Source organism: Labrus bergylta, chromosome 10 (genome assembly GCF_963930695.1).
Source record: "Labrus bergylta chromosome 10, fLabBer1.1, whole genome shotgun sequence".
NCBI classification, from domain to species: Eukaryota; Metazoa; Chordata; class Actinopteri; order Labriformes; family Labridae; genus Labrus; species Labrus bergylta.
This window is the reverse complement of record NC_089204.1, coordinates 20,748,605-20,820,693: the sequence shown is the minus strand read 5'-3', so window position 1 is coordinate 20,820,693 and position 72,089 is coordinate 20,748,605. Positions and strand designations below refer to the sequence as shown.

Below are 72,089 nucleotides of genomic sequence, written 5' to 3'. Positions count from 1 at the left end.
TGTGTGCGCTTGAGTGGGTGTTGTCGCGCTATTCTCAGGCAGCGCGCCCAGACAGCCCTCACCCTCTCCTCTCGCTCTCTCTCTCCTCTCTCTCACTTTCTCTCACTCACTCCCTCGCGCGGGACAGGCACAGCTGTCAGATCAAAATCAATCGCATTTTAAAGGACGTGCGAGCTAAATATTTCATTCTTGCCTTGGGAACCAATTAAGTGCTACATATGAAGTCAGAAGGACTGGTTGAGCCGGAGTCGTACTGGTGCATACCAGCTGCTCCATTGCTTACACCAACCCCCCTTTACCCCATGCAAATGTGTCAGTGTGAACGTTCGAGTTCAATTACCTAGTGATGTTTTAAAAATGCACCAAAGCCAGACTGGCAGTCCGGAATTGGAGGGGATCCACCCCAGGTATGTTGTTTATTTAGTTGTTGTCTGTTGTGCTGGCTGTAACCCATTTGCCCTGATTGCAGATGTAAAGGATCACAGCGATAGGAGGGACCGGGGCCTTCAAAGTGCCATGTGTCAGAGAACACCTCGCACCGGATGGCGAGGACAACTGGCATCTATTCCTCAAACTGTGACCCCTGCCTCCATCTCCTATTACACTGCATCACTCCTTGCAGAAAAAAGTTCTATTCAAACTTAATCTTTGCAAGGTTTCCTCTGGGTGTCCTCCATATATTTTTCGCTGATGCTGATTTTTGTCCTTTTTATTTGCTCTTTTTGTCCACCTCTCCATTTCCTCTGCACTTTAAATCAGATTCCCTGGGTATGATAAATCACGTTGAATGTATTCCTTTTGGAGTTGGAACAAGGTATCGCGTTCATCTGGAGCATCTGCTTTGCCAATCTAAAGGACAAATAAAAAAAAAAACTTTTTCTTTTGAGTGAAAGCGTGCGCTTAAACTTAAGAAAGGCAGGGGTGAAACAGATTAGAGGGTGAATAAGAGAAAAAAAGTCACGCTAGGAAGGTTAAAGTGTGTATAAGTGAGGGGGGAGGGGAGGGGTTGGGGGGGGGTGGGTACAGTGTGTGACTGAAAACCAAAGAGCTGGTGAGCTTAAGTGGAAAAGAGGATATCTGAGAGGGAAAAAAAAGTGAGAGAAAAACAAAAGTGGAGAGTAGAATAGAGAATAAGGCAAAGTGAGAGACAGTGGCAAAAGGAAACAGTGTGAAAGAGAGAGGGAGAGAAAAGGAAAAGTGGGAGAAAAAGAGAAAGAGAGAAAGACAGGGAGGGAGTATGATTGATAACGGTGCTGACAGAACCCCTCTGGCCATGCTCTCTGTGGCAGTTTGGGGAGACAGGGCCTCCCCGCGTGAGACCGAGCTGCCCCTCGCCACTGTCCCAGCACACACTCCACATCTGGTGGGATCGCCCACGCTAGGTCAGAGGCCACGGCACCATGGGGGCTACTTTCGGACTCACATGCCCAGAATGCTCGGAGAAAAACACAAGGCCTGTCGGGTCCGTGCAATAATCAACATTTTAAAAGTACAAGCATGAGTCTAATCACTCCTCAGGAATATTTTTTTTTTTTAAAGCTGTGCACTAACCTGGGGAGAAAGGTAGAGAGGGAAAAAAAAGAAGAAAAACATTGCATTTGTATTTTTTAGTTAAACGGTGAGGACACAGAGGATCACAAAAACAAAAGCTCTGCTGAAGGTAAGCAGAGATTAATGTGCTGATGTGCACTATGTGTCCTCTTGTATGTGAGAGTGTGAGTGTGTGTGTGCGTGTGTGTGTGTTGGCACTCAGTGTATGTGTGTGCATTACTGCCCGTGTGCGAGGAGACAACACTGATGAATTAGAGATAAATAATGAAGTAGCTTGGGGACTGATTTGTGATAGCAAGAGGGCCCATCAACAGAGAACACTAATACTTTTGAATGCTATGCTGTTTGATGTTGATCAAGTTCAACTCGGTTGACAGGGCTGAGAAGACTGTGGGGAACGCAGGGACCGTTCTAGAGAACCTACTCAGACAGGTGAAAGAGGAGAGGGACAATACCACTCAGACACACTCACACACACAGTCGCACACACACACACACACACACACACACATACACACATGCAGAGGAGGCCTGATGCGGTTCAGAGTTATTTAAACATTTTACTTTTAACCAAGGGCACGCTGCTTGCATACTAAAAGTAATTGTCTTTTATAATAATTAACTTAAAAATCACTGATAAGTATCCCAACAATTTGTGTCAATAGATGTATGACATGCAATTGTCCCTCAATTGTTAGTTGCACAGGGAATTTTGAAGAGGACCTTTTCCAGATCTGAAACATGAGTTGCTTCTTATTTGTGTTTTTTTTTTTTTTTTGGCATGCCACTGTTCCTCTATTGCTTAGGGTCTTTTTTCAGGAAGCCCCTCTACACCCCACACCTATTAAAACTTTTACTTTAAGGCAAGAAAAGTTCAACACGATACTCGCTTACTGAAAGGTTTTGTATGATTTTGAGCCAACTGTCATTAATTGATTTTTGAGTTTTTAGACAGACATCAATACAGCACAGCATAGAGACGGAGAAACATCTTAATTTCCTCTGCAGGCATCCGCTTTCATTTGTCTTTTTATATTAAGAACTAAGTACAATGTGGGAGAGATAAAGCGCTTACACGGGATTAATTAAAACAGACTGGAGAAAAGAAAAGTTCAACGGAAATTAATGAAGTTTTTGCAAAGATAAGACAACATCACAGGGTGTCTCAGTCTGCAGAGACCTCACACAGGTAACCCACTTGGTCCACAGTTTAACAATCTTTCTGCAGACGCAAAGAAAAGTGATAATTTCAAAAACATTCATATAAATTACAATCCACTTCTGTATTTTGGGGGCTTCTATCAGCTCCTAGTAATGGCTATCGAACAAGAAGAGATCAATATGGCAAACAAACATTATTTATGAGTGCCTTCTGCCTGAAAATCTACATTTCCTAAATATAATGTGATAAATTGCAGTCGCAGGTCCATGTCGAGAAAGCCCTGCCAGAAAAGATGCCAGTGGTTTTCTTCCTTAAATCCACACTGCCTCCAATATGCAGTATTCCCTCCTGAAAAATGTGCTTTCTGCTTCGGTGTGACAAAAATCAGATATAACACTTCCAAACAAAGTCCCACCACACTTGAGAGTTTGTGCATTTCCATATAGGTATCAACATGTCTAACCAGCGTTTACTTAATATTGCAAGATGACCCTCTGTCTCCCATTTCTCTTTAACATATTCTGTTCAGTGTTCTTTGTCATTAGACCATTACACTGTAGATGACTCCCTTATTCAAATCATTTTTGTAGGCACTTATGGCTTTTCATTCAGTTAAATGCTGAAATTCTTCAGAAACACACTTCAGCACCCATCTAAATTGTGCTCTGACATGCCACTGTTACTCCATTGCTGAGGCATGGGTGATTATGAGAGAGCCTTATCCAGTTCATAACAATATTCAAAATGTTACTTAAAAAAAAAAAGACAAGGTGATTGATTGAAGGCAAACCACTTCTTGATATTAATCTGGGGGAAATTCTTAAGAAACACACATTAGTGCACCTCCAATTTGTGTCTGTGGACTCTTTATGACATGCCACTGTTCGTCCATTGCTCGGGGCATGGGTCATTTTGAAAGTGTCACCATTTAACCGGGGGGAGGGTTGGGTCTCCATACCTCCAGCATTAGCCCATGTGGGCAGAGTTGGGGTGTGTGGAGAGCGTGGCCTCATTATGAAGGAGATAAAGACCGTTAAGGCTGTTTGGTCTTGGGCCGGCTCCAGCCCCTATGGTGAAACACACCTGCTCCCCTCTTTAAAAAGCCCTGCTCCAGTTTAGCTCTTGGCCACGGACGAGTAATGACCTATCCAGGGGGCCGTAACGCCCGCTTCGTTTAGCCTGTCGTTAAGACCCAGAGTCAGCAGCATACTGCGGCACAGTACCGTGCCAAAACTCAGTACAGGGTGTCCTTGCCAAAGATCTAACATCAAGCCTACTCTGTTAGAATATGGATAACTAACTAGCTAGCAACATTAATGAAACGGCAGAATAAATTTGGCAGCATTACTCTCCACTTGAAGGATTTTCTTTTAGACATATTGTCAGTCGGGTTTGATACTTTGATAATTCGACTGAATCATCAACATGAATATAAATCAAAAAATAAGCCCTTGTATCTCAGCCAATAGGAGCACACTCAAGAATACAGTATCCACTTAGTAATTAGAGAACATAAAGTTGCAGCTTGACACTGCTTGGTTTCCCATTGTTGTCCGGGCTTTGTTGTCGCACACATACATGCACTGACAGGCATGCACAGACACACACATAGAAGACACATGCACGTAAGCACGCGCCTGCTTGTGCGCGCACACACACACACACACACACACACACACACACACACGCAGAAGCACACACATGCACGCACATGCGTCCACACACACAAACGCGCTCACACACATATAAAGATTTCCCAGTTTCCCAGTTATGTTTTCATCAAAGCTTTTCTTTGGCACTACAGAGCAGCGTCAGTATGGTAATGTGTTGTGCTGCCTGGAAAGCTGTCAAAAAGCTCCCACCTTGGATGAGAGACCACGGTAATTCAACTGGGCTCCTGTCTTCTGTGTGTTCAGGTCTCCTCATTATTCCGCTTTGCAGGGTAATGGCGTCTTGCACTGTTTTATCTGTCAGCTCACAGCAAACTATAGTTTTTTAGCCCTGTATATTAGATGCTAACATCAAAGCTAGCTGTCTTGACACAGGAGAGAAAGCAAAAAATTGTTGCGTAAAAAAAATGGAAACACTCCCGGTAGGCGAAAATTGAATCTCTTTACGTCTGGGGTGATGTGTGTATTGAGAATAGATTTGCTGGTTGGCGTCTATGTGTTTGTTCTCGAGTAAACAGCGAGGCTTGTTTGGGTGTAACTGTCAGGTATACGCGTGTGCCCCGTGTGAAAATGGGTTTGTTCGCAAAGTGGGAGTTAGAAAAAAAACATCAACACAAATTCACTCTAGCTGTCTGATCAATGGGGATTTAAGTTACCGGTGACAACTGCACAGCAGATGTCAAGAGACATAGACCCCTTGCATACTGTTGCAGTGCTAGCCGCATTTTCTATCAGCAGGTTTTTGTTACTTGTCTCTTTTTACCCAGCTGAACGCCTTTGAGAAGTGATTTGTACATGCACCAGTTAGATCATTTCGGCACACATTTTTGTTTAGAGTTTTATTCAAGTTTCAAGAAAAGTGTGCTTGCAGAAGTCAGAAAGAAAGTCTGGCACCATCCTGTTCCCCCACCTGCACTCACCTCTATTTGGGCATGTGGGGTTTTTGTTGGCCCCTCTTGGGTGGTGGCAGATTTGTATACAGTATGTGTGTGTTTATTGCAAATGTGTGTACGGTGTTGAAGATCTATGTTTATAGGAGGAGATGAATGTGTGTTAGTGTGTGTAGGTGTGTGTGTGGGTGTGTGTGTGTTGGGGGGGGTAGAGATGAAGAAGAAGCGGGTAAAGCAAATTAAAACTCACCGCAGGAAATGAGCGCCCTTGGCACTCCTCTTCCCAAGCAGCTGCACACACCCCAACCATCATCTGCCATTTTGACACATCCACGGGGCGTAGCAGGCAGCGACAAGGGGGGAGCGAGGGGTGCCAACGCGACACCCATGGCTGCGAGCATCGCCGGGCCGCAGCCTCCAGCCAAACAGGTGTGTGACATCATGCCGCTGGTTCCTCTTCAGGGGCCCGGGGAGCAGGCTGGGGGACCGGAGCAGAGGGAGGGGTGGAGGAGGAAACAAAGGGAGGTTAGGTCTCTACCTGACAAGCTCATTGATAACGTTTGGGACACGAGCCCTGAAGTCGATGGCAAATTGCCTCTAATGTCTCCCGGAGATCACGGGCCAAAGTCAGGTGCTGGGCGCTAAATGGGCTCATTAGTTATGATTTTTTTTCTTTCTTTTTTTGGACTTTGCAAGGAGTTAGCACACACACACAAACAGACATGCACAACATGTCAGAGAGAGAGTTGAAGCCAGAGGGCTTTTGCAAACTTGGGACGTCATCATAACTCAAGACAGGGTTAGAGTTGAGCCCAAGTGTTGAGACCTTTTCCTCTCAGCTCTTGTAGCACATACAAAACAGGACATCTTTGATTTGGAGATGGACTATTTCAACAACTGAGATATGCTGAGTTATCTGGGGAATACACAGCTCGAATCGAAATGATCTGAAATAATTTCCTTGCAGATATTAAATGGATTTAAAAAAAAAATATATCTCAAATCTGTTACCAGAAGAAAAGTTAAGATGAACAGAACAAATGAAATAAGCACGAACATATTTGGAATTCTCTGCACGTCTCCCACATACACCCCTCTTCACACTTCAGTCGAATCCCCCAGCGACAGATCCTGTAACAGAGGAGAGGGAGACTGTGAGTAGCCTGGGGGGTTCCTAAAGGCACCCGTCTGGGACCTGCTTCATAATCAGTGGACAGAGAGGATAGTGGTGGTAGGGCTTCCCAGAGCCACTCGCTCCCCCTGGCTGCCCGAACTCTGCTAAGCACCCCAGGGCTACCTGTTAAGGTGTTCCCCCTGGTCCGGTCTCTCTTCCTGGGCAAAAAACTCACATGCAGTCTGCAGTGAACAAGATCTGGATGCTGATTGGATGAAAGGGGACAGCCGGGAGTATGTTTTTGCATTGTTTATGTGCATTCTTACACAAATCAGTGTTCATGCACACATGCTTATGCATATGTGGCCACATTATGCATGTGTGAGAGCAACCACATGTGTGTTTGTGTAGCTGCTAATGCATGCACATGTTGCTATGCATGTAACAAATGCTGTGCATGACTCCTTGTGTTACTAAGAGGAGGTATATTATTGTTAGTTGTCAAGGAGACATTGCAAAGGGAGCTGGAATTACTCACCCACATGGACACAAGTGCATGCCAAGTAACAGCCTGGACAATACGAGTCTCTCTGCAGACCTCTGCGGCCCTTATCAACAATAATGCTTGTTAATAACGTGAAATGCCTCTAATTAGTCTGCAGTGAAATTAACTGCTGGAGCCTAATAAGAAATGATCTCCCTGATAATAAAAAATTTAAAAAGACAGCAGCTTGGAGATAATGGACACTAAAGTTGAAATATGAATTAAAAATCTGGTTTATTGCCAGGAAAGTTTGCACATGCAAGAACTATGTTTAGTTGCCTTGGTGACAAACACCCAAAAGCAATGACCAAAAAAAAGAAGAATAGGACGCAAGAAGACAGAACGACATTTTCAAGAATCTTACAAAAATTAGACAATAAAAAAAATAATAATAACGTAAAAACTGGACAATAAATGACATGAGAAAGCTTTTCTGTAAGTAAAGAAATGCACAGTATGATTTGCTTAGTGGAAAAAAAGACATTGTACAACAGCGCGATGTAAGCAATAATGTGCATACATGCACACATACATGTAAAGTCCGTTTTAGAGGCTTAACCTTTATGTAACTTTAAGAGACTATGGCTACTGATGTGTGTGTTGGATTATTTTTCTTTTAAAAAAAGTACATTATGACGTGTTGTCTGGGATCTGTTTTATCTGTCTGAGTTTTTATTGTAGTTACTGTAGGTATATGTAACACTGGCTGTGTTTTCTGTTTCCATAGTCAAGAGCAATATTCCCTTGACTGTGCCTCGGGGTATATCTCCTCCTTTCCACTGTTCAGCAGCAGACCTCAACACCACCGCTGCTGTTGTAGATGCAGGAAACACTGTAAGCAACCACAGAGGCAGGTCTGGGGGCTGGAGCCGTGGACTTTCTAATTCAGGCCCCGGCCAAGGGGATCTGGGAGACAGAGAAGATTTTAACAAACACACTGTCCATTTCCAAATCTGCCGTGTGTGCTCAGCCGTCCATGGTTCTCCAAGATATCTGTAGGAGAGTGAGGGAAGGAGGGAGGAGAAGGGTGGGCGGTAGGCATCGGGGGAGGTGGGGTGTACAAGACGGAAAGAGCCAGGACTGTGCCGTCTCTCCAGTTTGGTTTGGTCCGAGCGCAGAGCCAGCTGGCCTCATTAGGACTTGATGGGAGGCGGGCTGGCATGAGACATGCACATGCATGCACACATCAACAAATGTAGTGTGAAGCGTGGCCTGATGCCCGTGAAAGACCCACACGGAAGTTTTCCTTTTTTTCATTTTTTATGAAGTGCACTGTGGCTTTTGGGCAGGGGGGGAGTGTATGATGTGGGGAAACACGATCATTAGTTTATGTCTCTCTTTAAGGTGCTGTCTTTACCTGGCTCACCTGAGCTACCTCGGGCGCGCTCGAGTGCTTGTGAGGGGGGAAAGCAAACCCTGAACGGGGCCAATGAGGGTTGGGGTTGGATGGAGAGGAGCAGGTATGAGGAGACCAGAGGATATGATTCATGGTAGGGTGGGTTCATCACGAGAGACGGCCGCTGACCTACAGTCTGAGGGCCGCTGGACCGGAACCAAGGCCTTGTTCCGACAGAGCGAGCGTAGCGTGAGCTGTGACGGATGGCGGCGGTCTGTTTGAGAGCCCCAGAGCAGGTGTGTGTCTCGCTCACATCTGCAGGCGAGCACAGTGAACCGAGACCAAATGGCAGACGCACGGGGCCCATCGGGTACCTGTGCACTGAGACACACTAATGATTATGGATGCAGGCCTATTAACGGTCACATCTGTAAGGGAGAACAACAACCAGCGCACTGGGAGTGAGTCAGCAGTTTTTCAGCCCCCTCTGGAGCTCAGACATGCTGGTGTCAATGTTGGGGATGAAAACTTGAGTCAAAATCACTGCTTTTTCCACAGTTCAGGTCCAGGTAAGGCATCAGCTCGGGCTCACAAACAATCCAAGAAGATGACATTTTCTTGAGACGATTTACAAGTTTAAACTTGTTGAACTTGTCATCTTCTTGTTCTGGATTTTCAGGACAAAAACTGAAGGACATACTGAGTAGTTAAAATAAAAAAAAAATAAAAAAGAACTTGCTGTTGAAGCTCACCACTAAATTATCTAATGAATTCATCAGCTTAAAAACAGCGTTAAATATTCATTCTAAGAGTATAGGTGATAAATTAAATATTACTCATTGACTCATTATTTAAAAATGCATAATATGATTTGCATAGTTTTATCCTGATAGGAAATAATAATGGGTAGTTGTCTTGTAGCGTCTTTCATGACGGATGAAGCTGGTGTCTTTTTGTTCCCTCATCATCCCTCTCTCCTACTTGCGTCTCATTAAAGTTTTAACGGAGGCTGTTTTAATTGTCAATCCTTTGACAGGTTGATAAAAGCAACTTGACAATTAAGTTCATTGGCTCCGCTATGCATATTAATTAGGTCTTATTTGGGTTTCTATTGTTATTGGAAGGAGCACTCATGGTGTAGCAAAATGTCATCCATTAACTTGCCTCTTCTCAGAACTTAATGTAATTAAGCTTGCTATTGTATGACTACGAGAGGAGGCTCAGGAGAGGAGAACTTTTAGTGTTCATTGTATAAATGAGTAATGCAGTTCCTGTGACACTGCAGCAACGCGATTCCTCCAAAAAATCAACCATTCACAACTTTATTATCTGTAACAAGTGCTGCCAGCTCTTGTTTGGTTAACAGACAAAGGCTTTCATGTCGTCGTGTGTGTGTTCACATGTGCATGTGTGTGTGTGTGTGTGTGTGTGTGTGTGTGTGTGTGTGTGTGTGTGTGTGTGTGTGTGTGTGTGTGTGTGTGTGTGTGTGTGTGTGGGTTTGTTTATGTATGTGTGAAGCATGGATGAAGCAAGAGAGAGAGAGAGAGAGAGAGAGTGCATGTCAGAGGGGAAAAACGAAGCAGGACATAAAGGGTGAAGAGAGGCTTGGCGTTGGGAGGGAGGGGAAAGGAAAACGGAGAAATGAGCGAAGGATGGATGGATGGATGGATGGATGGGTGGATGGGTGGGGTTGGGGTGGTGGTGGGGTGTTCTAGCAGATTACCCAGTGCACCTTGCTCAACTCTGCAGGCCCACACACTCACATCAAAGTGGTACCCCCTATCTGCCCGAGGCTTAGTCGGCCCCTGTCCACCCCCCGTGTCACTCCATACATCCTCCTGTTCATGTTGAATAATTGACAGTTCTGTTTTACATGCTCAGCATTTGCCAGGACATGGAAGTGTGACTCCAAACAGGGCATGACTCCTAGAGGTGCCGTGCGTTGGGTTGACTTCATTACTGTGCCCTGCTAATGCTCCGTGCACACCCTGAGCTGAATACCATCAAGGATAATCCATGGAGGAATTGTCTGCTGGAACACGGAGGTGGTTTGTGGTGATAAAGATGCGTTTTCCGCTGCCGTTTTACCCTAACTTAATCGTCCACAGAAAGAGTTCGCCTTCCCCATGTGTGAGCTGACAGCAGGGTTTCATTTCCCAGTCAGGTTTATGAAGGCAGCAACTACTCCCTCCATCACAATGACACTGTTTCAGATCCTTTCTTTGAAGACTCTATGTACTGTCTGGTGTGCACTTACATTGTGAATCTGCTGAACTTGTTGGATGTCACTCAAGACTGGCAGAACGGCCGCAGCATAGCAAAGGACAATGGCTGCCATGGGTGCTTGAAGGGGGCTAGAGTGTTTGTGCCAGGGCAATCTCTGAAGTCAAATAAGCCATTATCAGTCTGTCAAGCCAGGTCTCATTGAGGTCTCTTAATAACAGTTAGGCAGTTTAGTGAAGTCTCTTTCAATGCCTCGGTAATAGCTTTTTACAACTACTGTGGAGGAATTAGCAAAGAGCTGAAGTGACGAAGTAAAAGCTGCAACAGGGTGGTGTGTTTCTCTCGTCAAATCCCTTGGTGCGTATGTGCTGCAGTACCACAAAAAGAAATTAACTTTGTTCAATTAAGTTTGCCACATTGACATCAGACATATCCTCTTTAATGAATAGCAGAAACACAGAGATTTGAACATTTCCAGGAAAACTGCTGCATGGGGCTCACGTTAATTTGAATGAATTCAGCTGAAACATTTACACTCAGACAGCCTGGACTCAATAAATTCACCACATGTTTCAGAGTTTTCAGGAAAACGTTGAAGCTCTGTCTCTAGGTTGTTCCTTGCAGACAATCAAAGAAGAAAAGTAAAAGATGAATTCAACAACGACGTTGAGAACAGCAAATTTAGTTATTTCCGGCTAACGAAAGCTGTCATTTTCTAGCCTACAAGACTAAGAAAGAGGATAGATATTGTAGATGCCTGAGCTGTGGTTTTATCATATAGACTTGGATAGAGATTGAAACTGCACTGTAGCAGCGGATTGTATAGACCTCAAAGCAAAGGAAAGAAAAGGCCCGGCTGTTCATTTGATAGTTTACCTTGACCCCTGAAGTGTGTCGCTCGCACCCTGAGGGCTTGGGCTGGCAAAACCTTTCTCAGCACCCCCTGGGAATGATAATCTCAACGTGGGCGTTTACTACGGACACCAGACACAACACCATTAGCCACAGCTCCGCGGCTGCTCATTAGGACCCCCGATCGATATAGGCGGCCACAGAAATCGCCAGTGCTGCGGAACCAGCTATCACTCTTCAGAGTTATTAACGTAAACAGCACAGGCCAAGATTTAGGGGCAGAACCCCACTTTTGCTGTTTCTGTTGGAAGAGGAGGGTGTGGGAGGGCAATAAGTGATTGACTGAGGCCCTTCATAGGACGTTATATGGTATCACTTGTTAGGAAACTTTGCACTGTGTGGAGTCATCGCCTTGCAATAAAATTAGAAGCAGTCAGGAAGCATTACTGTGAACGGCGCTCTGTTCTCTGGGGTTTGGTGTTATGACATGGTCGGAGCAGAAAAACACTGACGCAGAGGAAGTTCACTCATTACTGTGGAGATATTTGAGCGCTGATGTCTCCCTTATTGAGTGTCAAAAACCAATGACTTGGTTTAAGCGCAACTACAAAATAAGCTGAGTTGCTAAAGCAAAAAAGGAAAGAAGAAGAAATCCATAAGGTTAAAAAAGGAGGAATGAATGCAGGATGACCTCACTGTTTTTTAAATTCTCAGCACACACTGGGACCTCTCTTTTTCTCTTTTTGCTATCAACATGACAAGATAATTAAATTATTATCCAATTCTTTTCCTCCAAAAACACTAGGTGTGGAGACATTAGTCACAGGAAATTGTAGATGAAAAGACAAAAAAAAAGAAAAGGATAGTTCGCTGGTTTCTGGCAGAAGGAGAGAATAATATTGAGGCAAAATTGTGAAAATAAGAAAAAGGGGAGATGTATTGATTTTCGGTGGAGCCGGGGAAAGAAAAGAGAGGGAATAAAGAAGTGCTCTTTGGCCGATGTGTCCAAATGATGTCTCAGGGGACGTTCTTAATGGTGGGGGGAGGGGCGGAGGGGGGTTAAGGGGGTGAGGTGGGGGTGACGGGGGCAGGTGCCTACCCTGACTAAGGCATGGAACTGCCCTTAGGCTAGGGCTAATGGTATTGGCTGAGCTTACTTTAAGCAGCTCTTTCCTAATGGCCAACTATGAGTGTGCCACAGGATAGACAGGTATTGATTGGTTCAAATGCTCTTGAGTTGACAAGAACTGAAAGTCCCTCAAGCATATACAATCTTGCAGCAAATTATGTCACACGGAAAGGTGATTAAAAACAGAAGCTCGGGGCAGGCACACTCATTAAAAGTGTATATGATTTTTCTGTTGTTGTCCTTGTATGGCTCTCTCTATGTGTTTACTCCTTTTTTTTTTTTTCCTGCAAAAAGCCTTTGTCTCTCTGGTGTTTGTTTGCTTTTTTCATCTTTTTTTTCTGAGTGAGAAATGCCTGTTTATAGATTGTGAAAGTCTACCACCAACACAGTCTTCAAACCTTATTTTCCATACTAGAGATCCAGCACATTGACGGTTGAACCTCCATTGCGTCAGTCAAAGTAGAGCACAAACTTTAGTTATCAGCTCATCAGTGGTGGAGAATCTGGATTTGAATAAAGTCAAATGGAATGATTTTTCTTTTTTTTTTAAATAAGTACAGGTGTGATGGTTTAATGCCTAAACTGAAAAGGTGCAGAATACGGGTATAATATACAGAGAACAATGCCATATATTTGCTTTGTAGTCATGCCCCCCCCCCCCCCTTCTTCATACACACATACAAAAAAATGCTGTGTACAAGATTTTCTCTTATTCACAAGGGGCGCTTTCTAGACTGCTTGAGGCATCTGCTTTGATTGCATAATTCCCCAGAGACGAACAACACAAAACAAAAATACTGACTGAATTCAGACTTATAATATACCGAACAAATAACATACCAGCTCCACTCTTCAAAACCATAGTGCTCTTAAGAAAAAGGAATTGGAGAGTAAATTCAAAGTTGAAAGCTTAGCTCTTTCACAGTGGATGCAGGGATGAGGGTGAAAGATGAAACAAACTTTTTTTTTTTTTCCCCTGGCTGGAAAATGTGCAGCATTACAGAAACAAATAGGCAATAGCAGTCGAATGTATGCACACTTTAAGCTTAAGTGGCACATATCAGAGATGCTATAAACCATTTTTTAGCTCTAAATGCTGTCGATTTTTCAGGTTGGACTGGTGAAGAAGTGTTTTATTATGCAGGGGTAATACAACAGGTCCCACACATCATCTGCTGCTTTGCCAAGTGTAGCATGACAGTTTCAAGCAAAGTTAACAGTGTTGAACAAATGAAAGTTAAATGTAATGAAGGGTCCTTTTTTTTTTCCTCAGGAAAAACAACAACAACAAAAACAAAAAAAATTCTGCATCCAAATGATACGGCTGCACTCAAAGCTCACAGTTTTCTTCTCTTTCGATTAAATGCTCTTTCTCTGGCTGTTTGTGTTTTACAGTGGAGTGTGCTACATCGCTACTTTCTTCTCTACAGGGGCCCCTGGGCTCCCCAAGCAATAGGAGTAAATTAGAGTGCACCTGTTCCAGCTCCAAGATAAGCCATCTCCAGAGGATTTCCTCTGAGTAAAATGAAGTGAGTGAAGAATAAACAGAATATCACAGCATTACTCCGCCAAGGTGAAGTTGCTGCTGCTCTGGGGACACGCTTCGTTTTGCACAACACCCAGCGAAATATCCTCTATAAAACCTCTGGATGTAAGACTGCAGGAATGGTCTCTGCTCACAGCGGAGAGAATAGGCGCTGCACTTTTTGTGTTCCAGTGAGTCTGATTCTCCACTGTATCTACTCACAACCTTGACTTGAAATGTTTCTTATTTGTGGTCTGGGTTTTTGTGGTTTTGTTTCCAGCATGTTTTGACTCTGTGTCAACACATCTGCGATAGTCAAACATCAAAACCACACACTTCCTCTTTTTTTTTCCCCCCATCACTGTATCGCTGCCAAATATTTCTCAAAGTATCTAATTAAGTCAACTAAGAAATATTGTCAGCGCATCGCTTCCCTTTCCCATCAGCTTAGCCACATGAGCAACTCCTTGTATGTTTCTTGGAGGAAATAAAAGATGTAACCCCAGTGTGATGCCCAAAGACCACTGACCAGAGATGTCTAGAATGCAAAATTAACTCAGTTGGTTTGCACATAAAAGGCACGGATAATTAGAGGAAAAATATAATTCATCATACGTTTGATAATCAGTCTGATTTGGTCTCCTATCTGCACCGGGGTATTCAAATAACCCCCCTACTATTAGCACCCCACTCTGCCTCACACCAGTAGTCTGTTTTAGCCTCTCTTTGTTCCCCTACAACACATTATCATTATTGTAGCTAATTGCATGCTTTGCCTTGAAGTTGTGCTGGAGACTCGTGATCCAGGGTTGAAACGTGGACAGGGATCCGGTCTTCTCCACAGCTTGCTTTACGCTGCTAATTGCCGTTACCACAGGATAAGGCATGCTCCTCGCTGTGGCCAGCCGGACCAGCCTGGAACAGGCATGGGGCGGGTCCGGGTGGGGGGGATACTATCACACAAGGGTGGTAAGATGTGGGAGGGAGAGCCGAGGGTGGCATAACTGGAGTGGGATGGGTAGACCAGATTGGGGAGGGAAAGGAGAGCGGTCGGGGGTAAGCGGGAGGGATGGAACCGGCGTTAGATGTAGGTCAGCGGGAGTGGAGTACCCTAAAGATTACAGTTGGTTAATGCGACCCCTCTCTGACAGGATCTGAGCCCCCTACCTCCCAGCAGAGGTGGACCCTGGCATTTGGGGAACCCAGCTATTAGTGAGGCTAATAAAGCCCGGGCAGAAAGTTTTGAACCTGCAGTATAGTCCAGAGACATTGTCCTGCCACAGGTCCAAAGGCTTTATCTTAGTTAATATAGTCCTAAATGACTGCACAGGGTCTTTTAATGATTGTTAATAAGACAGAGGAGCCGCAGTGTGTTGAAAAGACATCTATAGGCGCCAATCTTCATTTTACAATCCCTCGTAATAATTGTGTTTTTATGAGCGTCTTCTCTTTTTTTATTATCTGTGTTTATTAAAGAAGTGGAACGTGAGAGATGAGTTCATCTAACTCTCTGAAAATCTCAGATTTGTTTGAGCTCTGATAGTTTCCTAATTCAGATGGGAGCGCGAGTTTTACACCACAGTATCAACTTCCATCTTCAAAATGAGTCACAGCTCCCGGTGGGGCTCCAGAAAAAGGATGTGGAATCACAGACATAACTAGTGACAAAGCCTCCATCACCCCATATAAGATCTCATTCCATCTGTGAGAACTTTGGGTCTACCCCAGAAAAATAATAAATATCCCCGTCTCATGGCTGCCGCTCGTTTTGTTCAAAAGGTGGTTTCAAGACCAAACAAAGGAAATGGTGTCATTAATGATATATATTATGAACTAGGGCCCTCTTAGAACGGTTTCCTACAAATGCATGGATGAGGGGTTGATCTCTTTCCTAACAAAGGATCTCTAAAATATGAAGTGAAAAGCTACCCAAGATGAAGCTGGTAAAGAAACAAGCGAGGAAGGAGCCTATTTCCACAACACAAACAGATTTCCTGGCCTTTAGCAGTCTCTTACTGGGATACTTTGAGACATATCCATCAAAACACAGCTGTATTCATTCATATTTCATACCTCCTCCTTCTCCCAGTGCTTTAACACTGTTCTTTGATCAAAGGAGAGAAGTCGGATCACAACAGGAAGGTTCCCTGCCAGCCAAAGACGGAGATGGAGAAGGAAGGCCAATCCACTGTAGAACTGTTCATGCCAGCCTATAGCACGCTGCACTTCAACTTTAGTCACAAAAAAAAAAAGAGGAAAAATTAGAATAAAATAAATTAACGCCTTGCAAATGCAAAACTAAGAAGACCTCAGAAATTCATGACTTACTTCAGATGAAATGCTTTTACATAAATTTCCACATACGTGTGGTTCCAGGCCATGCAAAGCTCGACTGCAAAACACTACAAAATACTTTTTTTGTAAAAAACACAAACTCCATATGCACAGAGCAGAAAAATTAACAATTTTCTCAGAGTAAGAGATGATTGATTGAAGTCTTTGTAAGATTTAGAGGAATAACAGTTTTTGCAACTGAAGTGATGGAATTGCTGAGAGACAGCAGCCGGCAGCAGATTCAAAACACACAGCTCAAGAGTGACACCATGTGGACAGGGGTGGAAACGACAAAGCACCAGCAGCAGAGAGCAAACTCTTAACCTGAGAATGCAGTCATATTTTCAATTCTTCTACGACCCCCTTCCTTATTGTTTTTTTTAAAATATTTCTTTCCAATTAAATTTCACGTCAACTGCTTTACATTAAGCCTCCCTCTTTACCTCACCTCCACTGTATCAATTCCAAGACGTAGCACTTCCAAAGACCCCTCTTCAGTAAGGCTCGGGGAGAAAAAAAGTGTTTGAAGACCTCCCTGACATTTAGACTCTCTCTGAAGATGACTTTGCCTTCTACTATAGCCTGCGGGAACATAATAAGACCCACACTAAACTTCAATTGATATGCAGTGCCGGATTCCTCTAGGGGAAATTATCATTCTGTTCATAATAAGAGCCACAACAAGCACCTGGAAAATGACTTTATTATTACACCTGCGCTTCAATAAAAGTTTCCTATGACCCATTGGAAACGCACACACACACACAGTGCAGGGAGCATAATTGTGATGAAATGAAAACTATATTATGCATATGATAGAATCCTTATTTGATGGTGGGCGGTGCGAGGATGCACATCTGCTGCGCTTGATTGGCAGGTGTGTTAATGCAGTGCAGTAGCCTTGGATGGAGGAGCTCTGAGACCCCCGTTTCCTGAAGCCATTATCCAAATATGTTCTGTTTTTCAAACAGATGAATGGCACCAAAATCAAAGTATCAAAAATGTATCGCCCTTCATAATGGAATTCCCTCTGAGCAAGGACATGTAACAATGGGCCATTCTCGCCTTCTTGTGCTTTCCCTCTCTAGAAGCCAATGGACGTGACCTCCACAGCTTTAACAATGGAGCATCGAGCAGCAGAAGCACTTGGCTCCTCGCCACAGCCACGACGTGCAGCAAGGTTGCTTTCATCTTTGTTGTTATATTTAAGGATGACATCCTAGCCTGTCGGCCTCTGCTATTGTCTTCACCATGATTATTTTCTACCGTTGTTTAGCCCCAGTTGTGGCTCTTTGATGAAAAGGTCGCCACTCAATTGGAAAACAGTCATTAAAATGCGGTGGGTACTATTCACCAGTGTGCATGGGGGAACCAACTCAACTGAGCTGGTTAATCAAAAGTTAATTATATAATTTTCATGCAGATGAGGGAAACATTCAAATGAATCCCAACTCTACAATCATTACAAAAAATAAATAAATAAATAATTCTAAAATGCTATAAAATGTTCAGGGACCAGGAGGCTGTAAACAATATGAAGTTTAATTTGAGGTAAACAAAGTGAATATCCACCAGGGGGTCCGGGAAGGAGAAAGTGAGGTTAAATCAAATTTGGAAACATAGATACCAGCAGGTTCTGTTGTCCTGATATACGTGCAATTAGGCAGGTCCTTGATGAGGACACTGGGAGGGAGAAAGTTGGCTTTCACTGCAAACGCTTTGGGATTATTTGAAGGGAATTTATGGGATTTTATGCTTTATCTGTAAACATTAATTATTCTCACACAAATTGAATTAAAACCATATTTTAGGGGGTGTTATAAAAGCATAATTATCTTTTAGGAGGATGTTGCAAACTTGTTGGAAACTTCATACAGAGACGTATAAATCAATTCAAGGGAGGCTCATAGTGACTTTCAAATGAAATACCTCGGACAACATTTGCTTTTTTTTTAAACTTTGTCAAAGAAGTTAAAGCAGATTTCTTTCTTTTTTTTTTAAAAAGCAGTCTAACCCCGTCAAAGGAAATGATTGTGTTATGCAAATTATAAGCATGAATATTAAAGGGACGATGTGAAGTATCACAAATGAGCGAGCATTGTTCTGGAAGTGCACTGGAATGTGGTTTAATTTCTCTTTAATTCTATGTGCTTTTATAATGTTCACCTTTTCCCAGTAGTGCAAGCGGAGTTTGGGGTTCATTGGTGTGCATTACAACGGCGCTGTAACAATGCGGGGCCTCCACGGTGTCAGCACAGTTCATGAATCCTGGCCCCTAATGCACCAGGCGATTAGTATGGTGCTCCGTCTGTGGGGCTTTGCCAGAAAATGAGTTCTCTTTAAAACATATGCCCCCTGCTGATTCTTTTCCTTTCCCGATATGAAATTCCAATTTTTATAATGAACACCAATTTCCTGTACGGAGAATGGGGGGGCGGGGGGGAAGTTGTGCACTCTTTCAGTTTTCAGATCCTCAATGAGCGTAAAGCTGTTGTGGACATCACATGCAGAACAGATTCAGACGAGTGTCTCTCAGTAATCAACATTCAGGTAGGAACACAACAATCAGATGGCGTAATTTCCCACATCACACATGCACATGACTGCTGTAGCAGAAAATGGAATTACCAAAACTGTAACAAATTCAATTAAGTCATTGATTTCTAATAAATTGGCTTAATCACCAGCTGTTGTCATGCTAAGATTGTTGTGTCACAAGTTTGTCATGCTTGTCGGTCGTGGCTGCTCAGCAAAGACAATATCATCTATTTACGGGCTTTAAAGCATTCTGAAGTCTATAATTTCTGTTCTAATGAACACTTAAACACGGGAAATTTGCACTTTATCACAAAATGTCTGATAATTTTACCGGTTTTCAAACATTTTTATTACAATTTCAAACGGGATATAACGTTTCAGACATGCAAACAATGACATCTGTGCGGTAAATGTGATGATTTGTTGAATTTGGCGATCCATCACTGGTGTTGATGCAAATACAGTCTGTTTTGATCATTTTCTTTATAGCTCTTCAGTAATCCTTGAACCTTTTCTTTCGTTCAAAATGACTGGAATCCTCATTTATCTGAAGGGAATGAAAGTCAATCTCAATAAACACTTTGGTCCTTTATATATTAAAAAAGCAAATATTTAATTTTCAAAACGAAAAAAAAGATGTCAAACAAGTCTGAGCAAATGACTCGGATGTGTTTGCCAACATTTAAAGAATATACAAATAAAACATTTTCCTATTCAATTGTGCAAATAGGGGAAAATAAAAACAGTCACTGAGCGGTATGTATTGTGTCATTGCTGCTGTGGAACACAATGGCACACAGCGGTGTATTGTACATTAATATTGTACAATTGAAGTAGACATTGGTGATAAATTATGTATAATAAGCACTTACTACATTGTATGGTCTAAGTCTCTCCTGGGTTTGGGCACTCGCCTCTTCAGGAAGAGACACCACTCCTCCAGTGCCCATCATCTAAACACAATAAAACTGAGATTTCAGAGGGTGAAGCCAATGCGGTAATGAAATCAGAACCTAATACAACACAGGGTTGTAGAACTGTTTTTAAAAAAAAAAAATATCAAATACACAGACAGGCTTAACTGACCAGTTTTAAAGAAGAATTTCTCTGAAACTATCTGTAATTTTCACAAAGACACAACATTTCCTGAAACTTTGAAAATGAAATCACTCACCCTGATGGTCGCCTCCAGCTCTCCCACACTCCTCTTCCCCCCTGGTAGCCACCCATAGGACCAGTGCTGGGACAGGGTGACCTGAACCACCAACGCCAACAACAACACCTGCATCATCACTCTGCTGCTCGCTTCCATTAGAGCTGCGGAGGAAGCCAAATTAGTAACACAAACAATAATAAAGTCACAGTCTCCTCTCTCACACACACCGTCATAGAACAGAAGTAAACAGCATTTTAAGTAGTAATTAATAAGAAGTGTAATTCTAACTTAATGAACATTGAACAAACTTCATTGCGGACTGCCTCACCTCTGTATTTGCCTTGTTAGCATGTGGTGCATTAGCCAGAGGGGGATTTTATAGGTGTTGTAGAAGGCTGCTGTCAGGATTATAATCCCCTCTCTGCAGGTGTGACACATTAACTGACTAATGGGACACAAAATACAACTAATGGAGCCGGCTAAGTGCTCACATATGCTGACATCACCGTGAGGGTTCAAGCTGCATGAAATATATATATCCAAAACGTCTTTGTGTTTGTGTTGTCACAGATGCATTGGATGCGTCTGTGTGGCTACGGACAAAACAGACAACATTAGAGATAAAATGTGACATTTCTCTCCATCTATAATTTATTGGAATCAGCTTTTAGCAAACAAACAGCAGTTCAGATCTGTACAGATTGAAAAGGCAGAAACATCATTGAAACAAGATGCTTGTGCATTTACATCAGCTGCAAAGGCCTCAAAGTCAGCACCCCTAATTCTTCTTCTTTCAGCATGACAACACATTAAAATGGAGTCAACAATGCATGACACTTTGTGTAATCAATGAGCACAAGAGTTGATGTACAATAAAGGAATCAATCAATCAGCATGTTATGTATAAACCAATTGTTATGACTTGGTAATAATAGAAGTACAAACAGAGTAGAAAGTTCTTCACCCAAACTCGAGTCTTGCTGATCTAAAAAGAAATATGCAGAAGCCTTGCAAAAATATATGCTTTGATTTCGCAGCAATGTTGAATTTCCTTGTTTAAATATGAAACTAAGACTATCACAGCCAAAATATGCCCGTATGCTTTTACATGCATATTTCATATTTTGGCTGAGCACTGGTTCTTGATATCAAATAACAATTCCAAACATTTTCATCTGAGTTTCTCAGGATGAACAAGGTCCAACTGCAACACTTTCATTCAACTCTTTCATTAAAACAAAAAAACGTTTGCATTTCTGCCTTTTTCCTCACCAATCACTTTTACACACTTACACTTATTTAAACTCAAATTGTTGTACATATGTTAACCCTATATTATTGGAAAGGGTGTTTGTACAAACATGTTCCAAACAGGAAAAACAATATCCTTAAAAAAATGTGTATATTATATTAAATTCAACATAAACATCTGGCTTTTTTGTATTAAAATTGTGTCACTTGGTGACCAGTTTGTCAAGATTAGAAGAGTCTTTCTAATCAGTATGGCACTACGTTATGCAAACATGCAAGTGTAAAGTTAGCGTGTATAAAAATGGTATTTATTTAAAGCATGGTGTGAAGCTGGGCTGCTTAACATGTGTAAGAACAATACATTTGGGTTCCTGTGGTACTACATCATTCTCTGCCTGTTCCAATGTGGGCTAATTGCATTTTGCAGCGTCAGGCGCCAATCTCCTCAGTAATATTGCCACAGGCAACAGAAGAAAAGTTGTTGAAGTTGAATGAAATTGCAACAGGCAGCAGCTGTTAAGTTATTCACAGACAGAAGGGAAGTCATTTGCAGCGTATTGCAGAATGAAATGTATCTTGAGTTCTGTGATTTTTAGTTTGAGCCACAAGTAGATCATACATATTATCAACACGTGTCAGACTACACATTAATCATTTAACCTACTTATAAAACACAATATATTCTCCTCATAGCAATCAAACATGTTGAGTGGGCAGCATAAATACAAGACCAAAACTAAAGGCATTGTGGTCGGGGACTAATTCAAGCAAAAATAAAAGTCAATGCATTTACTGTACAACATGGAAGTGATGGTAAGCAACATGTATTACATTATATACATGATATAGATAAAGCTAGAATAAAGATTTTTAAATATTTTATTATCCCCCATAATGCTCTACATTGGCAACATGAAACTTTTTTTTTTTTTTACATGATCAAAAACCCGACAAAGCCATAATGTCTATATTTTACAGTGGGATACTCAAAGATCACACTTTCCTGATAGAGACAGACTCTCCTGGAGCACAGATGTTTTCCCTTATATTACAGTATGTTACAACATTTTTTAAAGATCTGTAATCATGTGCAAAATGTAAAAAGAGCTTGCTTTAGAAAATAACATTCAGACAAGAAATGCATAAGTTCATTTGACACAAGTAAACAGAGCGGTCTGTGTTATTTAAAATTGGCGTAGTCTGAGAAGATGTCGACAAAATCCTGTACCACTCTGTAGCAGAAGTCGTATTGCTCCTGGAAGGAAAACAAAAGAAAAAGAGTGAGAGTGTATAAGTGTGCAGGGATGGTTTCCAAACAACACTAACGGGAATAAGCCGACAGTTTGTGCACAGCAGCTTTGATATGATCTCCTTTCCACCTACCACAGTCTGAACCATGTGTGGTCTCTGCATGCGTAAACTCTTGACTGTCTGAAAAACGTCCAGGAGGCCTTCAGCTTTCACCCTCTCCAGAATGTTACTGAGGGCGATAAAGGTGCCGGTCCGACCTGCACCAGCACTGAAACACGGGGGGGAAAAAAAATACAATTTCCATCAGCAAGCACATCACATAATGCACACACTGGAAGGCCTTCGGAAATCGTGATATTTATTGCAGAACTGGAAGAGCTACAGACAATTTGGAAATGCAGCTGGGAAGCAGAAAATTTGATCATTTTCAGCACTTCTCTGGAAAAATGCTGCAATGAAACTCCTGTAATGAGTTGCAAAGCAGCACATCCTTTCTTTCCATTTAAGTGAAATAAGTTTGCAAGAGAAAAGGTGACCTTTGTGTAATAGTGCTAATAATCATCCCCACTTAAAGAGAGGCTAATCCAAACGCTAACACTAATCAGTTTGGAAGCTCAGTGTTTGACTGAGTCAATGTTTACAATGATGGTGGGATGGAGAGAGAGAGAGAGAGAGAGAGGAAGAGACGGGGAGCGAGAGCGAGAGTGATGTGCGATTCGGAGAAGTGTAGAGAGACGTTTGGGATTGCAGCGGGTTAGCCCCATTTCCCATGGGCAGAGAAAAAGCTTTAAAAAGCCCTTCTTAGACAAGTGGTGATGAAGGAATAGAAGAGAGTGATGACACCATTTCCTGTCGTTAGCTCATCTTATCAGATTAATCATAGTGGGAGTCAGAGGAGATTTCACTTTGAGAGGTTTTAATTGACTGTGAATCAGTGGATTGGATCAATCCCACAGGGCCATGCTGCTTTAGAATCACTTCACCTGAAGCTAGGTTCTGATCAAAGCTTTCACAGCTAAGTCTTTATAAGGGATCACATAAGTGGTTTAGGCAGAGAACACCGGGTCTACTGAGGGCAAAATGTAAAATTTATTGTAACAGACATAAGAAAAAATGAAATTCCTTCCTATATCACTCGCAGAGATTTTGGTGATCAGGTAGGCAAAGCAGAGTGAAAGTGAAAGAAGGTGTGCTAAAAGCAAGGCTGGACAAAAGGATGTTTCCATTGTTCATATTTTTCATCTGAAGACGTGAATAACGTGACACATTTGATAAACTGTTGTTCCTTACCTGCAGTGAACAATTATGGGACGGTTTCCAGATTGCTGCTGCTGCCTCTGCACAGCGGCAATAATGTCAATCATCCCCCTTCCCTCGACTGGAATTCCGATCTCAGGCCATCCGTGGAAGTGGAAGTGTCGGACGTGTTGAGACTTCTTTTCCTGGTGAGATGGAGAGCTTACTCTTGTTATTTTCAGGCAGATAATAACTGTAAATTAAATCATGAATTGTTTAAAAATCTTGCAGGAAAAAATGCATATGCATTTGACTGCTTTTTAATTGTTGTAATAAAGTGTTACGCACTGGTCTGTAGGTGAGCACCATGTCTTTCAGAGTGAAGGTTTCACACTGTGAATTTCCAGTCAACTCCACACTATAGTCTCCAAAGGTAACACTGCCCTCTGATGGCCAATACTGGAAACACTTCTCCTGTTGGGAAACGTCAGATGGAAATGCCATTAGGCTTCATTTGACTGATTTATTGCCCTTTTGTGTTGTTTTATTTTCAAGGTGCACCACAAAAACAACATTAAACGATGAAATACACACACAGCCTGTCAGGAAATATAAGACAATAAAATAGCGGCATGAAAAGGAATTTTCTTTTTGAGTGCAACTCTACTTTCCAGCCTGTACTTTTGCAAGAGCAGCATACTGTACCTGCTCCCTCTCTTTGAGCTCGGTGAGCATAACGATTGAATGACACCTCCACTCCCACACCATCCTCCAGAAGTCCTCCACTGAGTGAGACAGGGGGCCCTGGGTTGCGATAAAATAGTCCTTCTGCCTGTAGCCCTGGAGGGCAGATCATCCGGTAAACAACACTTGAGAGTGCGGCAAACATAATATTTTGCATTGTTTGTAAAGGAAACAATGAGCTTTATATATACTTTTATGGGAAATCTATACAGGGGTTCAGGAGGGAGTGCTTACATCAATAAAGGAGGCATTGATGTAGTCAGTGAACTCCTGTCCTCTTTTCACTGAGAGTATTACTCGGTTGAAATCATCTGCGAAAGAAAAAAGGGAAATGAAACTTTCCGCAAGTGATTCCTAATAAAATAAAAGTTTGAAGAGGTTGATGGAAAGAAAAACAGCTAAGTAAAACTTTAGCTGTGTTATTAAGACCAAACACGCCAGAGCCTATATCAGCTTTCATCGTAAAATAGTTGAACTCTTTTTTCCCCCCTGCTCTAGAGCCGTAACTTTAAGCCAAGATACAAGCCTGATTTGAAATGTCATTGATCCCACAGATACACGGGCTGATTAGCGAGATATCTGTGTACGGCATCTTTAAAACCACACCGAGTGTGTGAGTTTGATGTTACTAGGATGTGATGTATTATGAAACTGTTCAGGGTATACGAGCGGTCCTTACATGGAATGATCTGAAGCACACGGTTCTTCTTCATGTTGGCAGGAAGGTTGCCGGTTCTCATGTTCTCCTTCATTATGCGCACGTTGGTCAGCTTCTGATGCGGGGGGAAACACAAGTGGATTGTTTGATCAGAAAGTTTGTTTTTTATCAGGACAGCGCAGTACAAGGCTTTTCAGCAGGTTTACTTTTTTTGAGTGATTGCTTCAAAGACAGACGACCTTTAGAAATGCAAAAAGGAAAAATGCATGAAGTAGAGAAGAGTCCGGTTTCTATTTGCTTTTCAGGAACTCTAGGACTTTTTGCAGTAAAAAATAAGAAATTTTCAGCAAGCTACATAAAAAAATTCTGTGCAGCAGATGGTTCTGCTTTATAACGTTTTAGTTGATCCAAAGCATTGTTATTTATGTTACTACTGCCAGGAGTGGCACCCTGGGCAAATTTTTCCATGAAAACACACCCGTGCAGGGTGCAGGGTGATGGGGACGATTCATTACACACTGAAAATGTTCAAGAGCGAGCTTCTTTCTTCCTACCCTGAACTCCTCCTCCAGGCCCAGCCTGTCGTGGGGAGCCCTGGTGTTGTGAAGCCTCTGCAGATGGCCCTCCAGAGAGCACACATCTAGCTCCGTGTCTCCATACAGATAGTACTCCAACAGAGCCTGGTAGATGAAGGAGTACTGCATCTAAGAAGGAAGACACAGACGGAAAAAATGTTAAAAAAAAAAAAAAGTTTGCCAAACTATTCCCTCGCATTTTTTGCATCACAGACAAGGTTGTTTTTACATGTCCTAGCTTGTTTATGCCCCGACCAGAGCAGCGAGTGAAGCTGTCAGTCCAAAGAACATCAGGTCAGAGGGGGTCAACACTTACATCTGTCTGGATGAGTTGACAACGCTGCTCTCGTATTCTGCTCACAAAGCCGAAGACATCCAACCTCTGTTCCATGTGCATCATGTCGATCATGCTGTCAATGACAATGAACGTCCCAGTCCTCCCAACCCCGGCACTGTGGAAACGCAAACAACATGACACAAGGTCTTCTCAGTGACAAAAACCAGGTGTGGCTACAAAACCAAATAAAAACTCTTAGGGGGAAAAATCAAAGTAGAAGACAAACAATTTTTGCTTTTACTTAAAATACAAAAAACAGACATGATTTGAGGATTTTTCTGACATATTTCTATACTGTCTCTGTGTTCTTAACTTAGACGTCACTGGCGGACAGCCCCCAAGCATGTGTAAAAGTGCTCAAGCTCACTCCTAATAGATTTACAGGGGTCATTTCAGCGGACGGCACCTCAGGGAGCACAGAGCAGAGATTCCACAGCGGGGTGTTGAAGCCTCTTCAATGGGCCCCACTCAAGAACAACAGTCCCTCTCCCCGAGCACCTGTTGCTGCAGTCGCTACAATCGGCTACAGATTTCTTTGTTGATGCCTTACAGTGATTTACTGGACAAACACATGCACATGCCACATTTTACTGTCTTTAACATCGTAAAGAGACTGACATTTTAAGTGTTATCAAATAAAATGATATCTAAACTTTCATCGTAACCTCTTCTGCTGAAACTCAGGATTTACATTTCAGGCACATGGACACCAATCCCTCTGATACTTTTAGGATATGTCTACAAATGTATATGTACATACTGTTTACTATATTTGAGGTTTGAAAAATATCCTGCTCCTTGGAATCATTATGATTTAAAGAAACTGTACCTTGATGTAAAGAGAGAGGATGGGGTGAATAAGGAAAGCGTGCTTTCTGTGTTAAATACATAATTCATGGCTAGTAACAAATTAAAGCAAGGACACGGAGAAATAATACAAAACTGAAAGGAAGGACGGATACAGCTAAATAAATCTGTGTAATGGAAAGGAGGATTTCTTTGGATAAATGAAAGCAGTAACTTTTCCATAATTGGAGAAATTGAATACATATGAAGCAGTGCACTGAAAAATCACCACTTGGTTGTGAGTATTTGCAGTGCACTGTTATATATATATATGTATATGTAATTTCTCCAATTATGGAAATGTTTCTGCTTTTCATTTAACTCAAAAATCCTCTAGATTTTGTCACACTATGTAATTACGCTTATTTGTAGCGTTTGCAGTGTAGAAGAGGACGCTGGGACAACCATGTGTTTTAACACTCTTTCATACTGATGTGCCCAAACACATTTTTATTTAATACAAGCGTGGATGTCCTGAGCACAGCACTGTCAGTCCTTATATCCTGGTGCAGGTGACGGCAGGAAACATCATCTTGTCAGCAAATGAGAAGATTCCCCACACATCTTCCTTTTATGTTTGCTCTTTTTATCTCTCTCTCAATAGAGATTTATTTTGATGAAATTAAATGTATAGAAAGGAAGAAACGTGAAATCATTTCTATGTTTGAAAAAGTGTGAGGAATATTTCATTTTCCATCTATTTTATTTCACTTTTTCTCAGAAGTGTTTTCTTATCCTGAACAATGACTTACAATCACCTCTTACTATTTTGGTATGTCTTTTCTCAGATGCACTCTCCTGGCTTCGATCATGCTGTACTTTTTTTTTTTTTTTTTTACCTGCAGTGCACAACAATGGGTCCAGCGTAGGATGGATTGACAGCCTTGACCTTCTTGAGGAATTTCAGCATGCCGATAGGTGAGAACGGCACCCCGAAGTCTGGCCAGCCGGTGAAGTGGAGCTGGGTGACCAGACGGGGAGCCCGGGGACCATCGCTGCCCTGCTGTGGAGCACAGACACAGATCATATTCTCTCTACATACACATATCAATCAGCTGATGTTTGGTCTGTATTTTTGTAAAGTACAGTTGAGTAAAAAGTGTAACCTTCAGGAAGAGAAACCACAAATTAACAGAACAATTTGTACCAAAATGTGTGACAGAATATCATTATTAAACATGTGTACTGGTTTTCCTCTGTCACACTCTCACATCTCATGAATGCTCTCTCAGGAGATCATCATTTCACTCTCTTGAACACTCGGTTGCTCTGCGTTCAGAGAGCTGAATGCGAAAGCAGCCGGTCTGTCTGCTCGTGCTGCAGAGCTTCAGCTCACTCGTAGTTTTCACACAGTCAGAGAGGATATCTGCACCGCTCTGGCTTCAAATGGAGCGGGAACAAAGTGAATTTTGCAATCTGAAGGCTTTGCAGTACACTGAGATAGAAGTCGGCAGTCAAAGACGCAGAGGAAAAAAGAAACACGGGTACTCGACGTGTGAGAACCTCTGAAGATGAGCGCATTCTAAAACAGTGCTTACCGTACATTAAATACACCCACAAAATATCACGCTGTGATTATTGCACACATCCTTTAATGTTCTTTAATGTGTTTTCGTATTGTTGTTTTTATTTATGATATTTTCTATCACCTCACAATTAACTTAAACAGTCCCATTCTCCCCTGGGAAACATTACTTTTATACACAAGCTCAATGCAGCTTTTTCTTCTTGTGCATTTTTAATAAGAATCAGGCTGTTATGATTATATTGTTTTAATAGCAATAAAGAACTATATTAAGAACAATTATGAAAAAGAATGTTAATACTGTGTGTGTATAAGTCTACATAAAAGCATATTGTATCTCGTTTCCATTTAACTTAATTATAAATAATGTGCATGATGTAAGTCAGGCCTTGTGTTTAGCACGATGAAACACACAAATAGCTTTAAAATGCATCCTGTATTGAGCCTTTATTATTATTTAATCATTTAATGTTCTGATGTGTAGATCTGCATTTTTTTTTACTTACATATTGAACACAAAATTTTCTAATGGTGTAGTCCACCAGAACAGTGAAATCCTCCATGGCCACCCTGACATTCCCGTACATCCAGCAGCCTTTCTCCGGCCAGTACTGAAAACATTTGTCCTGGAGAGAGATTCAAACAGAAAAGTGATGACTTGTCATGAAATATGAGCCAGATTTAAAAAATAAATAAATTAATCCTTGTATCGTGTAAAAGAAATGAATGTAGACCCCGTATCCATTGTGTGTATGGTATGCGTACGTGTAGGAATGCCTATTTGACGCGTGTATTTCACAATCTAATTCAAAGGCAATCACAGAGACTTTGTTCGACTCGCTGTCAGTCAATAAGATGTTCACAGTGACGTTTCAACTCATTAACGAGATTCTCAGACTAATTATCAAGAAGCCTCTCAGGATCTTATCAACAATTATTCTGTCATTGATCCCCAATGCTTCCATTCTGCCCTATCAAACCTGCTGTTGAGCTCTCAATTGATCATCCCTTTGAGGCTAAATTTAATGCAATGCTAACTAATCTGCTGGGTGACACTCTGTATAGATTCTCAGTTGGGTAAAGGGGGTCAAATAAATTATGCCCATGACTTTGGGTCATGAGAATACAAAAGGGTTTCACTAATGGCACATTAGAGCGGTATAGATTGGAGAAAAGTTCACCCCTGTTGCTAATTAGAAAGAATAGGGTGCAGAGAAACGAACCTCCTTCCTTTCTTTTAGATTCGTCAGCATTACTATAGTCGCTGTTTTCTGTTCCCAGACCATCCGCCAGAAGTCGGCCACTGTCTCAAGCTTTGGGCCTTGTGGGAAACAGTTAAGGAAAGTGTTCAAAAATGCAGAAAAAAACCATCTTAACCTCTCCTGATAAAGTGACTCATAAATACTTAACCGAGCTATATTTACCTTGAGCTGCAATGAATTTACCCTTCTCTTTAAAACCCTGTGTGGGACAAACAGCATCAATGAAACTCTGCATTTACCTTAAACATCATCTTTAACAGCATAAATCCAATTAAGACTCACGTCTATGTAAGATGCATTGATGTAGTCTGAACACAGGTGTCCATCAAGATGATTTAACACCACTCTCGTATGATCATCTGTGGAAAAGAAAAGACAAAAGTCACCGTTTGTAAATTAACTATAGGCTCTTTTGATCCATTTCAGCTTTCACCTTCCTTTTAAATTTAAGAAATCAATAAAACTGCAGCGTTCCTACGTGGAAAAATTACATTGCAATGTTTCTGCTGCAGAATAAAGGTCCTCACTCACATGGTAAAATGTTTGGGTATCTGTTTTTCTCTCTGTTGTGCTCTCTGCTCGCCTCCTCAAAGGACCCGTGGTGGTAGTAACAGGGCAGCGACTATAAAGAAAGAAGCCAATCCTCATGAGATAAAAAAAAAAAAGCTACAGGTACAAAGCCTACAAACACAACATTTTATTGCCGGGTTTTTTTGTACTTGTTGTCTGCTTGCAGGACAAAGATGTTAGTCAGATATACAGCAGAATCCACAACACACATTCTCATGCTTACATTGAACTCCTCTCTGAAGAGCTTGCCATCGTCTGCCGAGCGTATCCGGTACTCCTCCTCCAGAGAGTCCAGAGGGATGGGGAAGTACCTCTTGGATGGCGAGGGAGATCTAGGGAGGAGGACCACTGTCTGCTCTCCTGTGTTTGAAGGGAATATATGGTGGTCAGACTGCTAACGTTTCCCCATAGAGAACATTACAAGCTCTCATAGCACCTGCAAAAACAAGCCTCATGGCCATTAAGATTTCCTACTTCTGTGGGTACATGACAAAAATGATTTCTTGAGTCGTAAACATTGGGGCTGCTGCTGCTGCTGCATGAAACTGTCTCAACTCAGAATTTTGCTGTTTCCCTTTATTTATTTATTTTCTACTTGAAGTGAAGGTTTATATGGCTCCCTATGTGCTTGAAAAAGCTAAGGACCTTCCAAAACCTTTTCCAGCTACCTCGGACTTCAAAATGTGAAACTTTCCTTGTCCATAAAGACCGTAAATCTGCAATTAAACTAAAAAAGACATAAAAAATGAAAGGCTGCTTTATATTTTCATGCACTGGTGGTATTATTGAGTCCAGCACAACGGTACCTTGTTCCTCCAAGAAGCCATTTGGAAGCTTTTTATCGACCGAGGTAACCAGAGCTTTCCTGTGGTTTTTGAACCTACAGTAAAGAGAGAGAGAGAAGAAGAGAAAGGAAAATGCTCAGAAAGGGAAAAGGGCAGAAATCTGTGTTAAAAAGGGGGGGTTGGCATGAGCCGACCCTGAGCTCTATTGTAGAGCCTGTTAAGCACATAAAGTAGACAAACAACAAATACCAAAACCAATATCAACCATCTAAGAGAGACAAAGCTGTTCCTCCTCATGTCGTCTTTAGGCAGAGGACATCTGAGCCGGCCGGTCAGTGAATGAGAGTCTGTGGCCTGACCTGCAGTCTTACTCGAAGGTGCAGCTGTTTACCCATAAGCCTGTGCTCACCGCCCATTTCCAAACCACCCCCCACCCTGATGCCCTGACCTGACAACACATTCACTCTCATACTCACATCCATGGTAAACGGTACAGAGCGAGGAAAGAAAGGAGAGATGGGCTCAAATACAGGCTAACAGATTAATTATTGAACCTGTAATGTCATGTGTTTGTTTACCTCAGACAGTAGATGGTCAGCAGGACAACGATGATAAGCAGCAGGGATATGATCAATGTTGAGGGCAACACGTGCGCACCCTGATGGGTGGGGTGCTCTGGATAGAAAACACAGAGATCATGTTTTTAAAATTCCAACATAGATCGTGACAAAATCACATTCAGAAGAAAAGTTTAAAATTGTCGAAGAAAACACACTGATTTTTTTTCTTGCCATTTGTTCATTAAATAAGGAAGATGCACTTAGCTGGTGAGCTTAGCTGAGCAAAAGATTAGAAACAGGAGGAAGGAACTACATGTGTAGCTTGACTCTGGACGTTAAAAAAAGTTGACATCCAATCCAAAGCGCAGAGCTCAAAACACTTCATATCTTTAAATATTTAGTTATTTTTCTTGTGTTTTTTTTTTTTTACAAAAACCAAGAGAAAGGGGTTGTCAAGATAATAGCTTTCAAGGTTCTGGTAAGTAATTATTTTTTACATTGGACAGAATCAGGCGGGCTACCTGTTCTTTCTTTTTTGCAAAGCTAACCATCTCTTCCAGGCTTTAACGTTATTCAATGGCGGATCAGACCTTGGAATAAATGTGTTAATCTTACACAATACAAGACGCTTTTCAAAATGTTACACTGTTCCTTTTAAGCAAGAGTATATGACTTTCATAGTGCCTCAGTTGGAGAAAAGGCTAGAGTGTGACGGTAATAGTCATAAAGTTTATTGCTTTTTTTTGTTATTGTTTTGCTACCAGGGCTAATATTGGCAATTTATCCTTAAAATTGCAGGTCATACAAAACAAATAGTGATTAACGGATTGCATTTAATTAAATTACTTTACATCAACACACTCAACTTTTTGTCTTTGTCAAAAATGTTCTTCTTTGAAAACTTTCTTAAAGTGACCCTGTCTCTCTTTTAAGTAATTACTCACCTGCAGTCTGGTTGTCATGAGATGAATTATTCACAGCAATAGAGATCCCAACCAGAAATAACACCATTGTCACTGCAGATGGATGGAAAAAAAGAAGAAAAACTGGTCAGAAAAACAGATTTAACGCTGTGATATCTCACACTTCCACTAGAGGGCGCCAAATGAATATGAAACATGTGAAGCGTGTTGAAGCATACAGAGAGCAGAGAGGAGAGCTCAGCTTTGATGAGCCTTGAGAGGCATGTCTGTCTCTCCGCCGAGCAGTAACAGTCCTTATGGGAAATCTGCTTGCACTCTTGTCCTGTCAGGCTGACTTAAAAGAGCAGCAGCATATCAAATAACCTGATATTCAGACATCAAACGAGAGAGGAGGCTCTAACCCACAGGTGACAGTAACCACATCCCCTGTGGACATTTGGCAGTGGAGTTTACCTTGTTTTATTATTTGTTAGAAGCCATCTCAGTTTGCTGTGTTGTCTTTGATGTGAAGCCTGCATGCTTACAATTGGGCAGGCACACTTTCTGACATTTTTCTTGTATATAATCCAATTGACCAAATACAGAAAGTGGCAAATTTCTTCTGACACTAAGCTAAGGGTAGGAGGCCAAATTGCAGTTTTAATGGCTATATACCCATGAGTTTTTTTTAATCACGTCACTGCTATCACACTGACCAGAAACTGAAAACAACAACAGAGAAAGATAATATGAGGAGACATCAAGCCATATTTCAAGATAAATAACGTGTTTTGATAGCTCACTAGCTTCCCTTGGACAAAAGCTAATGTTCACGTACAACCACTCCCTAGCTAACTTGACCACTAGTTAGGAATGTATGACTTTCCTAACATATGGTGTAACATTACCAAAATGTTAGCATTCAATCCCTTCCAGGCTAACGCCATTTGCTAGAATCATATGCCTTTGGGGGAAACATTATCAACAGGTAATATTAGCATTCGCTGCTTCCTCTCAAATACTAACAAGGAAGTGGCTGAATGCTAATGTTAGCTTGTATCAATTGGTCGCTGATGGGTTGTACGATGTTTTAACTTGAGGTAAACCTTGTGTCCCTTCAGATTTTCAAAGGAAATTTCTATTTAGAGGCTTGTCAATCCAAAAAGAGTAAGAAGGATTTGTCTGACTTACTACATTTTAGCATGGAAAACAGTAGTACGACATAATGGCATTGCCAACCTAGGAAAGATCTCAGAGAAAAATGGCGGCTGTGTAAATGTGGTAAAAGGCCATAAACATTTTTTCTCCAAATGAAAAGAAAAAGTTAAATTGTTAATCAGGTTTAGAGTGTTGTTAGAAAATTAGCATATGTATATAGGTTATATTGTTGGCTTTCTGAACAAGGCCAGATGGTGTTTGTTTTTCTACTGCAGCTTCTCCCTTTTCTCCCTCCATCACTCTGTCTCTCTTTCCCTCCCTCTGCAGTGAACCATCATATTATTCTAAACCACATTCTCACTCTTCCCTCTCACTTTAATGCTGGCAGCTATTAGTGATTTATTTGGGGCAGAGCTCCTAGAGTGTCTTTCCCAAAAAAAAAAGGGGGAATGATAAGTCAACCCCCTCAAATAAAGCAGAATTAAATAGATTCTGACACATTATCCTTGTGTCCTATTATCTCCTAAATTTAGCTTACAATTTCTCCAAAATCACATCTATCTCCTCTTTCCTCCACGTCCTCCAAATAAAAGGGTAAGAAATCACAGAATAAATTGGGCAAATGGGGCAAGTCTGCCTAAATGGCTCTGATGGAATAAATGAAAGGAGCAGAAATGAGTGTCCTAATTTATCCTCTGTATCGACTCCCCTTCTCGTTAGAGAGGCCACAAGACAGGATGGAATAATTCATCGTGTCAATTTAGATCTTCTACAAATGGGTCATCTAGGGGCCTAATTTGTGATATTTGAGAGAATTCCTTGCACATAACACTAGGGGGGGTTTATATCTCCCAAAGCTTTTGTAGAATGGAGCATAAAATAATAATGCGCTAACAATGTGAATGTCAAAACAAAATGAATGTAAAAACTTAGAAAGAACAACAAATTAGGGGCTCTGTGTTTTGCACATTATATAGCCTCTCTCTGTAGAAATACAACACCCAGGATGCTGACATTATTAAATGTTCACAGTCCAAATTCATGATGTTATTTTTCATGCTTGTTATCATCAGAGAAACAAATCAAATGACGCTTACAAGCATTTGATGTCTCAGAATTCTGTGTGCACACAAGTACACACAACACAAAGACACACTGTCTTTTCTCGCATCGCATGTATGAATGCCTGCACATACGTCCCACTGCCAAAGGCTATGTGTTGCATATGTGCCACACTCTGTTGAAGGAGCCAATTCTCTTCCCAGTGTTAACAAGCTGACAGTGTCGGCACCTGTTCCCAATCTACCCCTCTGCGCAAGTCACATTCACTCACACAGAGCCATCCTACAGCTCTATGCTGCAAGGCATGCTGTGTGTACGGGTCACAGCACAGGGCCACTGCATATCTGTCATCTCCTGGCAGCTACAGTATATTCACAGCATATAGCCAGGAGATGACAGAACAGAAGAGAAATGAAAAAATATGTCAATGCTCTGTCAGTTTAAGTACTTTTATTGAATGGAAAATTATTACTGAGGTCTAGATTGCATTTTTTCCTTTACAGCTGAGAAGAAGTGAAGGGAAATGATTGCTTATTATGGTCTATCTGTTGATTCAGTTTGTATTGCAGTGTGGCTCTCTGACCAACAGAGGGACTTCAAGCAAGCAATAGTAAGCATCTTAAGACATGGAGAAGTCAAAACTCTACTGCAACCATTACTCGTGTAACTATAGAGAAGTTTATTCATGGGTTGAAGGCACTCACTGTATGTCCCTTTAAGAAAAGCAAGTCCTTTGATAAAATCTGCAAAGTCATGGTGACTCTGATAGGACAGGACTTGAACTGTGACTCTAACTTTGTTTTTTGTTTTTTGCTGAAGTTTATTTCGGACATGTAAATTAAAAAAAAAAAAGAAAAAAAAATATGTACAAACAATAAACGACATCATACAAAAGAAGCTCTTAAATACTTTCTTTACTTACATATCCGAAAAGAAGAGGGAAGAAGTATAAGCTTAAACTTTAACTTAACTTTCTGTGATTAACTTAAACAATTCTACATTTCTAGATTTATGGAAATTGTTAAGACTGATTATGATTAATATCCTCACAACTGTACTTTGTTTTAGGTTTTCATTGAATTTGACATGGTCAGAGAGGCATAAATGTAACTACATCATCAACTTGTCTCTTACTCTTTTTGTCTGGCCTATTAACATTCAGACAACCAGAAACCAAATAAACTCTTATAATACTTTATGAGTCAATTTGAATAACTCAATCATTTAATGATATGTAATAAAATCACAACAATTGGTAAATTGATTTGAGCTTGTAAGGCGCTTTTCTAGACTTTTGACTACTCAAAGCGCTTTTACACTGCAGGTCACACCCACCTATTTAACACACATTCACACACCAGAGGTTGCTATGTAAAGACCATCAGATGTAACTAATCCCATTCACACGCCGCTGACAAAGCAGCATGAGCAATTTGGGGTTAAGTGTCTTCTTCTTAAGTGTCATGTGGCTGCAGGAGCTGGGGATCGAAACCCTGACCTTCCCGTTGAGAGATAAACGTCTCTACCCACGGAGCCACAGCCGCCCCAATTCAACACCATCGAATGAATAAGAAACGTTCGCTGTAATATTACTAGGGCCATATTAAAAGGTAGAAAAATGAGAAGCCTTTTTCGTAAAACTAACTGCAGAGCCTGGATCACATTGGATGGTACACGTGTACCTAATGAGGTGGCAGTGGGTGTATATTAGTAGTTTAATTAGCTTATTACAGCATCAGACCCAATGAAAGTCAATCCAGTGTAAAAACCCATTTTTAACAAGGAAAACTCTTTGGTATAATAAACCTGCCATACCAACCAGTGTTTGCTTCCATATTTCCAGATCCCTGCTTTTCTGTCTGATAAATGAAACAGCGGAATCAACCTCCTGCACCTGCTTGACATAATTGTTACCAGAGAATTACATTATTCTGCTTCACTTAATATGGGAGAGTGGGAGCAAACCATACCATCCGTGCATGATGCAAGGCTAAGTTCAGAACGCATCACATGTTGTTTGACCCTTGAGGGTAATGTTAATACTTTGTGCACAAACATGCATAATTAAACACTGATCAACTCTGCTTTTGTGTTTGTGAGTCGAGATAGAATTGAGCATGTTTACATGATTGTGCGTTGCATGTAAGCCTACTACATGCTTAAAAACCCTGAGTAAAATAAAATGGTGATATAAAGTGCATGTCTCTGAAAAACCGTAGAGTCACAGCAGCATAAAATGAATCTGTTCTGCTTCAGTTAAACATCTCCCTCACCTTCGCTCTCACATGAAAATCTGAGAGGAAGACTCAGAGAAATAGAAACACCCACCACAGAAATGTCTCTTTTTCTCTTGCCAGCGCCGCAGCCTGTTCACTCATCTTTATCATTAATTTATACCAAACTGTGCACGGGAAGCGGATGTTTAATCCCTTTCCAACCAGACATAAAAATCTGGACTAATCCAGGTGAGAGAAGTTTCTTTTTGAGCCGAATGAAAGAATCCTGACAGATTGAAAATCACAGATGTGACCTGCAGGGAGATTGCTCTGTGCCAAAACCAAAAAAGAAGCAGCTGAATTTAAGACCCAAAAATACACAGGCTGAGAAAAACTGTTTGTGCAAAAATGTGTTCAGAGTTACTTGAGGCATTATACTATCACCTCTTAGCGCTACGTAAAGATCTCTTACAAATCATTCACTGTATGCACTATTAAGAGATTAATACATGATGGTATGCAGGCTTGTAAAGACACATACATGTGATGCAAGCTTCTCCTACCATCCCTTTTAAGCTTGACAACAAGGTATCTACACTTCTATCTTTTCATTTTCATTAGCAAGGTTCAGTTGCACGCCTCACCATGTTTCATCAGTTACACTCTGCAGAAGGCATTCCAAGATTCAATGCCTATTTCTCTATGTTTTTTTGATTGGAACAGTGGGAGCCATATTGCTTCATGATTGCTAATTTCTAAACACGCATGAGACATGATAACTACAGATAAATCATGGACGCCTTTTGTACTGTCGGCTGGTAACTGGCTTTATAACAAAGGTAAAGAATGTTCTGGTTTATAGAGGTTTCTCAAACAACAACAACATATATCAAATAGATAGCTGTTTCCAATCATGTCTCAGTTTCTTCCCAGATCAATACCGCCTCAAAGACAGATCCACATTTTGGAGCTTGGCACAGAATGGATGGCATGCGTTGTAGACACAAAGATAAAGAAACCTCTCCTTTGAGAGAGAGAGAGAGAGAGAGACTAAACAAAGGCGGAGAAGATAAAAAGAACAGAAAAACCAGAAACAGCCACCACTTCCATTTCTCAAGTGCCAGGGGAAAAAAAAGGATGGAACGAGAGCACAAACACATGTCAGTAAAGTGTGGCAGCAGAGAGGAGAGGAGAGATGAGAGAGGAGACAAGATGAGAAACGAGGAGAGAGGAGGAGAGGAGGAGAGGAGCTGCAGGAGATAAATGTCTAGATTCTGGGTTCAGAGATAACAGCCATAATGGTAGACATCCTCGGCACACGGGGGAAGTAAAAAAGATGGAGCTGTACAGTCTGTGGTAAGTCTCTGCTGTTTGTTGTATTTCACATATGAGGGAGGCTTTTCAACAAATACCTTTTACAAAAACACAGGTTTTAAACATCTCCTCCTACACAAGGAATGCTCCTATTTTTATCTCACCTTCTAAGTCCTTTTAACATGTAAATCACTGTTCTCTGCATAGCTAAGGTCAGACAAATGCATCTATATAATCAGTTTAGTGACATCTAGAAAGGAAACACTGTTAATATTTAATTATTTCCGTTTAATTGATTGAGTTTGAATTGATTCCCTGAAAGAGAATTGACCGCCAGAGGGGTTGATAAAAGACTTACACTTCCAAGCAAAGCCGGTGTGATCTGGTATCCGTTGGCCTGTCAGGCCATAGCAGTCATGTGGACCCACTTCCTGCCTCTGAGTGACTTATTTGGGGGTTTTTTCCACCCTCGGCGCTTCTCCTACTCACATCCTCTCTCTGTTATCGATAACCATACTGGATGCAGAGGTGGCAAAGGTCGACGGTGCCAGAGGGCTTTGGGCTGGAATCAAGTCAGAGGGGAAGGCGGAAACCTAGAAAATAAAGCCATAGTTAGTTGAAACAAATCAAAAGCTTTTGTACATATTACATGATTAAACCGTAACAGATCAGCAGATTCTCTGCGACGCAGTGCTCACTCAAATACACCCTCGAAATGCATGAATACACAAAAGAGAGGAGTAATGAGGGGGAGTTTGCATCTGTGCACAATATGTCTGAGGGAATGACTCCTGCATTTAATTAACTGTTAGAGTGTGTGCTGACATGGAAAGACTGTTTCAGTGCACGCCACATGTTTGCATACTGTTTTAATGCTCGTCTGCAGAAGAAAAAAAACGACTCATTCGTTTCATCTTACAGGACTTACTGCTGCAGGATAAAAACATTATCAAGCTATTTATTTGCAGTCATCCAGAACTAATTCCATAGCAATCAGTATCTGAATCAGTCTTCCCACACATGAGAAGTTTGCATACTTGTTTCCAACATCATGACTGTAAGACTCACTTTCAAATGTAATGGAAGTAATCAAGAGAAGGCTGTTTAACAAACAGCATTGCTTAATTAAACACAGCCTCAAATATATCTGAGAGAATGACTGGGAGTAATTCTTCAATGTTCACACAGAGACTTAGTTGTGATGTTTTTCTTTTTCCTTGTCTGAGTCTGAAAAAAGAAAGCATGCCTCCTCTGCCCCCTCACGCCTACTCTCAGAGTCCCCCTGCCCACAGGTGTGACACACAAAGCCATATTGTAAACTCTTGGCTGCTGTGACGCAGCCGAGCAGAGAGCAGAGAAGAAGAGGTGCGTTAGTCACCATGACCCAGCTGGACGAGCCCACTCAGTCTGAGGAGAATGAATGAACAAGGTATGGAAAACACCTCTCCTTCCCCCGCCGCGCTGCTGTACGAGCTCATGCTCAACTTTTCCAAATGATGCAAAGTCTCTGGCATCTGAACATAAACATGTTTGCCATTAAAAGCACCCCTTATAACCCCCAGAACTGTAAGCCTGTTTAAAAGGCTCTTAGGAAGTGCAGCTTTAGAATGCAGTGTAGTGTTGCACCTCCATAGAGGGACTTTTGGGAAACATTTTTTCTTTTCATTTTGGAATAAAGGACAGTGGAAAAAAACAGCACGCGCCAGACATGATGGCCAATCTTTAATATGTGGATGTGTTACCATTGTTAAACTGCTGCTTTGTGACTGTAAACAAATCATGATTTTAGCCAACACAAAATAATTAACTTGGTTTATGTCTCCTAAAAGGCTTGATGGATCCTTATTAATGTTTCCATATGCTTCCCTTAGTACAGATTTCAAGACATGTGGTATTTTATTCGCTTTTATTAAAATCCAGTTGTCTTTCTTACACATAACAAGCCACAGTTGAGCTTTCTAATCCCTCAATGACATACATTTTTATGAATGTATGTTGTTTTTTTTACCACTAAAATTTAAAAAATATCTATTTACCGCTACAGTAAACAAATTCAAAATATGTTCCACTTAGCAATAAAGCTACATACGATTCTGTAGTGTGATTTAAGGCCTTAAATTAGATACATCTATTCTTAAGGAAATGTAATTTCTTAATTTTGATCTACCTACTAGTGGGGAGTTTCAAATCTTGACATAATATTTAAGACAGTTTACTGCTCCATATATCGCCTGTCATTAATATCCCATTATTTTTTTATAGTTATATTTTTGGGGGATTTTTGCCTTTATTAGATAGGACAGTTGAAGAGAGACAGGAAGTGTTTGGAATAGAGAGTAGGGGATGACATGCTGCAAAGGGCAAAGGCTGGAATCGAACTCACAGCCGCTGCGATAAGGATCACAGCCTCAATGCATGGAGCGCGCGACATAACCACTAGGCTATCAGCGCCCCATCAGCATTATGTATTTTATTTTATTTTTTTTACCATCAGTGCATCTGTTATACTTTATTTAGCACAAGAAATCAATACAGCAGCAGCAGACATGTCCTGCTGTAGTATAGGTTAAGTACTGAAGACAGCAGTTCCACCACCTACTCTAATGTAACTCTTTCACAGAACGTCTGCGAGGTTAACACCCATGTATTTCAAACTCCACACCCATGAGAGACGATGACCAAAAAGATGTAATTTCTGTAATTTTCTCAGGCAGGGCTCCCGCTGAACCACAGACAATCAATATACAACTGCTGCCACTGGCTGTGTGCTGTAATGCTGTTAGATGATGTGTAGAGTCATGAAGTCTTCCTGTAAGGTAGTATAGGAAGTATATTTTTCTATTTAAACAGAATCATAATAAAAACTCACTCTGCTATACTCTATATGTGGAACTGATGAATGAATAGATGACATGAAGAAGGTCAAGAAAAAAACATATAATGGGAAAAAAGACAGTTACTACACAGGTCATGTGACTTTGACCTTTGGCTGGCTAAACGTTAATCTTGTTCCTGGATGTGTCAATCAAAGATGAATCACTGGAGGAAATGTTCCTGAGCGGATGTGAGCACATTTCTCACTGCTCATTCTTATTAAGTAGGTTTGAGAAAACATTGGCAACCAAGCAGGGAAATAGAGATGTTAATCATAGATAGAAAGGTAAAGTGCAACACTGAGGAAATGACATGAGCGAAAGGTGTGTTCCATTTGATCCAACATGGCTGCTACATGCATTAACAGTAAAGTTTAAGCTGTAACTATTGTGATTCTTTTTGTGTAGTTAAATCAATCACACCGAAAGAATCCTTTAAGTTCCATCAGTAGACATGTTGTCATGTTATTTCCGCATGCAAACTATCTCGTAGAGTGTTGTTATCGTCAGGTAGGGGCTAACAAAACATACAGTATGTACTCCTGGAGTCGTCCATGTTGCTTGTTCGCCTTGCAACTTGTTAACTCTGGTGGTACGTCATCCCCTCCAAGATCAGAGTTCTGAGCTAAATGGAACTGCAGCTTTTTGCAATTGCAATATACTATAATAGTTCTAAATCCAAATATGATGCAAATAAGTTATTATTCTTGTTTAGTTTTATTCACCCCCCTCCAACCCTGTTTTCACTTTCCTACTTATTATTTTAAATGTTTCACCTGTTTCTTATCGATCTTTCATACCTAAATACAAACCTGACTTCCAGCACACGCCTGATTTTTACTCCTGAGTTAAAGTATTAAACTAAAGCAGAATGAAACTCCGGCTGGTAAATGGGATAGAAGGGGGAAGAAGGAATGGGTTTTGAATACAAGTTGTGTTCTTTGTGCAGCCCGCAGAGTTTACTGTAGGTTTTGTAAATGTATATATTTGTATTAAGTATCAATGTAAATATTCTTTAGGGGAAAAGAAGCATACGATTCTCTCTCAAACTACTTTCAATTTGTCTCTAAGGTTTAAAGGATAAAACGTATAAAATATTCATCCAGATCAATTTGCATTCATAATGTAGTGTATTAATTTAACTCTTTGGAGGTATTTAATGAGACCATCTTCATACACTCAGTCCTGCACATTGAGCCCACAGAAGATGGAAAGATCCTCATGACATGCGATTACTGAAGGCACAAGCGCTTCCTTCCTGTGCCGCTCTGTCCATTGACTAAGAGCAGAATCATGCAGGCCATTAAAGATTGATGGGAGTGCAGTCATCACCCAGCGCTCTGTGCTTCACTCATTAATTCATAAGACAACAGACAACACTGATTACTGTAGCTAAGCATTGCTATGAGATAACGTTAAATCCTTTGATGAGAATTTAAAAAATATTTTTCAAATATTTGCACGAATTGGTGCGACATGCATACTCCTCAAATCTAATGAATTCAATGAAGCTGAAGCTAGCTATTCATGCTATTCACATGCCAACTTCCTGCTGCATGAATCCAATATTGATGGGACTCTTAACCAAAGAAGCACACGGTTTCCTGAGATGAAAAATGTGCTGTTTCATATGAAATGGAGTGAACTACTGGCACAGATGCATGCAGGATAACCTACATTCATGATGCTTTATTTGGTGAGCAAACTGGGACTGAATTATGCAAGTCAGGTTGGAAAATCTGGTTTCACATGGGCTCAGGCGTGCCGAGTATCTGTATGTCTTGATTCTATTTGATCTGTGATGGTTCATGCAGAGAAATTCTCTGGAAAACAAGACAAAATGTGGATTTTATAAGCAGAAGATGAAGACAATACAATGCCTAAAAGGTTCGACAATGGTGTCTTCTTAAATCAATGAAGAGGACTTTCTGAGTGTTCACTTTAAGACTTCATAGAGGCTATAACTCTGTACTCACGAGTCCTGAACCCACACTGACTGGTCTACTGAGCGTGTCAGAACCTTCATGCCATGAAATAAGTGGTCATCGCCGAGGGAAATAGCCGAGGAATATTATTTTAACGCCTTCATATCAGGAGATGAGCAGAGTAATCTCCAGCCTCAAGTCTGAGGACTCTGGAAATGACACTTCTGGGCCACAGTAAAGGTGAAACCAGGGACAAGAGATAATAATCAAGGCAATTACAGCTTCAGCACTCATTCTACTGCACAAGGGGGAAGGAAGTGTGTTTCTCTCACTGGAGTCCAGTGAGAATGAGATCAAACTGCAGCAAACAGTGCTAGATCATCTCTATCCTAAACCTCACATTCTTAAATATGTGACTTTTACACAGTTGAAGATGCTCAGATACTAATACTAGAACTAGAAATAGCTTCTGATGCATCCTAAATCAATATCAGGGAGTATATTAGTCTATGCGTTGATCTCATGCTATCATTTGTAAGCCCAGAATAAATCTTCTGCTTTGCGGATCCCATATGTTTATATATTCCTGGATTTATTCTTTTTTTTTTTATTGTGATTAAAAATTGATTTGAAACTCAAACTAGAAAAAAGGGCTTTATGGCATTCTCTGTATGCATTTTTTTTTAAATATATTTGACAAGATGTTTAACCCTAGCTAGCCAATTACCAAGTAGCAATGAATATCAGATCCAGGGAGGGTTGATGGGAAAAAATGGACATGTAAAAATGAAGATCTACTTTATCTTCTCTGTATCGTTGGGGTACTTCGTTTTGGACAATATGCATGTCTAGGTACTAGGGTTGGCATCTTTGGGTGTCTCACGACTCGATTCAATTTCGATTCTTGGGGGTAATGATTCAATTCAGAATCAATTTTTGATTCAAAACGATTCTAGATTCATTAATCCATGGATTCAAAGTCAACATATGAATTAGTACGTAATTCTGGATCTACTCCAGTCATCTGTGAGACTGACTGAATTTCTTGTTGCTCTATTTGGCATTCTACTGAGTTAAATAGCTAGCCTTAGCACTTAGCAGGGAGTGACTGATTAGCAAACCTCTACCAGGTACCAGAATTGGTGCTGGAAAGGAAGAAATAATATCAGAACATATCAAAACGTGTTAGTGGCGAAGGATTGAACAGTCTTGTTGCTTCAGTCTGACCTGTTTGTGAATGCTGCTTTCTGTCGTTCAGTGTAAAGTGTTTACTCACGCAGCTCCTTGAGTTTAGATGCTGCAGCCCTCATACAAAATGAACACTCTGTTATCTTCCCTTACCCCCCGAGAACTCAAGAACTTCTTCTCCTCAGAGCAAGTTACGCCGCAAGTCATGGTTTACTTATGAAACACCGACCTAGCAAGCTGACATGGCAAGAAGCTGAGCTTCAAACACACATGATGTGTTAATATAATCAATATAACTGAAAGCTAGCCTCCAGTCAAAATGTGCAAAAGTGACTCTTCAAACTGGGCTGTGATGGTGCAGTGGACATATCTGGAGGCTGTAACAGAGTTAAACATCCATGATACCCTAGCTTTATCTCACATGCCCCATGTACGGAGGCTTTAGTCATCATCGCAGCGGCCGTAGGTTCAAATCCAAACTCGGCCCTTTGCTGCATGTCTTCCCCCCGGCTCTTTCATCCCAACATTCCCTGTCTCTCTTCAGCTGCAAAAAAGGTCAAAAAATAACTTTACAAAAAGAGTTAAACATCCCCGACCAGGCTGGCCTACATCCAGTAAAACGACAAATACAGTCATTTCCATCCTACCTGCTCTGTTATAATCAACACTGCAGGGACAGTCAGAGTGTTTTTAAATCAAGAACCACTGCAGCAGAAAGGACAACAAACAGCTCAAGAAGAAGGCAGCAGTGACAAAAGTCTGACAATAAAGATCAGCGAATCAGGAAAGGGTAATTATCCAGTCACCTAATGAAAAATGTGTCAAGTTTTAGTTAGCCCACATGTTATTGTACGTGCCAGCCACGATGTAATGGAGCAATCAAGATGATATTTAAATCAGTGACGATTAAAGAATTGCTTTCCAACATTGTATAAAATGTAAATCTCTGGGTTTAGCACGAAGCATTTACTCTTTAAAACAACTTAATCTGTTTAAAAAACCTCTAAACAACATAGTTTTATAGTCACAAAGTGGATGTGACTATGCAAAGCTGACACTAAACTGTTTCAAAACAAAACTCTGTGATGGGAAATAAATTAAAGATACTACATAGAATCTATTTAGTTCACTTGAAAAGCTGTCACACTGAAAAGATCTCCTACCTGATGGACGCAAGGAAGCACTGAATTAAGTTTTATGACCGTCATCTGATAGCTCATCTATGGCAACCTCAGAATTATCCCCCGAGCAGATGGATATCATTTGAACCAAGGGAAGTGGCTCACGTTGACTCAACAGTGACTCATGTTTTTCTACCCGGGCTGTAGTTTGTATCAATGTCCAGCATTCATGATGTCAGGGTTGATGCAGGGCAGCATGCTAAGCTATAAGCTACAGCAGTATGAAACAGGCCAGTGTGGATGAGCGTCACTCTCACCTGGAGTCATCATGAGGAAATTAGACTTTGCATTAGCATGGGTCTAACTATAGCTCGTGCATTCCCCAGGAGAAAGAGATGTGGGTTACGTGGCCAAACATTCAGCTCACAGATGTGGCGTCTGAGGTAATTCTATAATTAACATCAGATTTTATTAGGCCATTTAATCAGAATAGAGCTGAAGGTGAAGTTATTGTGAATGAGGTTATGTCGGCATTTATAATTCATGTATGAACACATGGCTTTTTCCACCACTTTCCCATGTACTGAAGCAATTATAGCAAAGCCTTATGTCACTCTCACATTATTATTAGAGTCTGTAATGATCAGTTAAAGAGGTTTGCTATCAGTGCCTAGTTAAAATGGTACACACACTGTATGAATGCAAATGATGTAGCAACTGCTGTGTATTTTGCAGATGTCTAGAGTATGTTGAGAGCTACAAATCTGTGTTTGAATGAAAGTTGCTTGAAGAATGACTGTCACGTTGTTACTCTTTACAAACAACCTTCATCGCTGCAAGCCTGTGCAACATCCAGTGTTTAGCATGCAGCTCACAGGCCTGTCTACATGAATACTACATGGAGCCTACTCGCCCCCACGCGTGTTCTGTCTAGACCAGAGAGGATGCTGCATACCCAACATGCCCCTTCCTGTATCATCTGATCGGGATTTAAGCCGCAAAATTGATCTGATCACTGTTAAGAGTCCATTTATAAAGCGTTATTGGATACAGCTAGAAGGATCCCATAGCATCCTAGTGGTCGCAGGGCGTATGGATTTGCTCCACTAACCCATATTTACTGTATGTGGCCCATGTTGGTCTGTGCTCAAGAATGGCTGCATAGACGAAGCAGACACATCTTTGCATTCGTCCCCCCCCCCCCTCCTCCCTTGGAGATTTGTCGTGGCATTTTTTGCGAAACGCAGCAGTTCTTCTAATTATAAGCGAATTAAGAGGAGTACTACGCATCGAAAGCACACGGCATGCAGGGAGTGGGATTCAAAATGAGGTAGGCAGACCATCAGCAGCTGTTTACGCATAAATACACAGATGGGTAAGTGGCCCGGCTGGTTTTCTCTTGCTGTTGTTTTCCCCCGCATCTTACCGTGCTACTTTGCGGTGACCTCGCCTCACACGGCGCAGCGGCTGATGGTGTCGATATCTGTCCTCTCCTGCGCGGATCCACCTCCTTCCTCTTGTTAATGTCCTTTGGAGAATAACACAGAAACAACAAGGAGCTCTCGGATAATGCGCTCAGATTCCCCTGATGATCATGGACTACCCGGCAGATCTCTCTGAGGATGCCTGCCCGCCTGCGTGCATGCACGAGCTGAGCGGATTGTGTTATGGCAGCCGAAGTGGAGAGTGGAGACCCCCCCCCCCCCCCCCCCCTCCTCCCCCGGGCGTAGAGCAGTGTATCAGGTGGACACTCAGCATCCTTCACATTCCTGCATCACTGGACGGTAAAAGGGCATAACAGTGCGTAAAGAGGCTCAGTTTGTTCCTGTTTTTTTTTTCTTTGTTAGTTTTCACGGTTGACATTTACGTATGTGGCGTTTGTTCAATAGCCTACATAAATAAATAAAAAAGGCTTTACGCTTTGACATTCCCCTAGTGGTCCTCTGGGGGTTTCAAATGACGACTTAACATTGACCTTATCAAAAATGTAGTTTTTTTTTAAAAGTTTTTTATTTTTTTTATTTTTTTTACGTCAAATCTGTTTTAAACGTGCATGTTAGATGTCTTTTTTTTATCAGACAGAAATGGTTTTCCTATTTTAGTGTTTTCCAATAAACCTCAGGGCCTACGGTGGAAATGTAATTCCCATAGGTCAGTACCATAGACAACCTTTAATAATAATAATAATAATAATATTAATAATGAAGAAGAACAATAACAAGAAGAAGAACAAGAAGATGGGGAGGAAGGAGGAGAAGAAGAAGAAGAAGAACTTGCTAAGCGTTTCACTTTTTGACATTATTTGAAGTAGAGCCATCTGCTGGCAATGATGAGCCTGTCATGCTGCCCTCATGTGCTCCCCAAAAAAAGTGTTAAATTGGATTATTAAACCGTAAAATGAGGTTATCCCTCATATGTAGGCATTATCATGGAAATATTAAATCGAGAGTTCAGGGAATGTTTTAAGAAAGTTATATTAGGGCATTATGTGCAAGTTTATTTTATTTTTTGTATATATACAGAATTTATAGGCCTTTCTTATTCTACTGCTTCATGACAGCTTTAGTGCCCAACAGTGTTATACTTGTGCACAACTGGTTGGCATTTGAACGAGGGACTCATGAGTCAGAAATATGAGCTTCAAGGCAAACAGGAGGGCAGTTCTGTTAAAGGGCAGCTGTATGAAAAAGCCACTTTGTTCCCAGGCTGTGCAGTTATACAAGCACATCTCCAGTCCTCAGAGGCCTTTTAATATCACTCAAAATGACTGTCTTTGTAATATTGTCTATCAGGGATAGAAAATGTGTGATGTGTAAATGTTCAGCAGTATGTGGGGTTTTACCCTATGCATGTTTTTATTGACTTTCCACAGACATGAAAACGGAGCAGTCAGTGTAAATGGGATGTTTCTGCTGACCTCTTGTGGACGCTACATTCAGTTAATGAAGTGAGTCCATCTTCTTTTAAGGGGGGCGGACTGCTGCCAAAGAAATTAATTCAAGAGGTTGGGGAAATCATTTAAAAATGATGACATAATGTCTGTGTAAGATCCGATCCAGGACTGTGATGCAATAATTTAAAGGTGTAATGAACATTTTTAATGTGATGAAGATAGGAGGTCCAGATTCAACACATCATGGATGACATCGACCATCGATCAAAATCAGTCATGTCCTTGAGATTTGTATTCCTTTTCAGCACATTGTTGAGTTAATGACTTACCTCAGGCTTTCCCAACATTGGGGTCCTGACCCCACGTGGGGTAGCATGGAATTCAGGAGGAGTCGTCTGAAATTTTGAATTATTGATCAAGAGAAAAAAATACTGTAGCATTCTGCCTTAATTAATCAAGCCACAAGACGTTATCCAGTTTAGCATGAGTTTTGTCTAAACTGAACACAGGCTACTGTAGGCCATAGACAATGCCAGTAACCAACAAACTTTCAGTATCTCTGTCTGTTTCTCATCTGAATGCTCAGCACACACATTTGCACCCGCAGGCAGCACACACACCAACCTTGGTCGCAATCCTCATCCAATCACAGTCTTGATATCACGCACAGAACACTGCCATCAGTGACACAGGTGTCGATCTGACATATTTACTGCTTTGATAAAATAACCCCAGGATGCATTCACTTCCCTCAGTCTCTGAACTCCACACGTGACAGCTTCATGAACACGCTTCAGGTTGCTCAAATGTCAACAACGTTTGAAAGAAAGAAAGAGAGATGGTAAAAGGCTAGTCGCCCTAAGAAAATGGAAAGATTTCTTTGTCTCCAGGGCGCTTGTGGGGCAGTGGGTAGTGCACGCGTCCCATGTATGGAGGCTATAGTCCTCCAAGTGGACGGCCCAGGTTCAAATCCAACATGTGTGTCCTTTCCTGCATGTCATTCCCCACTCTCTCTCCCTCCCTGATTTCCAACTCTATCCACTGTCCTTTCTCTACAACAAAGGCCCAAAAAAAAGATTTTTGTCCCCTTGCCCTCATAAAACAAAATCCTCACTTTGTACAGTAATCTTATCCTTCTGCCTCTGTCCACAACAATATACATGAAACAGTCTAAATGTGCTCTAAGATGAATGTTTACAGGGCTCTGGTGGCACAGTGTTTGATGCATGCGCCCCATGTATGGAGGCTAGTCTTCCAAGCGGGCAGCCCAGGTTCGAATCCAGCCTGTGGCTCCTCTACTAGGACTCTATCTACAGTCCTATGTCTCAATTAAAGGCCCAAAAAGCCCAAAAATAAATATATAAAAAAATAAAAAAATGAATGTTTACTTGCAACACAGTAGAAAAAAACTAATTTAATACACTTATATTTAAGCAAAAATATATTTGTGTTTTGGAAGTCTGTGGTCACAAGAGTTTTGTGAAGTCAAAGTTGGGTTAACTTATGATGGACGTATACTGATGAGTTTATAACAAATGTCATTCAATCCCCCTGAATGAAGAATACAGATTAGACAAATTGCACTGAAGATATTTTATATTCCTTCGGCAGGTAATCGTTTTTTAAAGTCTTAACAAGCTAACAGAATCATGACGCTTTAGAGGCTTATAGTTTGGAGACAAAGCAGTTAGCAGCTCAGATGTAAATATTGGAAAACATCTACTGTATGCAAACTTTTAAACAGAAAAGCTAATTAAATGTTCTTTTAATGCCACAGATGCCCAAAGAGGGATGCCAGTGGGAAATGAAGAACCTTCTTTTTCTTAGGTTTTGTATCACTGTCAAGAAGGCATTATCTCAAATTGAAAAGAAAGCTGAGCTTTTAAATTAAAAAGAAATATGCAATAAGTCATTAGCATCACAGAACATTCCATCATTTGCATTAAAGATGAGAAAGTTGGACGTAAGTGTCAGAGTTTACAAGAAACCCACTGTTGTTAAATGCATGACACAGAATTCACATTAGCAAGGAAGCGGATGGCTACTTGATCTAAAAGACTTAGTTATTTATGCTGAAGTGATCTGAATCAATCTTGAGATGCAATAGAGAGATTACTAACTATATCCCATGCATAATTGTGCCAAAGTTATCTGAATTAATTGCAGCCATATTGCAACTCACTCAGTGCTTGAGATGATGGAACAAATCTGTTCATTGAAAAGCTGCGAACAGAACATGTCATCTTTCACCAGCCAACAATGCTCTAAGCAGAATTTCTGTTCCATTTACTGCCTCACTTCATCTCAGGCTGTGAGTTATCAGCCTGAAAATAACACTCCAGTGAGATTGTAGCATGCGTAGCTCTCACCATGTTACAGCTGGGGGCAGTGTTTCCCCACAAATACAGAATAAACGGCCACTAATGCTGTACACACTGCTTTTGGGATTTATTATGTTTCATACGTGTGTGCTTGTGTGAGTGTGTGACTCAATCACTCACCTAATTTACCTCATCATCTAATTGAATTACTTTAGTTTCACTCCACATTGAAGAGATCGACCGTCATGCTCGGCTTTAATTCACCAAAATGCAGCGTGTGTGAATCATGTGGAGAGCTCGGGAGGCTGTGGTTAAATTCAAAAGAAGAAACACTTCAGCCTGCTGAAAAAAAAAGACCAAAAATGTCTCCCAAATACGTCATGACCACATACTGAGGTCAACACAAACCACAAACAAAAGGTTTGTCAACACGATATTCGATTGCTTTGGCCCATTTTATATGATACTTTCAAGATACATGAAAAACGTACCGCTTTAACTGAGTAAAAATATTTCTGTGGATGGACAGTGGCACTATGCTGTAGGTACATTTGCTTCCTCAAGGCTCAAGAGACCTTTAAGAAGGAAAATGTTTTTTCCACCTGCGTGTCAAAGAGACAAAGAAACAACCCAATCTGACCTTTATCACTTCATGTTATCATACCTGAGAGAGGGAATTCGAAGTGTGTTTTTTTAGCATTTGATGACACAGGTTGTATGCTTTCTATCTACTTGAATGCAGTGAATGACAAAACTGATCTCATTTAGAAATGCTAATGAACACAACAGAAATATCTTGTCTGCGTCCAATCACAAAGCTGCACTGCACATCTTGAGCTGTGCCCTTGTACTTGAAGCTTCCACAGCTTGCCACCAGCGGGTACATTGTTCCCAAATAGGCCACGATGACAAGTTGTTCACTAGTGACCGCTGGCAGTGATATAAATTTCTCTTTCTGTCCCGCCTGTTGGCTCAAAGAAAAGGTGCTGCTGCTGTGAGCTTTATGACGAAATGCTTTATCCCCCATTAACCTTCACAGAGTGAGTATCAGGAGGGGATTTCAGGTGGAATAAAGCACCGGTGTCAATAGGCAGATGTGTCACTGCACTCAGCTCAAAAGGAGGCGATGGGCGAGCAGGAGGTGCCCTCCGTCCTTCATTTCTCCTCTTTTCTTTTGGGGTCATTCCTTAGCTGGGCTCTGACAGCAACCGCTGATAAGAAAATGATTAAGTATCATGGACGCAACCATGAGCCAATTCATGTTCCAGGTTGCACAGAAAAGCTGTGTCAGAAGCTATTTTCTTTCTCATCAGGAAGTCCTTACAGCTTTACAATAACTCTTCATATAAGCCATATATGTGTAAAGCTGCCTTAGCTACAGCCTGAAATCCATTTACAATACATTGTGTTTCTGAAAGGATCACATGTAAGAGTTCCCAGGCATGACAGGGTGTGAATACAAGACCAGGATCATAGAGCTGAATGTGACAAATCAGGCTCAACTCGTGTCTAAACACGTCCTGATCTGGATAGGGGGCACAGCAACATAACATGCACTCCTCCTGTACACAATATTAATTAACACATTTAAAAGCTACGACAAAATGACTTAACACACAGTGATTTATAACTGAATGTGTGTTAAGTACATACCCAAGTACATGTCCACCCCCCACTGCAGAGAGCGGTTGAAGCAGGGAGAGAGAAAGGAGGTCGTCCACTCTATCTGCCTGCTTAAACCACTCTTTGCCCTCTATTGGAAGTCTTGTGAGAGAAAGTGGGAAAAAGTGTAATTAAAGGGCACAAAGTGAATGAAGTTAATTCCAGCTATCTTCAGAGATAAAGAAATTGTTGACCAAACTTGGGACATCACATCACTTAAATTGACTTTACCGAAAGTTCAACTAGACGACTATTAGGTGGGCACACTGTGTCCGCTCAGTAGAGTCTTCTAGTTGACCTGAAACTATAAAAATAATAGTGTTTTACCCTTTCTAACTTCCTGTTGAGTTTGAGTCGGTGTCCTGGTCAAATATGGATATTTAAAACTAGCAATTAAATAATTGTATCACACAAGGCAGCACAATGATATATTGTCCCATCACTAATTAAAGGGTAATCCTCACTGTCAGCAAAATCAAATTGGTTTTATCATGTGGGCAAATGTGGATATTGATCAAAATGGACAGAACATATTTTAGGATTTTTATTTTGCCATATTGCTGAGCTCTAATCCAAGTCAACTTTGTAAACACAAAAACTTTGGGGACATATACACACACACATACATAAACTACATGTGAAAAGGCAGAATTCGTCCTTAGGGATCAGCACTCAGCCATGAAATTCTCCCCTTGATGCATCAGGGCACCCATGAAAATGGAGATGGCAGTATCTGATCTGTCGATGGGGACCAATCTGCCTCCTCATCAGTGCTCTTCATTAGAGTCGCGCACTGTCCATTAAGATCTCGTAATCCTCCTCACCCGCTGCCACGCACGACCTTGAGGTGTTACAGTACACACTGTTTTACAGCGCCTGAGTTCTCACAGAGGTGTAGTAAATGTCGGAGGCACTTTGGCTGCTGGCTTTTGCGGTGGGGAAAAAAAAAAGTTGTTTTGTAGCAGGATTTAAAGAGCTCTCTTAACTCTACAGCCCCTTGCAGAGTTGTCACTGAGATTACAACCAATCATAACCAGTAATTTAACTCCTCGCCATGATGCTGTCATCACGCAGTGTGACTTTTTTCACCAACAACTACAGAATGCGATCATTTCTTGCTCACCATAGTGGCTGCTTAATTGAGCTGGATGTGCGTCAATGATTTCACTTAGAGGGGATCATCAAGATTCAGACAAGCACCTGGTCCTTTATGTGCCTGTAGAAGGCTGGCAGAAAAACGATTACCGGCCTCATTTGTTCTCTATAGACAGTTGTGACCTTTCCAATTGGCACATCCTCTTACGAATATGACAGCTTTTCTTCCCCCAAACCAGGAGTGATCTTGCATTTAATATGCACATAACTTGCATCTTCAGTTGGAGTGAGAACATACAGTACAATTGGTATGACGCTGCTTTTTGCATGGATGTGTGACCTCTGAGTGGAAGTTTGCGATGCTCCCATTGTGATCGCCTTTCTGCTGCACAGTTCTCTGAACAAAAATGCTCATTCTGGCAAATGAGTCCATCGGATGCCTGCGATTATGCTAAATTATGGCTTACTTCAATGTCCGGGTGGTGAATAATTAACGATAAGAGTCATGTTATATTAACGGTAAATTTAGAATGTGGCCCGTTTGAAAGCCAATGCATGCAGAATGCATGTTTTGTTTTTATTTTTGTTTTATATTTGTAAGTCCAAAGTATTGTCATTGTTATTATTATAATTAAACACACTCTACACAAATGCTGCAGTTAAGCAGCTGTAAGGTTACAGCTAAAAAAAAACACATGTGCCTTTATTTGGCAATGATATGTGTAGTGTAGTGTCAACAAGCTGCAAAAAGAACCCACAAGTAGAAATGTCCCAACACTTTGAAACCCTATGTGAACAAATGGCCTGAAAGAAGTGATTTGCTGGACACATATTGAAAGAAATACACAGCAAAACACAGCGTCCACGACATACCAATAAAATGCCCAGTTTCCCTCTTTGTACACTGTGGTTAGATTGTATCGTAAAAATGCATTTCCGCAGGGGGGGGGGGATAGAGGCACAGAGAGTGATTGCCAAAATCACTGTTTACTTGAATGGATTACCTTTCAACCGAACAGTTAGGATGTGCAATCACCAGGAAATCTCAGTGCAGAATGAACTTGCAGCGCTATCAAAACAAAGAGCTCGAGTGGATGTTTTTATATGGAGCTAGTATCCTCGCTATAGGGGCCACAAGGTTTAAAGTAAGTACTGTTATTTTGCTTGACAAGTGCTGATTCAAGAGTTCAGGTCTATTCCTATCATGTCTTTTTTTTCAATGAATAACAGACTGATCACTTTTAATCCATGTATGTTTTGGTGCACCACCTCTTAGACGCTCTATAAATAACACTTAAATTAATTAATGCAAGTTTTTAATTACACAGAAGCTTTTGCTTAGGGTCTTAATTTTGATGAAACTTGGCATTCAATGAAAAAGTGAAAACTGCAGAAAAAATTCTAATATTAGTAGCTTTAATAAAAAATACATGTTCATCAGCTCAAACCTTAATATTTGTCTAAACATAGTGAAAGGGGGCGAGGGGGGTTATGAAAAGAAGTGCCACATCCAGGGAAATGGGCTGTTTTGTTGACCTGCAGAGCACAGCTGACAACTTGAATTTCAAGCATGAGGCAAAAGAAAAAAGACTAGATGAAACGTTTTCTCATTTTTGCACGACACAAAAGGGAGCAATTCAACTTGAGAAGGTTATGTAGAGAGATTCATCTTTGACTGTGAAGAGACACAGAGAGAGAAAAAGGCAAAGAGGAATACACTCAAGACACGCTTCTCTCTTGCTATGGGATTGTTTTTAATTTTTTTTTACATTACCTGTGTCCGGTGCTGGTCTGATCATAGGCTGTCTGTGGAGGCCACCTCTAGTGATGAGATGGTACAGACAGTGTGTCATATGTGCACACACACAGAACAGTTTACACACCTCTCTCTATTGCTGTCTCCGTCTTACACTCCTTTGCATCACTGCCTCTGTTCCAAGAGTTAAGCTAACAGACTTTTTTCAAAGACGTTTTTTCATCCAGGGGCTCTTCTGTCCATCACTGCTATCATATCTTAAACAGAATGGGCGCCCAGTCTAAACCTGGGCTTTAGTAATGATGACCACAGGCACAACAACCATCTGTAATGTGTCTGCTCCTCCCTGCAGGGAGCTGGAGAAGGATCTGCTGTCACTCTAGCAGGGGAAACATCTGTTCCCATTAAATTACTGTGGCCCTGCCATGCAAGTTATCTCCACTGCACTCCATTTTACTGCCCGAGTCCTGCGCCTGTCGACAAGGGGATAAAACAAGATTAGTTAAATGACTGGGAACTGGGGGAAGTAGTAAGAGAGAGAGCAAGACAGACAGTGAGAGGGGAGAGAAAGAAAGCGAAGGGGAGACGTCTCTTCCTCTTGTCGTCTGCTCTCTTACCAATTAGAAAGTGGGGACTGTCCTCGAGTGAAGCAAAAGAGGGATATAATCACCTCATCCATCAGCAGACTTGTCACCGCACGGCCTGAACCCATTACAGGAGTAACACCGTGAGTGGCTTTCAGAGAAGAAGCTTGTCCACACTGAAGATCTCGCAGCTCTTCACAGTTTGGCTTATCTGTGTAGAGGCGTTCTTCTGACACCTTTACAATGATGCAGTTTTGTTCACAAGCAGAACTTTTTTCACTTTTAAACTTGGATGTGTTTATTAACACCTGCAGCTGCAAAAAGTGTTACGACTGATGCAGAGTGAATGTATGAAAATTGGCATCAGAGCATATGGCACACAAGCCCAACCTGAACATCTGGCGCTATCTGATTGGAGATGAAAGAGCTGTAACTGTGTCAAACACACTTTTGTTCTTTTTCACATAAATAAACAAAGGTGCGCCATCATTTGGACAGTTTGTTCTGTCAGCATGAATTAAATAGAGCAGAGAATGGTTTTTTTTTGTGTGTCTATGTGTGTCTGTGTTAGTGGCTCTGTGTGACTCTAACCTCTGTATCTCTTTTTCATTGTAGTTTTGACATTTCCCTCTGACAATGAGAAAAAAAAAAGGACGCGCATACTTGATATTTATGCATCTGTACAGGTGCTGCTAGAAGTGAAGCAGAGCAGAATATCATTTTGGAAATGTTTCTTTTGTTGTATAAACCTGTATCCGGATTCTTCACACGCAATGCATTCATTTGCTATTTCATAAACACAGATGTGAGTGAAATAAGGCTGCTGATGTTACATGCCTTTTGAAACCTGTAACTAATGATTTGATGGAATACATTTTCCTAAAACTTTTTGCCACAGTGAAATGCTACTGTTAGCGCATGCTAAACAACGTCAAGTATGACCAAATGTGGAGACATGTGCTGCAGAATATAAAACACAAGTCGTATAGAATCAAGCATCACTGAGGATTTTATCATCCTTTAGCCAGCTTTGTGTGAAGCTGTCATGGAAAATAGATGGATATGTTGTTGCAATACTGAAACTTCAGCCAATCACAACCAAATATGAAAGAAAATGTCAATAAGCTTCAAATGAAAATGAGTGACAGATGATGATTTGACTTCTGGTTTGCAAAGACTTTCCGTTACAAGGCGGCCTCTTCACTCATTATGTTGTAGCTTTGAGGAGCGCAGGTGAGAGTCGTGTGCAGGGAAGAGGGAAGGGTGAGAAATACAAGAACATGCCAGGTAAGAAGAAAAAAGATGTCTGCAGGGTAAAAGCAGCAGGGGAGAAGAGAAGTAATGAAGAATATTGGCTGAGAGAAAAACCCTGCTGAGTGTCATGACAGAGTGAGGCGGCAACAGGATAAAAATAGAGATCCAAAAATGTAGGCAGATAAACAAAATGAGAGCGATTAAGAGACTTTTGCATATCCCCCCCACCCGCCCCACCACCAACACCAAACACACAGACACACATCAGATAATATAGCTATGTGTCCTTGAGGAGAGAAAGGAAAACTTAGTATGCTGCAAGTTGGAGCTGTGCACAAAGACCTGAAGTAAACTGATAAGTGCGGGAAGGTCGAAGACTCAAATATGAAGATAAAAGGCAGAAAATATTATTAAATGCTGTAATGTTGATAGTAAGAGATTATTTCTGTGTCAAAAACATGGCAATAGTTTAATGACATATTAGAATACTGAGGTACAAGGTATTTGCTTTAATGTAGGGCTTGGTGAGTTGGTCTCAAAATAAAATCACAGATTTTATTTCACATCAATATCTGTTTACAATTTGAATCGATTTTTTTCCCTTCTGTTTCTTAAAAACAACAACTATAAATGAGAAAGTGACTGACTAAAAGCATGTTTTTGATCACCTTCACGGATTGACCTGATTTCTCTTAAGGGGTTAAAGTGCAAGCTGTGAACTTGTCTTTAAAATGTCACTATGCAGTTTCAAGGTACAGCAGAAGTACAGGTGAGGCAGAGCAACATCAGGAAATACATGTGGCTGGTTACCACATACCTGGAGCCACCCAGCAGTAAGAAGTAAACACGGGGGAGGATGTGAACTACGGAAACCCAAGGGGAGTGACGTAGTCCTTTTTTCAAAATCACTACTTTCCACAAACCTGATTGATGGATAAAATGAATTTATCACCCAGCTCTACTTGATAAGTATGGTCTGAGATAAAAATATTTCCCCTTTAATTCAAAGTAACAATCATGGTTGGGTTAGCTTAGCATTAATGCCAAAACCTCCATAGCCTACCATTTATTACAATTGTATGACTTAATACATTACAAAAAGTGCAAAGACTACAATTGCCCAACACTATTTAAGGCTACACTGTAGCTGTTTCAGTCTGCCTCCCACAGTTATGCTAGGCTTAGCTAAGCTAACCGGCTGATTAGAAGCCCAGGAGGCCTTTTCCCGGCAGCAGAGGCCAGAAGTAGACGGAGCTCCCCCTACCTTCAGGGAGGTGATCTGGCACTACTCCCACCCGACGTCCCTGACGCCCAGACACCACCATCAGACTGTGCTGTCCCCTCAACCACCGGCGTCCTCATTCATGCACGGCCTGCTCCGACCTCCACCTCAGCAGCAAGGAAGTGTGGACAACAGGAACGCGAGGACTACAAAAGAGAAATTCCTTCCTGCATCTTATCCTATTTTTCTTAACAATGAGGATGGTCTTTTCCCTGCTCTTTTGTAAAGTGCCTCAAGATAACACTTGTGAATTGGCGCTATACAAATAATGATTGATTGACTGATGATTACTCTTACTCTTCTCTATGTTTCAAATACGCGCCTTTCTCCAAATAGAGAACTATTCATTTCTTAGCTACTCTGAAGAGGTGAACAGTGAATGTGCTAAACCCTTCTAAATGTTCAAACGTATCTTAGCTTATCCTCTAATGACGATTAACTCCAAATCATTAGGCTTTCTTTGCAGAGGCACCACATCAAGTCTTTGCCTCATTGACCTCTTAACTACTGTATCTCTGAGTGTCCTCTGTTGGTTTCCATTACCGGCTCACTTGTGCAAACACAACACACTCTTTGTTGATCACACTAAATAAGATCAGAGGTGAATTCTCTCCTATATCACTGATGGGATAAACGGTTTCAGGGTAATTAGTAAAACGTCTTAATTATTCAGCGGGTGTCATAAAGCTAATAGTAAAAAGCTGCATTGGCTATCATCTTTCACCCGGATAGTTTAATTCTTAGCGCTGCCTAAGTGTGATTAAAGCTCTGCAGCTCATTGCTATGCTTTTCAATACAATGACTGGGAGCTGTGATAAACAACTTTTTAATTGCAAGTGCCTGAAGTGTGACCAGTGTCAGAAGTTTGTATTCAACATCAGCGCACTCTTTGCATTACTAAATGGGTCACCTTGCCCAAAAGATGGTGGAATGCATTACCAGGCCATTGAAAGCAATACATGTAGCTTCAGTCATTTAGAAAGAAGATTCACTCTCCTATCCTCAGTGACGGAATTGTCTACTACATTATTTACTAAAGGCAAACACTACCAACTAGCTTAGTCGCCTTTTTACAATGTGGACACATTCATTAATTATCATTAATTCTTCATCGGAAAACCATTATTACCGTCTTCAACGTGTTATTCATCACAAACCTTCTTTTCCTCTGATAAGGATGTAATTGTCTTTCAGGGTCTGCAGACACTGGTGGGCTTCTCCTCCGCTCACATGGTAACGATTGGCCCTCAGTGTCGGACACGGATAATCAATGTGTAATTATTCTTTCGACATGAAACCAAATGAATAGGCAGCGGCCAATGTAAGACACTGGGGCACCATCTTCCTCTTGAGTTTTAATCGCTCTGATGAAATACTGTTTTGCCTCCATTTCCATGTATGAATGAATCAATGGCATGAAAAATAGATAAAAAGAAAGAGATTCTCGCTCTCCACCTTCTCCCTGTCATTGTCTCTTATAAACCTCCTGGCCCATGACTCTCTCCATCATCGAGAGTGGTTTTACAGGATGCTTTTACAAGCCGGATATCTCGGCGTGTAATGAGACAAATATAAATTTTACAGGTAAGCAGTGTCTACCGGGCAGAGCTCCTTCTCCTGCTGTGATGAACAACATTTTGAAATATGCATTTCACCTTGAAAAATGTTTGGCCGCATCCTCCCTGTTTCATAAACAATGATTACACAGTTTGGACAGTCTTCATAAAAAACACTGGGTTTCTTGATCAAAAAAGCAGAACCTGGATTTCAGCTTTCATAAATATATATACAGAAATAGTACCTCGTAATGTGTTGCGTAACACTGACACATTATCGAGTGTGCCTGTGCAGCAAACAGCAGGAATTCCTTCATGCCCTTGATGCCACACATTTTTCCAGCACACCTGCTCGTGTAAGCATGTATTTTAAAGCATGTGCAGACACTGTATCACAAAAGCACTCATGCACATCCTCTTCCTCAGTCTCTCTCTACCTCAATATAACAAGGACGCCACTGAAAAGAGAGCAACATAACCTTTGCTGTGGCTAGCCTTTGTAAATTGTTCCCTTTAAATTATTCATCACTAACATATTTGTCAGCCAGATCCAGGATTGCTGTAGAGGCTTTTTAAATATTGAATGGATTTCACATCTAGTAACACCACGAGTATTGCGCTAAACTCCATGAAGTAGCGATCAGGCAATGCATGACTCATGTACGGGATGTGTCAGCGAATGAGCTCCAATGCAAGAAGAGAGAAAATCCCACTGCATATGCCGCCTCACTCCCAGTCTGACACTCAGTGCGTGTATGTGTGTGTGTGTGAGAGAGCATCCCATACAATCTGCATCCCACTCAAACACTCCCAGCTTGGATTTTCTGACACTTTACTGGTGGGAAACAGGGGGGTGGGGGTCAGAGGCAAACAGCCCTGGTACTTGAGAGAGCCCAGGAATCAGGAGCAGCTCTACATGCTGGTGTGGAGTGAAGGAGGTTTTGACCTTCACTGGTTTATTGATACACATCTCTGTGATCGTAGGTGTTGCTGGGATTTCTCTGTCAGAAATCCAGCAGCAGAATACTACTTCCTATAAAAAATGCCTCACATGCACACAAGCAGTATCAAAGCAAAACTCACACTCATAGACACTCTTTCACTAAAGCATAAGCTGAGCAAAGTTATGTAATTTTTGAACAGGGCAGCGTTAAGACGAATTAATTAAACAATATACCTTGGGGCAACAATTAAATTTAGATCCTCCTCTAAAGGAAATCTTCATCATGACTCTTGAATTGATAAATCAGACTTTAAACGAGAAACACATTTTTTTTATAACTTAATACAAATCAAAGCACTTGACACCAAATAGACCCCTGACCAGGAATGGACTTCTATTTCTGCTCATTTAAATTACATAAAATCAGAATAGAAAGTGTACTTTTTAAAGGTCACATATTATGCCAAATACACTGAAATTTGTTTAACATGCACAAATACAGTAAGTGTCCCTTACCCCCCAACAAACCCCAGATTATGAGAAAAGTCCATCCTCTCCGTCTCTTACCTGCTCCACTCTTCAGAGTGGCTATTTGGAGATTTCCCCTTCATGACATCACAAAGCGATGCTACCCCTCCCCCAGGTGGTTCACACTCCCACCCTCTGAGTCTGACTTCTAATCTTAAACAATAGGGCATGGAGCAAGAAAACACAAGCCCCCAAAGCCCTTCCAGAGGGGTGTGGTCAGAACCATCTCTTTTACATTTAAAGCGACAGACACAGCTACAGACCCTGTTCTGAGCAGGGCTGAAATAGAGGAGCTTATAGGTTTGATCAAATACAATATCAGAGTGGATTTTTGACAAGAAACTTCACTGACATGTTTTGGGGAGCTCTGAGACTTGTTGAAAAGAATGTAATATGCGACCTTTAAGTTGTAAACCATTTTATTACTTTAAATGTGTTTTTGAAATGTCTTTGCTAAGACAAAGCGTGGAGGCTTTGTTTAAAGACTTCTTTGTTTATTTAATTAATAGATGATTCAATCTCAATGTCATAAATAATTCAACATTTCTCTTGCACATATCATGGTTCAGTTTGATAGAGAATCTTCAACTTGCAAATCAATAGTAACTTGTCCGAATGCACAAATATCAAGGACTTCAGTATTAGACTAAAATTAATTACTATTATAAGCATGTGGACACAAATAAATGTAATTAAAAGTAAAAAAAAAAAATATATATATTTTTTTTTGAATAAAGTTATGTTTTCCTTTTTAAGTGCTACTAGATCCCCTAGTATCTCCTTAGATTACCTACATGGGCCCCCCTGACTGTCCCTTGCTCACGGCTCAAGATCAAAGGTGATCGTGCCTTTTCAGTCAAAGCCCCTGAACTGTGGGACAGCCTTCCCCTTCCTCCAGGTCTGCCCCCTCTGTTGACCCTTTTAAGTCCCGTCTCAAAACATGTTTTAATATGTTAGCATTTTGAGTCCTCAGGTTCTGAATAGACAGTTTCTATCAGGTTTTCTTTTTTGCTTTCTTTGTTGTTCTAATAATTGTTGTAAACTCCTGTACACTGTTTCTTTTCTCTTTTTTTTTGCATTGTACAGCACTTTAGTCAGCTGCTGCTGTTTTTAAATGTGCTTTTTAAATAAATCTGAATTGACTTACTGTCCCACATATGTGGATACATTCAAGGTAATAAGTATTAAGTAACAATCAGTACAATATTGTTTTGATGCCATCCTCCTAAATAGAAACCTTTAATCCCTTTTTTTTCCCTCCTTTTTGTTGTTTTTGGTTCTGGCTCACTTTGACTCGATTTTGTTATTTTGCTGATTTGCACTGATGACCTTCAGAGGATTACACTTATTGGATTGGGACTTTTCATCATATTTTCTCCTAACAGCAGCTGATAAAAACATTGCATTGTTTCCACTGCAGCTATATTTTACATGAGACGTGCTGTAATGATGTCACAGGGGAATTAACCAAAAAGTAAAGAAAAGAAAAAGATCAGCACTTTTACCAGCCCCAGTACAGCTAACATTAGAGCAGCACAATGCTTCAGCTGACTCTTTATGACGTCATTTCAAGTGGAACAATCTTATTCTGCTGCTCTCCTGTTACAGTACAATGCATTATATACGTATATATTTATATATTTATGTCCTTTGTTGCTGAGATCAAGATTTTCAACCTGAAGCACATTACGTGATGGATTGGTGGAAGTCATTGACTGGAAAACAACAGTAATCAACACTGCACTGAATAACAGACCAGCTCAATAGAGCAGCATCATTTGTCACAAAACAATAAATGGGCAACCTGCAAATGCAGCAGATGTGCTTCTAACATGCCAGATGATAATTTAAGAATCCATTATAAACAATGTGGAACAAAACACAAAGTCAAACATGGCTAACAAACATACTGAGGTTTTGTTTAGCAAAAAATTAACATTCGATAATGCTTCACAATTTCCTGGAAGTATTTCGACCTCACATCCATTTCTTTCTGCACAAATGAATCACTGAAACTTCCCTGTAACTCAGTCTGCGCTCTTTTAAAGAGGAGGTCAACTCTTGTTACTTTGGACGTTAAACTATGTTACTGTTTCTAAGGAAGTTGTTTTATTTGTAGGCTTTCTGCTAAAGGTGTGAGTGAAAAACAGTTCAACTCTATTCAGTTGCTGAATCATCCTTCAGCATCACATGCCTGAATTTTAAACGTTCAGTCAGAGGTATGCCCGGATGAGAAATCAAATGAACTGGTCATGCAAAGAGTAATGTAACTGGATCAGGCAGATACGTTGCAAGAATGATTAATTCATGAAATGACAGCATATAATGAGATAGAAAGAAACACCAGCTCCATGCTGATAAATGCCTGCAAAGTGTAATTACACAAACATAACAATCAGACTCAGAACATTAACTGTCTGCATTTGACTGTCATCTCAAACTGTTTGCCATCAGTGGAATGAATATTTAATCGATGGGGATCTGACTTGCAAAACATCGAATTGTGATCCGGGGACTGAGTCAGTTTGCCTGTTGAAGAAAGACAAATATTGACCGACACAGTTCAGCAGCACAAATGGAGTCAAAAACAGTTGTGTGCATCATTGTCTGTGTCACCTGCAGCAACCTGGGTCCAAGAAATGAGCTTCTAATTTCCTGGCTTGTCCTGCATATTGTAAAATAAAGTTGTAATTCACTAACGTTAAAAATAATTTACCATTTGGGTTTTGTTGGAAAGTAATACTTTAACTGAATTATGTTCACAAGGACTTTTATGTCAACGTAAGTGTGTTTACTCTGTACAACTAACAAGTCATGGAAACAAGGGTGTTCTTTTTGGCTTTTTGTTTTGGAGAGCCTGTACTGCAGGAAACTGTTTTGGGACAATTTCCCAGCTTTGTCCGACAGGGTCCATGTTTGAATGTTCATGTGTAAAGTCAAAGACTTTTTATTGCTAGCCCGCATGTAAAAGTCTGTGTGAAGTCAGGGTGAGTAGATGTGTGAGCACATCAGAATATTCTGGAAAATTTCACCACGAAGGAGGGGGCGGAGTGTTGATTGTGTTAAAATTGAGCGGAATTTCAAAGCCTTTTAAGCCTGGCTCACACTGCAGGATAATTGGGATGATTTGAGCTCCGATTCTTCCTTCCAGACAATCTCAGGGTCGCTCCCGACTCAAGGCTGCTCGGACCCTTGAGTCGTGTGAGCGGTACAAAGATCCAATCTTAATGTCCCCGATCTGCCCGGCGATCGTCGGGGACAACCCAATTTATTTCAAACATGTTTCATATTTACAATTTAATATAATCACGAGAGACAAGGGAGGAATGTAGTCATGGCGACCAGCAGCAGGACGCAACCCAGCGTTTTTTTTTTGTTGTTGTTGTTTTTCGGTACAGATCATCAGTGCAGCACTTTTCTGAAACCTGTATGGATATATCTACGATTGTATCAACTTTCCTATATCCTACAACAACTTTCCACTTCCATTTCTTTCACCAACCGCTGTCCGTTGGAGTTTTCAAATGAAACTTTATTAACAACTGTCAATGCTCCGTCCCAATTTCACTCGTACAGTGTGAGCTCTCCGACATGCCAACCCGACTTTTATACAATCGGGGATAAATTTCACAATGTGAGCCAGGCTTTAGTCTTGATAACTCTTCACAGTTGCCTCTACTAGATTTTCTACAATTGTGTTTGTGTTACGAAAATGTACTTTAACATGTTGTTGTCATATTTATCCAAAAACAGGCCGCATTTTAAAAGACTCCTCCTCTTTCTGTACGCTCTACCAAGGTGCCAGTATTTCAAGTTGTGAGAGAGCATCCTACACTAACAATCTCCCGCTGTGAGGTACATGTGTGAAAGGGGCCGGGGTTCCAGAAAGAACAGGACCTGAATATAATAAAAAGTCTCCAAAAATGTCCAGAGTTCATTTGTAAAAAAGGCTTCTAATAAGACACACAGCAAAGATCCCTTATTGGAATCAAACAGGGACACTGGATTAATTGATATACATACCTTAACCGTTAAGCAACAAGGGCACCCCAAGAAAACAATTCAAAGGTTTGAATAACATGTTGTCAGGGATGGGCAACAAAATCATTCTAGTTCAGGTTAAGAGAAGATTTTAGTTCAGTCAGTTTCTAGCAGACATTGAGCCTATGACCGTATCACAGCCACGCTGATAATCAGTACAACAGCACTTCTTTATGTGTGATATTGCTTTTATACTACTGTGTTTACCACTGTAAGTAGTAGATAAATAACAAGTAACAACAGATTATTATGAATTACTTTATTTAGTCATTTATTTGTTTCCATCTGCACAGCTAGTTCTGCTGCTTGAATGATGACACTGGACTAGCACACATTTTTTCCTGCACTCTTTTATTTCCTGCATAACTTTATTTTACCATAGAGCAGCTACTTTGTATAATCAACATTCATCTGTGTGTTTACATTCATCATGCAACCAGTGAAATAATATTGAAGGCTGCTCATTCAATCAAATCACGCTGTCAGAGCCAACATACAGAGCCTAATACTTTCGTCAACATGTTGCATACTGCAAGGTGTGTCAACTAACATTTCCTAAGTATAGGCTCATAAAAAGCTGGCTACATAGATGTGTCTTTAAAAGTATTAAACTGTGTTAATGGAGTCTAATGGTCCTTACAGGGCCAATAGTTTAACCAGGAGTTAATTGACTGACTAATCTACTTTACAGGCCATAAAAACATCCAACAGGATAATTATTGATGAAAAATTTTAAAGGTTATAAACAAATGTGCACTCAGAATAATCACTGTGAAATATGTTCAAGAAAAGTGTCTGTCCATCCCGGTGAGACGTAACAAGAGCAGATTAAATTAACAGGCAGTACACAGCGTTGCTCACCCACCGTGTGTGATGCGGCCACAGGGGACAGAGTGAACGGCAATAAAAGAAGATGAGTGAGGGATTTGGAAAAGTCACCCAGGATCACCCCATTATATGAGCTATTCTCTTTTAAACCCTCATCAGCATAGCAGAGTTTTACAGCGTTGACTCTACCAAAGCTCAGGCAAAATAAAGTCCCCCAGGAGAAAAAACAAAACAAAACATTTTTCACTACATGATGCAGCTGTCACTCATTAGCTCATTAAAATAAAGCCTTCATAATTGGTAAGCTATAACAAGTTCCCAAGGCAACACAGTAAGAAGATGATACCTATAGGAAAACGTGTTAAGGGAGAGGGACTACTTAATTCTTTTTGAATAAAAACCTGAATTCATTTTTCTTGCTTGCACCTTTTTGGATAAGTAATTGTGATTTTTTTAAATAAAAAAAGGTTTTTCAATATAAAGGTTTTTTTTTTTAATTTAAGAGGAAACATTTGCCTTAAGAAATTCTCTGCTCGCACAATAATGAGGGTCAGTACTAAACAATATGTGGGCTGGATTTGTGGAACAGTTTGAACCTGGGGCTCTAACAAAGCAAAAACTTTATTATTTATTATTATAAAACAAAGAAAAAAAAAAACATTTTCAATATAGAAAAGGGAAGGTTTGGATTGCTGCTCATTTTTTATCCTTTGCTTTTGACATCTGGGTTCTAGTTTATGAGCAGATAAGGGTCATGAATCATTAAGTGTTAGGAAAATGTTGTCCAGGTTTGCTTTCATGTATTTATTTCTATTATTAGTTATTTAGTTTTCTACTTTTTTTTATAAACATAACATATTAACAAGACCTTCATTAATCAATCAATCAATCAATCAATCAATCAATCAATCAATCAATCAATCAATCAATCGGGTTTCACCACTCGACCATAACAACTGTTTACCGATAAAGCAAGTGGTGGCAAAAAATGAAAACAGTAAGTGTTTCTTTTGTGTTACCTTGACTACCATCTCTTGACAACATTTTGAATCCCTAGTCTTACAGTAAAAGAACAAACCTGGACCTGTATGACGTGCAAAAAACGCAAAAGGTTATACACATGGAGGTGTCTTTTCTTTTCCTGTCTCACTGTGGTTAACCTAAATCGGTCCCACTGGTGAGGTTTAGTCAGTGTCAGTGGGACGCCCCCTTAAAACTTAAGGAAGTCAACCCAAAGCATACTTGGTAAGCATGCCTCGTGGAGCCAACCAACCAATCAACTAACTAATGAACCAACCAACCGAAATACCTACCTTTATTAATTAACTAATTATTTAACTCTCGCTCTCTCTCTCTCACTCACACCTTGGAACTGTTAAATTACTGGAAAGTTTGTGCATGACATCGCTTATAAATAGTGAGGTGCAGTAACCACCTCTCAGCAGACAGGAATTTTGCATGTGGCTATCAGTGTACTCTTTTGTGAATTGTATGGATTTTGCACTGAGGTTCATTTGAATAAAAAAAGTGCCAATTTTGCCCAAATTTACGGCACAGTTGCTCATTGAAATACAAACAAATAGCACCATTTGCGCTACAGCTCATTCAGGGGTGCAATTCACCATTTGAGTGTGTTTTGTGATTAAGACACTCCTTTTTCCTAATTTGCACAGATGAGTGAGCATAAAAAAGTGCTATTTTGTAATTTGTTCGTAAATCAGGCCCTGAGTTTTTGGAAGGAATTTAGGGGCAACTGCTGTCTTTGAAATACATTAAATAGGTTATCTTTGAACAGTGTCAAATAGATTTCTGCTGTGTTTCCAAACTAGGAAATACAATTAAGAGGGCAAAGGTCAAATGTGTGTGTTAGGTCAAATGTGTGTGCTGTCAAGTGAACATATACTGAGGCCAGAGGTTATCAAAGTAGCATTCAACAATGGGCATGGCAGGACTCAGACAAAACAACACAACGCTACAAGACGGTTCTGATGAGGGAGAAAAAGATTCTGTTTGAGATTCACGGAAGTCTTCAGAGATTCGACCGTGCCTCCCCCCACGTCTTTCTCTCTCCTCTCTCTCTCGCTCTCCTCCTTGTGAGCCAATTCCTTTTTTCAAAACGTCTGTCCATTAAAGTGAAAGCGCTCCCACCCGCCCACACATCACCCCTTTCCCCTTCAGCTACAATATGTGCTTTATTGATCACAGGGCTGTTACTTGGATTGCTGTTGTAGTTCGATGTCATTGCTTTGGTCAACCGGAGCCGCCTCGCAAACAACACAGGAGACATTTGAAGCAGCCTTGAGGGAAGTACACCAGCTGCATGAACAATTTAATTTTGTAGATTCTAAAAAAAAAAATAAAAAAAAAGTAACAGTCAGGAAAGACGGCAACGGAAAAGCTGCAAAAATTATGTTTTTAGTTGTTTTTTTTAATTAATGTTTATGCCTTGATTTGAGACAATGGTGAATGGAATTGGAAAAAGGGGCAGAGATAGTGGGGAATAGCAGGAAAAGAGCAGCAGGTTGGACTCTAACCTGAGCCGTCCACTTGGAGGACTACAGCCTCCATACATGGGACACAACATGCACAACAGTGCCCCAAAAAATTATAATGTTTCTGTCTGGATTTTTAATGAATTAGCCTACAGCATGCTTTTCCGCATGACTTAGAACATCTTGTTCATTACAATGATTAATTGAACTATTTGAGCTCGTTACTTCAGAGAGAGGTGAGCATATATGTCTATAAGACCTCGCTATGTACTTGAGGTTAACTTAAGACATCCCACACAAAAGAGAACGGCAATTAAATATTGATTGAACTTCTTTGAGAGGAAATGAATGTGGACGCCTGCAGTCAGCAGAACAAAACAGATTAATGTTGCATGTTTCCTTTATCAGGAACTATAGTCAAAAATAATTAAATACACCTGACCACCAGTGGATGTCTTCCCTTTCAATTCACTTAAAATAACATGGTCTATTGCCAGGTTTGTCCATGTGCTGCTGTACTGACTTTCATGAAAAAGTGCATTGTAGGTAATGATATTGGCCAATGCATGGATTTGCTAGAGGCCAATGACAAAGTCAAAAAAACTGGACTTGTTTTTTTGTCATGTTTTCTATACCTGCACAGTTACATTATATTTTAAGTATGCATGAGGGTTTGTGGTAATTAGATTTAGATTTAACATGCTAAGTTATATGTCCTACTCTTTTTTATATGTGTTATCAGTTGACTTGCAGTGGAACAAATCTAAATCTGTGAATATGAATATCTCATTTAGGACAATAAAGGCGAGAAATCATTTTCTTCTCTGGAAAAGAATTGAGATGTATATTGCAGAAAAAAATTCTATTGCAATGCCAGTTATAGCCCTATGCCATAAGCAGTTTATTTATGAATAGGGCTTCTCATATAGTAGTCTTTAACTCTACAGTGACATAGTAAGTAAATTGTGAATATTTCTTGGAAGATAAGCTGATTTACTGCAGGTATAAACCTTGTTAGCGACTGTTAACGACTGCAGCTTACTTTGGAGCACAACACACTGTTAAATCCATTCCTTGCTATTCTTCTTCTGTGTATTTTGGTTTTGGAGAAGCTAAAGAACACCTATCTACTATCTCTTACTTCAGATTGGACAATTGCTCTTCGGTTTGGGGACTTAGCAAACATGCAATTGCTTATTAAGATAACTGATTTTTTTAGTGTTGAGGCTCTCAAGTTAAAGTTTCAATCAGTACCCCACAGGGCACTTAATGATGCCAATTAATTTGCCTGAATTGTGAGTATATAAATTGGATTGAGATATATTTCTCTCAAGGCCATTTTATTGCTCTACTGTAAATCTTTTAGAAGAGTGGAGAAAAACTAAGGTGATTCCAAAACAGCAGGCTCAACGGCAGACTTTCAGAGCAGGTGTGCAGATGAAGGCATGAGGCTTTATTTAGTTGTTGTCAGGTAAACAGCCTGCTGAAGAGAGAACAAGTAGCAGGGGTAGGAGTCATTCTGGCAGGAAGCACAGTGAGGAACAGGAGCAGCAGAGTCGGGATCAAGAAGCACCTGCTGCTCCCTCAAGAGCTCGTCAGCAGCGTGGAAATGCGGAGAAAAAGAAAACAATCAACACTTCGCCACGCAGGGAACAAATAATTCTCGCTAGGTGTTTTGAATAGGGAGCCTAATAATGGCATGAGATGTGTTTCCATTGCTCGCTCTGCTGAGACAGTAATCACATTATGCATAACATTTTTGCATCTCAATGCTCCTGGCACTTTTACCTGCACAGTGGGAATTCACAGCGTGTGGGGCTCAATTTGCAAACACCATTCCCGCTTTTCTTCTCCACCCAGGGTCAAACGCATAAAAACACATGTGAAAACGTTAAACATTTATGTATATTCACACGCAGTTTAAATTTACTTTAAGCCGTAAATGGCAAGTGCATAGGATATGATAAAGTCAGACTGCTTTTATAAAACACACATGCCTACATGGCACGTTCAAAATGAGCTCTGTGTTAACTAAGAAACAACATGGCCTTGATGCAGCCATGCAAAGCTGAGTGAGCTCGCTCTAGAACAGAGGTCAGCACTTAAATGATGACCGACAGAGGCAATCAGGAATCTTTTTCCCAATTGGGCGACTTTCCCACAGTATTCTACGTGTACATTATACACCCTGGGCACATCACTTTAGTGGGCTAATTCCTACTGATTCCTTTGCCCCACCACCCGTATATTTTTTCAAAACTCAGCCAGCACCATTGCCCATGCATCACAGCTACCGCAAAGATCAACGGGGAATGACTACGGGACTCAAGTGGAATCCCAAAATGTTACATTAGCACTTCTATCAACTCTGCCTCTCTACAGAAAGAAATAATGTATTTAAGAAGCATAGAAAAGTGGAGATAAGAACCATAGAGAAGGGAATGAGTTAAAATGCTCCAGATTGGTTGGCAGATCTCACATCCTGACATCCACCCAAAATTCAACATCTGTCCACTGTTGGAGCTTGATTCAAAGAGAACATTGCTTTTTGACTGATCTCCAATTTTAAATTTTAACCATGATGTCATGTCCTTTTGAGTACATGTTTGATGTAAAGCCAATGTTTCATTTTGTTTTTAAATGAAAAGTAATTTCCATATCTGACAGAATCTGATGCCTGTCCAAAGTTAGTCTGTATTTCTGTATGTCTTATTATTTCAACTTTAAAATCTGCACTCTATGCTACATTTGGATAAAAAAAAAAAAAGCTCTAAATAGTTTCATTGAAATAATGTTCTATAGCCACACATTATCCATGCATGTATTATCATCAAAGCAGTTCAATGCATCTAATGATAATTAAACTGCAAGATATAATGACCTATTTCAGATGAACATCACCAACATACTGTATCCAGGCAACACAACAACCTACATTACAGATTAGTATTACTAATCCACTCTGTAGAGTATCATCCATAAATTCATTAAAGTGGACCCAACAGGATTATCTTCTGACAGTGCTTTTTTTGCACAATGATTTGGGACAATAGTTTGACACTTTTAAATATGCAGAAAACAATATTTTATCATGCTATAATAGATGACAAGGAACACATATCCACGATGGATTCAAATATCTTTAAAAAGACTTGAGTAGCTGATAAGAGGTAAAAAAAACCTCCATCTTTTGTTTGTTCTTTTTAGGATTAATATGAACCAATAGTATGAGAGCCTGGTATAGAACGCTAAAAACATCTACTCTAGAACCACAACATGAGTGTTTATAATGAATTAAATGTACTTTTACCAGCATTTCAGTTTAATGCAAGGTATAAAATGTCTGTTTTTTGTGTAATGGATTCATACCAATCAAATGCATGCAAAAACAGAGAAATGGCAAGGGATATAGATCTGTCCTTAGAAATGAAAAAAAAAATACAATATTCCATTATATAAATGTGGGTTTTT

General features: G+C 40.6%; 2 protein-coding genes across 2 annotated transcripts; both read right to left on the bottom strand.

The window, feature by feature from the left end:
• Nucleotides 1-19,059: 19,059 nt before the first annotated feature.
• Nucleotides 19,060-20,501, bottom strand: gnrh3 (gonadotropin-releasing hormone 3). Its single transcript, XM_065959706.1, has 3 exons — nt 20,043-20,501; nt 19,741-19,821; nt 19,060-19,415 (listed from the first exon to the last, which is right to left on the bottom strand). Exons 1-3 carry the CDS (start codon nt 20,178-20,180, stop codon nt 19,362-19,364), a joined length of 273 nt encoding a protein of 90 aa, XP_065815778.1. The 5' UTR covers nt 20,181-20,501; the 3' UTR covers nt 19,060-19,361.
• A 146-nt stretch (nt 20,502-20,647) lies between these two features.
• Nucleotides 20,648-47,070, bottom strand: LOC109999962 (receptor-type tyrosine-protein phosphatase epsilon-like). Its single transcript, XM_020655143.2, has 21 exons — nt 46,810-47,070; nt 38,635-38,869; nt 32,569-32,640; nt 31,643-31,739; nt 31,086-31,159; nt 30,503-30,639; nt 30,241-30,331; nt 29,992-30,068; nt 29,872-29,908; nt 29,671-29,768; nt 28,954-29,073; nt 27,762-27,925; nt 26,056-26,191; nt 25,719-25,868; nt 25,186-25,279; nt 24,741-24,817; nt 24,468-24,602; nt 24,111-24,236; nt 23,817-23,968; nt 22,659-22,794; nt 20,648-22,530 (listed from the first exon to the last, which is right to left on the bottom strand). The coding sequence occupies exons 3-21, from the start codon at nt 32,633-32,635 to the stop codon at nt 22,456-22,458; spliced, it is 2,043 nt and encodes a 680-aa protein (XP_020510799.2). The 5' UTR covers nt 32,636-32,640; nt 38,635-38,869; nt 46,810-47,070; the 3' UTR covers nt 20,648-22,455.
• Nucleotides 47,071-72,089: the final 25,019 nt, after the last annotated feature.

Bases quoted from the DNA above. Each gene is read 5' to 3' on its own strand.
- gnrh3 (XM_065959706.1), bottom strand. From the start codon at position 20,180: ATGGAAGCGAGCAGCAGAGTGATGATGCAGGTGTTGTTGTTGGCGTTG. The intron at 19,822-20,042 runs GTGAGTGATTTC...TATTGTGTTTAG, and splicing joins AGCTGGAGGCGACCATCAGG to ATGATGGGCACTGGAGGAGT. The intron at 19,416-19,740 runs GTAAGTGCTTAT...CATTCCCTTCAG, and splicing joins GACTTAGACCATACAATGTA to ATAAATGAGGATTCCAGTCA.
- LOC109999962 (XM_020655143.2), bottom strand. From the start codon at position 32,635: ATGGTGTTATTTCTGGTTGGGATCTCTATTGCTGTGAATAATTCATCT. The intron at 26,192-27,761 runs GTAAAAAAAAAA...GCGTTTCCACAG, and splicing joins CCCATTGTTGTGCACTGCAG to TGCCGGGGTTGGGAGGACTG. The intron at 22,795-23,816 runs GTAAGGAACAAC...CCCGTGTTTCAG, and splicing joins CCCATAATTGTTCACTGCAG to TGCTGGTGCAGGTCGGACCG.